Raw genomic sequence first — 72,089 nt, 5'->3', positions numbered from 1 at the left:
AAGACCAGACATAAATTCTCACATCTATGGACACCCAACTTTTGATAAAGAAGACAGAAATATACCCTGGCAAATGACAGCACAAATGGTTCTTATGAAACTGGATATCTGCAAGTAGAATAATGGAAGTAGGTCCATATTCATTACTTTGCACAAAACTTAAGTCTAATTGTATCAAAGACTTCAACATAACACCAGACACACTGAACCTGATAGAAGAGAAAGTGGGGAGTAGCCTTGGCACGGGAGATGACTTCCTGAACAGAACACTGATAGAGCAGGCACTAAGATCAACAATTAATAAATGACCCTCATGAAACTGAAAAGCTTCTGCAAGGCAAAGGACATTGATATAGCTCAAAACTGCAGCATATAGAATGAGGGAAGATTTTCTAGTTCCATATGTGTGGGATAATACCCAAAATATATAAAGAACTAAAGATACTAGACATCATTGAACCAGACAATCCAATTAAAATATGGGGTACCTGATCTAAACAGAATTTTCAACAAAGGAATCTCAAATGTCTGAGAAACACTTAAAGAAATGTTCCAACATCCTTAGCCATCAGGGAAATGCAAATCAAAACTACTCTGAGATTCCATCATATACCTGTCACAATGTCTCACATCAGTAACACAAGTGACAGCTCATGGTGGCAAGGAATTGGAACAAGGAAACACTCCTTACTTGCTGGTGGGAATACAAACTTGTAGAGCCACTAGAGAACACAATATGGCAAATCCTCAGGGACTGGGAATTGATGTACTTCAAGACACAGCTACACCCAAAAGATGCTCTATCCCAGCACAAGGACATTTGCTTAACTTTGTTCATTGCAGCCCTATTCATAATAGCCAGAAAATGAATACAACCTAAATGTCCCTCAACAGAATGAATAAACAAAACGTGGTACATCTACACCATGGAATACTATTCAACTATTAAAAACAAAAATGTCACGAAATTTCCAGGCAAATGGATAAAACTAGAAAAAAAAAATCATCCTGAATGAGGTAACCCAGACTTAGAAGGACAAAGAGGGTACGTATTCACTTATAAATGGATATTGCCCATTAAGTAAATGTTAACCAATCTACAATCTGTAGATCCAGAGAAGTTAGGTAAAGAGGAGGGCTCTGGGGTATTTTGCAGGAGGGAGGAATAGAATAGATTTTGGGGCAGAATGTGGGTTGGTATAGATAGGAGTGAGAGGGATCAGGTGTATGGGGAGATGGGATCAAAGGAGAAAGTGAAAAGAGTGATGACTGGAATTGAGAGGCATTTGTAGGACAGTGTGGAAACCTAAGGCAACAGGGGATAGCAAGTTTCAGCTGCCCATATTTTGGAGCCATAATGCTTCCAATGGGTTCTACATAGGTCGCATTTCATTGATGGTGCCCTGGCCATCACAGTACCAAGAACCGGGCATAGGCCTAGGGAATTTAACAGAAGACAGAGACTCGGGTCATTCATGCTACAAGAACGCCAAAGCTTTACTGAGGTTCACAGTATATAAACACCAAGTCCACCAGGTAGAAAAAAAAATCCCGGAAGAAAGGTTACGTCCTCAGGATAAAAACAGGAACTGACTTAGGTATTATCACCCATCAGTCAAACAGCAAAGGCCAAGATGGTCTTTTCTTAAAAACAAAAGTTTCCACATGCCTCAGCAAGGGTCAGCATGGGGCAAACACAGAGGGGGCCCAGGAGGGTCTGACATTTCATTGAGTTGTTGGCTGAGGTAGGTCCTATGGAGATTTCAAACAATTCAGACTTATGCTAGGAGAGAGGGTTATTCCCTGAAAACTGACCTTGAAGGCCCATTTTGGAGGACACACCTACAGAGCTCATGGAATGTAGAAAGGTTAAATGGGTGTCTGAATGGAGCCTTCACCCTATGTTCAAATTTCTTTGGTGTTCAGTGGGACTCTGAGGGCTACCAAAAGACAAATTGGACACCAATCCAGTCACAAAACCTTCAACCTACTATCTGTCCTGCCTGCAAGAGGTTCAAGGGCAGTAGAGGCACAGAACTTGTGGGAGTGGCCCACCAATGTCCAATTTAACTTGAGGCCTTCTCCAGGAGATGGAGCCCATGCCCAACACTGCTTGGATGACCAGAAACCAGAGATTAGATAACCTGAAGACCTAGATTAGAACCAGACACCACTGGTCAAAATAAAACCAAAAAACAAAAACAAAAACAAAATAAAATGAAATATCTTCTTAAAGATATTCTGTTGTACTCATAGCTCAAAGCCTTGTCTAGTCATCATCAGAGAAGCTTCCTTCAGCAGCAGATGGGAGAATGTACAGAGATCCACACCCAGGCATTATGAGGAGAGAGTCCAAATTGGAAGATTCTATTGTGTCCCTTCCTTCAGAGCTCAGGGAATCCCTCGGAAGAGAGCACAGAAAGAGTCTAGGAGTCTGACTATGGAGGACACCAGGAGTGTTCACTGGTTCACTGAATCATGGTTCACTGAATCATCTAAGCAGGACACATATGGGCTCCTACACAGAAACAGCAAGCCCAGAGGCCTGCATCTGTCTGTACCAGGTCCTCTGAATGTATGTTGTAGCTGTTTGGTGTTTTTGTGGGACTCTTAGCTGGGGGAGTTGGTGTGTCTCTGATTCTTGCCTGCTTTTAGAACACTTTCCCACTGATTAGGTTGCCTTATGCAGCTTTGGTGTAAGGGTCTTGCCTTATTCTATTTCGCTTTGTTGTATTTGGTTGTTGTCGCTTGGAAGCCTGCTGTTTTTCACATGGGAGACAGAGGGGGAGTGGATTCTGGGAAGAAGAGAAGTGGCAGGGATCTGTGAGGAGTGGAGGGTGGGAAACTCTGGTTGGGATATATTATATGAGAGAATAATCTATTTTCAACAATATATATACAATTAAATATGTACTGACACAACTATATATATGTTATATCTCTATCTATCTATCTATCTATCTATCTATCTATCTATCTATCTATCTATCTATGCATCATCTATGTATCTATCCAGAGAGAGAGACAGAGAACGCTTATCAATCACCAGCAGGAATGGTTGTTTGACTACAGTTTTAGCAGTGCCTGCACTTTTCGCTCCTGATTTAAAAACATGAAGCTACTCTGATTTTTGATTCTTCGTAGATGATTTCTTTCCAGGATTTCTGCTTTCTTATTCCTCCTAAATTGAAGATATATCTAGTTTATCGGTTTCTATAATCAGTTAAGCTTTTACATTAGATAAACTTTCTTCCTTTGTTTCTTTGGTCATATTTCTCATCTTTCCTAAAGAATCGTAATGGACTCTAATGGACTCTTTTACCTGATTGTAGATGATACTTTAATGAAGACTTGTCAGATCACTCAAGCTCGTTTGCAGCTACGCTCATTTACTCCTCAGTTCTTTTCTTCATCGTGTTTTACTTTTTAGAAACCTTGATTTCAGAAAATATCTGCCTGATTTTCTGATTACTCCTCTTTAAGAGAGAGATCTAATCGTGTTTAGAGGTGTTACATATTATTTTCGAGTCTCTCCTGGGATAGAGTTAGAGTTTCTCGCTTTTAGGTCCCCGTTTGTCACATTCTTAGCTCCATTTTCCTGGAGCTCTATTTGTACCCTTCTATGCTGCTGGCTAGGTAACAATTAACATAGACCAATAAGGACCCTACGATTAGCATATGTTAGTAACAAGGCTTCATGGCCAATCCTGCACTTGACTTACCATAGGATCCCCTCTTCATGGAGAGGGCTATGCTTCAAATACTCACCCTTCCTTGTTAAGTGAGTAGGTAGGGAAAAGGCAGGCCAGTTCAGAACTGCCATCACAGCCCACCAAATGGGCATTTACTCTGTGGTCAGTGTCATATTGTCTCATTGCTGTGCCAGCCTATAGCTGTTTGTTCCACTCACATGAACACATTCCATGTTTGCTCTCCTGTGAGTTTAGCCCTGTCTTTAGGTCTGACCTCTTCTCCCCAGTCCCAGAATATCCTGGAGGACCCTCTGATATAAATATAGGGCTTTGATTAGAAATCAGTCCTCAACAGTCCAATTAGGCTATCTATTTGCTGACCTTTGAGAAATTCTCCCCTTAGCTGAGGATGCCTTTTCTCACATGCATAATTACAACTCCTGAAATTCTAATTTATTACCAATAACAAGGAGCCTAAAGACATAAAGTTATGGAAGGTATGTCCCGAAAAGGGAAATAAATAAGAAATCAAAGCAACAATAGAAACGTTCATTAATATGTCAGGGCACAGAAAGAATAGCAAAGTGAGTATCTTTTTTAGACAAATCTGGTCCAGAAACTGGAAAGTCACTATTTTCCACATGGGATTTTTTTCCACATTGTAAATGATGAATTCTCATTTCTCTTCTATATTCTGATGGAGAAGTCCTGGCTACTCTGAGGGTCATTTATTTCTGCACAGTTTAATTTCACTATTTAATGGGCTTGTAAGTGCTGAAAGATAAAATATAAAACATCACGCTTAAAGGAGAAACGGGTATACTATTTTGATGGAGGATTTTTCTTTAACACTTTTTTGCATCTCGTGTGTGTGTGTGTGTGTGTGTGTGTGTGTGTGTGTGTGTGTGTGTGTGTGTGTGTGTGTGTGTGTACACTGTAGTATTCGGCCATGTGGAAGCCAGAGGTCAACCTTGGATGTTGTTCCTCAGGTGTCTTACACCTTAGTTAGTTTTTTCTTGACACAGAATCTCTCACTGGCCTGGAACTCACCAATTAAACTAGGCAAGTTAGAGCTAGACTTACAAGTGCATGCCACCTGTCTACCGTTTTTTGTTTTTAAATGTGGATTCTGGGGTTTTAGCATAGGTCCTCTTGTTTGTGTGTCAATCAGTTTACTGACCGAGCTATAAATCTCATATGATAAACATATTTGTAATTGCTTTTTGCTTTTTTGTTTGATAGCTATCTTAGTTACTATTTTATTTCTGTAATAAGATACCATGATCAAGGCAACTCTTTTATTTGGTTCTGGTTTTGGTTTTTCGAGACAGGTTTCTCTGTGTAGCCCCAGCCGAACTCAGAACTCACTCTGTAAGATGGGCTGACCTCAAATTCACAGACATCCCCATGCCTCTCCCTTTTGAGCACTGAGATTAAAGGAGCATCACCATCCCCCAGTAACCAAGGCAACACTTATAAAATAGAAATTATTTGGAATCTTGCTTATAGTTTTAGACAATTAGTCCATGATCAGAAACATACAAACATGGTGCTAGAGAAGTAGTTGTGAGTTTTATACTTTTGTACCCTGATCCACAAGCAGCGAGCAAAGCAGGGGGGAGCAAGGGGAGAGAGAGACAGAGAAACATGGGCCTATTCTTATGTGGGCCTATTCTTTTAAAACCCATACCTACTCCAACAAGGCCACACCTCCTAATACTTCCCAAACAGTTCCACTAACTGTGGATCAAGCATTTAAACATATGATCCTGGGGCTGTTCTCATCCAAACCACCATAATAGGCATATCATACACAAACCAGGAAGCCATATGAGTCCAAAAAGTCATGAATTTTTTATTATTGTTGTTGCCTACCAGATTCTTGGTAATTAGCCTGACTTAAAATAGTGGCTTCAAAGAGTATTTGGTAACTCAATGCATGTTGACAATAAGTGATCTCACACACACACACACACACACACACACACACACACACACACACACACACACGCTGCACAAACAAGTAAAGGAAAACCCTCCATCAAAATAACATACTTGTTTTTAGCCCCATAGAGGTAGCAATGCAGAATATATCCTGTCCTCTAGGATATAGGCCAGTTTTACCACAAAGCAGCTGCCGCAAATAGCTTTCAGAGCTCAGGCTCTTCTGGATACTTTGCCTGTGAAACACACAATTGTCTCCAACACCAGAGGCTCCCACCACAACCCCATAGTTAGGAAAGCAAACATGGCTGTTCAGCCAGTCTGTGGGAATGAAGCTCAGTGTTTTGGCGTCAATAGGGAAGTTGACCCAATACAAGAGATGCTCACTCTGTTGTCTAATTGGAAGGGAACATGCATGGTAATATATAATAACCATTTATTAGTGTGTTAACTGTGCTATTAGGTGACATGGTGAGGAAGTGGAAGATGGATGGACCCGTTATATATTTGGTGTCTTGACTGTGTCTGCCAGAGTCTTTAAAGTCAGTTTAGTAGCCCATTAATGTGTCCATTATGAACCCAATTTCTTACCTTCGTCATTTTAAGTCTCATCTGTCTATGACTTAGCATATGTTATTAGCCCCAAATCAAACATTTTATATCAACTGTAATTTGTAGTTGTTATACTGGGTTTGACTTATTGGTCTCACATTAAAACCGTCATAGGTAATTGGTACTCGTACCTAGAGGGGGTGAAAGGACTCCGTAACCGAGTACCATTTCTAAATACCTGACTCAGCTGTGAACTGAGTCCCTTCTGCCCTCTGCTGCATCTCTGCCCCTGCAGATTCCTGCTTTCCTGCTTTGATTCCCCAAGCTGTCCTAATTACTTCCAAAGAGAAGGCTGGCATTGCTCAGAGGAAGCCCTTTCCCTTCTCACAGGGGAATCTCCCCCCAGAAGCATCTACGTTGTTGATCTAAACCACAGATTTTCAAATGTTCTTACTTCATAGAGGCAAATCTGAGAACATGTTTAGAGAGACAGGTGGGTCCCCAAGGGCTCTGAGCAACCTGAGTTCCAAATCCTGCTTCACACATATCAAAGGAACGGGCTTTCACCACCTTTCACTGTTTGCTTTCCAACCATAGCAGCCTCTCGTGTGCTTACACGGAGCAAAGTCAGTCTGATTCCTCCCCGTCCAACCCCCGCCACCCCCGCAGGCTCCTAGGCACAGGTCTCCTTGAATTGGACTCTCCCAGGCTAGCACCAACCAGGCCAAGGCGTGTTTAAGTGCCGAAAGATCAGATATCATGTTGCTGGAGTCATGAACCTGTTTATCCTCCCCACCTACCTGCAAAGTCTCTGGTGTCTCCTGGATGTCTTTGAGTGCTTCTCCCCTCTCTAATTGAGAGAAGCGAAACCTTCTGGGGTGCAATAAAATTGCTTTAGGAAGGCAAGAAACAGATGGAGAATAAATGGGTTCAGGTGCTCCGGGGAAACAAGTACCACTGTGGAAGGCCGGCCGGCAGCAGGGCATCTCAGCAGCAAAGGAATGTTTGATTTTTGTCTCTTAGAGTTTGCACTGGAGCAGAGAAGGTTTCAAGGCGAGTTGTCAGAGGTTTTCTTGTTGGTATAACAGATACAGAGGCTGGATCTGGATAAAGCCAATTGCTCCCTAGTTCACCAGTGGCTCAAATCTGTGTACAGAGAGAAAAGCAGGCTCTGATTCTTGGTAAGGCAGTCTTTCCCTTCTTTTGAGGACTCTTTTGTAGTTAGAAGGCAGTCTTCAAGGAAGTTGAGAGTGAAGCCAAATCTAACACTGAATGCTCTCTCATCCTGTACTAGTCTCTTACAGTCCCTCAGCCTCCATTTTCTGAATACCAACCTGGGCTGGTAAAACCTCTGGCAAAGTTTCTGGAAGGATGCACGCATGAGAATTCGGATGGGAAATATTAGATGATCTGTCTAAGCTCCAAGACCGCAGTTGCCCATGCTATGGCGCATCCTACCTTCTGAGAAGGAAGGAGTGAATGAATCACTTCAGGGGGATCAATTTTGTCATGGAGTTAAAAGTTAACAATAAGTGATGTTTCATCAGATGGGCTAATCCCAACTCACCACAATGAGAACCAGAGTAGATTAGGTATCCACTACAGGCTGGCTATTGTTCTAAGTGCTTGACTTGATTCCTCTTTTAATCGCCCATCTCACAAAATGCTATGAGGAAAGATACTTTCTTTACTCCCCCTTTGCAGATGAGTGAAGCAAGATATGAAAAGTTGTAAAGGACTCACCGAAGACTCTAACAGGTAGACGAACACTGACCACTGAGGAACTGAGCCAGGCTGAAGTCTTCAGAAGTCAAACATCCTTCACTAGGAAAGGCTGATTCTGAAACAAAGAAAGGACATTTGTTCTGGCCTCTTGCTCTTGCTACATAAGTATAAATCTAGCCTCATGTGGAGCAACAGGTCCAATATAGTTTTACTGATACACTCTTCGTGCTATAACTTAAATACAATGGCTTGGGGCAACTGGGAACACATCCGCTGTGGTTTATTGCATGGTAGGCTGAGATTTATAACCTACATATGGTGGTGGTATGTTTTTCGCAGTCCCCCTCGTGTATATTTTCTTAGTGAGACAGTGAGTCTCTCAAAGGTTGGTGGACAGCTTTTTACTTTTCTTGCCCAACTCCTGCTTACAACTCTTTGGGGCTCAGTAAATGGCTTTGATTGACTGCCTGAATTACAGTGACTCTGCAGGGTAGTCACAATGACTAAATTTGCAAAAATGTAGAAGGGCTTGAGGTCATGATTCAGATGCTTTGGAATTTTGTTTTAAGTCTTTGGACTCTGTACCTTAACTTGGTTTTATGACACTGAACTGACAGATACTGTAGGTGTTTATTTGTTTGTGTGTTTGTTTGTGTTGTTTCCTGAACACTCCTCATCAGTCAACACCATTCAGGGCTAGGTACTCGGAGGGCAAAGAGGTGATGACTTTTACTTTGCAGAAACTCGCAGTTCAATGGAGATTAAATCCAGCAGTATAGCAGCAGAAGAGAGATACTCCAAATGGAAGACTATGCCGTGGCTCCTGGGAGGAAAACGCACTAAACCAAGAAGGGGCAAGAATTCTTCATTTGCTAGTGAATAGAATTAATCCTGAGTTGATCCAGCCACCTTAGGAGAAAGCAGTCTAATTCTGACATAGAAACACTAATGGGACAGTTTACCACACCCCTAAAATATCTCTGTGGAGTTTAAGAAACACAGGACAGGGGCTCTCATGATATGAGATGGAGGATTGTCCATGCAAAGGGGTGTAGTTTGAGTTTTAAACATTGTATATGGAACCTAGGAGGTAACTTCCATCTGCATCACCAGCACTTGGGGGCCAGGAAAGAAGGTTGTGACTTCAGAAGCCAATGTGAGTGACACTAAGGTGACCCGTTTTAACAGAAGAGCTATTGTATTCTGTTACTCTCCTATTGACTACAAATGACATTGAAAGAACAAGGGAAACTGAGTCTCAGGAAAAGTAACATGGCCATCACCACGAAGGTAGCAGCAGTGGGGGCAGAACTTCAAATTCTGAGTTGATTCTAAAGTTAATGCTTTGGGTAAAGAGTGTCTCATTTGAGAAATGACCAAGCCTCCTGATGTTGCAAGTTTTTGTTTATTCCTCTCTGTGAACACTGAATTCATTGAAAAATCAAAAAAACAACTCAACATTAAAAGTTGACTTTTATTCAATGTCTATCAAAGTTTTGCAGTAACTGCCTATTTTCTTTTTTACCCCAAAGTTTTCTTTTCTTTTTTTAACTAGAACTTTTCAACCTTCTGTGATCTCTTTATAATTCCCCTCAGAATGCATAATTGTGCTCGATCAATTCGTTAGAGGCTTTTGAAGTGTTAAAAAAAACTACATTAAAATTATTTTCTTTCAGGTTTTATGTTAATGAACATAGGTGCTATTCAGAGCAAAGTCAGCGTGTCAAGGGAACTTTAGTTAAAGTTATTCATACATAAACTAAAAAAGGAAACATCTTTAGTAGAGGAAAAATACATTTAATGAGTAAGTACGGCACACAATTCCCCCTTTCAGAAATGTCAGCTCGCATCGAGCCTCCATTCTAGATATCTTACAATTACTTTGTCAACAGAAGCTGGAGTTGTGATGGATGACACGCTGGTTCTTGAAACCAAACTTTCCGTGAGTTACTTAGGCTGAAACTAAGTGCTTTTACATCCCACTCTTATTGATGAGAGTGGTTTTATATTTATCACCCTGTCATTTCAGTTGACTGTATCAGGCTCTTCACTGGAAGAATATGGACACTAATGGAGGTGTGTCCTCAGTGCCCTAGAGGGTCACAGATTCATTCTTGAAAACGGCCAGGACACACACCAGACTGCGTGGAAGCTAGCACATAGCTTTACCCATTTGAAAAAAGGGTTGGCGAGGAACATCTTAAAAGGCCTTTGGAAATTGTGTTCTTATTGGCTGCCTGTTGACCATGACCCATCCTTGTAGCATTGTGCACGGAAGCTTTTTTGGCTCAGGCTAATGGAGCGTTACTATTTTGAAGTCTCCCCTATAATAGGAAGAATTCTACCAGGACCTTGGCAAGTCCAGGGCCTGATTGCAACACTTTATTTATAAGAAATTCTGTCAAGAATCAATAATAGTCTTGGGTCTCAAGTTCTTTCTTTAATAATACTTTGATATGATTTGTCACAAGCTAGCCTAGAGTATCCACCAGATTTTATTACTTAGCTTGCAGCATAGTGTCTTATCTTTGAGTCATGAGATCAGCCACAGGGAGACCTTTAAAAAGCTATATTCTTTACTGTTTGGTTATTACAGAAAGTCTATATTACTCAATAATACCTTTTATAGGGTGTGCTGTCACATCCCCACATAGATGGTTAACCCCAATGTACATATACTGGATGCCTGGAGGCCATTTTAGTGACATGGACATTGTTTTTCATGATTGGATGTCTGATGTATCAATAGCGAGGAGAACAGAAAACAAACAGAACTATACAGGAAATAAGAAGAAAAAAAACCTATCAGCAGAACAAAAAACTGAACTGTTGACTTTTTTCCCAGGCTGATGGTTTTGACGAGATCTCAGGCTAACAATCCATTTTGATAGAGATTTGGTGTAGAGTCCAGAGTGTTAGGTTTTTATGACATAAAAGCATTGAAAATTTGGAGAAGTCAATTTAGACGCCTCTCTCACCCAGGATCGGCTCCTTGGGTTTTGCTGTGTACATCTCAATAAACATGACCCTAGGACATCAGAAGCATGCCGTAAAGCAGTGCTATAAATATGTTTTACACTGCTCAGCGGCGGAATTCATATTGTTGCAGCTAATGCCTGTTGGTAAATGCCTGCATTGTTCCATGTTGTATTTACAAAACTATATATTGTCAGCTGAGAGTTTTGTCTCTCCAATCTGTTTTCCTTTGGAGGGAAATAACAGAAATGTACTGATACACACACTATAGGCAAACACACACACACACACACACACACACACACACACACACACAGCCTGAAACACACTCACTTGCATGTGTACACATAGAACAAGATTTTAAAATGGTAATCATTTTAAATTTTGAAATTAGAGGAAATGAGGGAGAAACATTGCTTGGGAAGTTATTATTTTAGATCTTTCATCTGTCTTCAAAATTGGTGCTAATTTTCCATGTAGATTTAAGAAAATTATTGGTATGTGAGCAAACATTTAAAGTTTGTTTTTTGTTTTGTTCTTGCAGCAGTGGCTGCTATTGCTCAAGAGAGTTATCCTTATGCAAAAAGCTCATGTCCCTAACAAGGCCCATCCTGACTTTCTGAAGCCAGAGTCTCAGAATTCACTGGGTCACCATTGCCTGGACGACATTTTGACACCATGAGCTGACCTTGTTCAGCGTGAAGAGAGAGAGAGAGAGCAGTACTGAGAGACAGTGATGTCTGACTTGACTGGCTATTGAGAGATATCTCTGTCTCTTCTCACAAGGCCAGGCATGCTTTCTAGTCCAGAGCTTCTGCATGATTCTCAACACCTTACTAGCCAGGTGCCATCTCCACAAAGAACCTTTGCTGTGCCTGAGGGCTGTAAAGTCTGTTTTTCCACGCTGTACCTGAACACAGTAAAACTCTGCAATAGAGTGGTTTGAATTTGACCCAAGACCCTTTGGTTTCCCTGTGGGATTATGTCCGAGAACAGAGGAAAATCCCAGTTGCTAAGTACCATCTATCCTATACTGAATACAGGATTCTTTATGGCTTTGCTTACCCCTCTTATCTATTCTAGCAAAACGTCATGCCTGCAACACTCTGAGGAAACTCAAAATCAGAGATTAGAGAGTACATGGATGAGAGGGTACAAATTTATTAACAGAACAAGAGAGGTCAGATTCTAGAATTTACACAATTTGTTTAGAATCATGCCACCAAAATCCCCAAACCACAACGAGAGCTCCTTTTATGCTAACATGCATGGCTGTTTCTTTGAGTTTCTCAGAAGCCTAGTCTCCAACCCCTTCACCATACCTAGGTTGTCTCTCCCAAGGCTGTCTATGAAATGCCTGTCACTGCTGACATACTAGAGGTTCATCAGTGAAACAAGCTGCCCGCTGTCTGTCAGGTTTCTTATTGTTCTAAAAAGTGGTGCCAGGCATCTCTCTTCAGCTTTGTTCTGCCTGTGCACAGATCTGAGTGATAGACTGGAAGCTGTCTGCAAACAGAGCCCCCTGGGCAAGTCTGATGTTTTCACAGAACTGAGACAATTCAGGTGGGCAGAGGCCACCAGTTGAGGGTAAATTAATCACTTTTACATCTTTGTGACCAAAATATCTGACAGGAAAACTTGAGGTAGAAAGGGTTGATTAGAGCTCACAGTTTCTGATGGTTCTGTCAGTCATGACTGGGATGGCATGGTAGAGTTCATAGAGAAAATGTGTGAGAACTCCTCATAGGACTGGTAGATCTAGAAGTGGCCAGCTAGCAGCCCTTAGTGACCTACTTCCCTACCTCCTACAGATCCCATTATCCTCAAAGTAGAGGTGAGTCTTGAGATCAAGAGCGAAGTAGCAAGTTGGTGAGATGCTAGGAGGGAGAATACAGTTTGTGTATCCTCGTAGAGGATCTAGGAGATCTCTGACTTGGGACAAGAACCAGTCATTTATTGACTCCAAAATCATAAAATGAATCCTTGTATAAGGTGATAAGTTGGGAAGCCAAGAACTGGTGTATTCTGTGAATTCAGGAGGATTCCTCTACTCAACATGACACCTATTCAAAGAACTCTATTGTTATCCTAGAAAGCAGTAGAGAAATACCTGAAGGGGCTGGCACAGAGCCCTTTGTGGCATTTTACAGATGACTCAGCTGACCTTGCTTGCCACCTAATGCGAATCTTTCTTAGACTTTGTATTTTAGGGACAGGGACTCCATTGGCAAGTGACGAATCCTACTGACAGTGAAAGATTTTTATGGCCACTGATGCTCACAGGAAACGTCAGAAGACCAAATGGACTAAGGTCATGATTCATTTGGGCATAATTTCAAAGAAAACTCATCCCCAAACTGATGACTCTCTTCCATATATATATATAGCACATTTCACTCTCTGCCCATTATTCAGAGAAAAGAATACTGAACCCAACAGGAAATTGACGGCTCTACAGAATAAATAAACTTGGACTTTGTAGATTGTTTGGATCTGCTCTCTTTGGTTGGGATTATGAAGGAATAAATCAACCCAGGCATGAGAGGGGTGATATGCTCTTATGAATCAACATATTTGTATGTCACATAGAAAATGTTACTTTTAGAAATTTACATAGAGAACACTGAAGGATTAGAGCACATTAATGAATTAAGTGGCTCTTGTATGTTCTAGAAAGACGCAGGGAAATAAAAATTTCCAGGTCAATAAGCAAAAATAAAGAATTGTCTGAGGTTTTTCTAGCAGATTCCTTAATGAATTGTTTATTCACTTGCCATTTATTTAGATGAATCTGAGTACAGAATTCCAGAGAAATTATAGTCTTAGTAGGGAAAGTGAAATATTTTAAATCCCGTGATATATAATTTTGTCTTAGAAGGAATGTAATAATATGCCCGCCCAACCTTAGAAGGAAGATACCACGAGAACAAAGACATTTGTGCAAAAGTTGAGGGAGAGGAGGGCAGACCCAGGAGAATGACCCTACATTCAGAGATTTGCTAATGAAACTCTTGTTTAAATTGTTAAGTTGGTTGTTTTGACTCTATGAAATTGTGAATCAAAATATGATAACAGGTTTTGGGTGGGTGCACTCTTCATACACCTTGATAAACATTCCATATTTCCAGACTCTATATAGGAGAGGAAAAGATGCCATGTTTTTGTATATAAACACTTAACATTCATTTCATTTTTCTAGTATCTAAGTGATGGCAATATTACCAATATCTTCATTTTTAAAGGTTAGGGTAGAATGATAGAAAGAGTCTGCATCATATCAAACACCAAGGTGTCCACTGTAATCTTGTTTAGTTGCATTTGCTTTAAGTTTAGTTTTTGTTTGTTCATTTCAATCCTACTTGAAAAAAAATAAATATAGAGATTTTTTTAGAGTGTATGTGCAATGTAAATTACATGTAATCATGCATGTAATTCTCAGACAAGTTAGCTTGTTTTTAAATAATGAGGACATTGAAATACAGTAAAATTGAAGATCATTGGGATGGAGTTCAAGTACATCCCTCTCTACTTCCAGATCTCAGGGTTTGAATTGCCCTCAGGTATACAAGCAAAATTCTTAAGTTCTCTCCACTCCCTGTTCTGCAACTACTCAAGTTGATCGTGTGAGGAGAGGAGAGCAAACAAGCACATATAAAGTTGGGTGTGTAAAATGACCTGGGTCTCATTAAGGTTTGAGGGAAGGATGGTGCAGCTGACACCTTTTCCACACTAGTTCTACAATTGGTTACACCTGTCCTAGAACAGTAATTGTAAAATCAATGCAAAGGAACATTATATGCAATGCTATTGTTACAGCCAGAGAAGATATTGTTTGATTTGTCAAGTTGATTTTTTTGACTCTATGTGATTGTGACTCAAAATATAATATAGTGAACTCCCAGGTACACAAAGAGGAGATAAGGTTGGGAAGGGCAGGAACTGTAAATTTTGAAGGTAAAGGTAATTGTTGGTAATATGAAGATTGAGGCTTTTTCACTCAATCCCATGCCAGCCTAATTCCTGTGCACAACTCCAGAGGTTGGCAGAAGATGACATTTTGAGGACCATCATTCATAGATTAAATAACTACAGCCCTGTAGATCACAATAGTCAGATGGTATGATGGACACATAACCGGTCACCTTTTATGCAATGAGATAATGAGATAATTCAAAATGACAAACTCAGGGTGAAAAACTGAGTTAGAGCAACAATTAGAGTATGGATACTTTAATGTTTTCCCCCTCATGATCCCATTGGATGGATGGATATATATATATATATATATATATATATATATATGCATGTATGTATGTATATGTATGTGTATATATATGCATGTGTGTGCATGTGTGTGTGATCTCTATTTATGTAAACTATATACAAATCAGTCACTTGTCATAAATTTGTTTTAGAACTATTTAGCAAACGTTTAATCTTATTTATTAAAAATATAATGAAATTTCACATTCGTAAGTTATATGTGCTTGTTTATTTTTTAAATAAAGAATTAAATCTTGGCATTATAGTTAATATTTGTGGGCACAGAGTTCCTTCAACACATTTCAGAGTTGATTGATATTTTGATTTTATAATCATCAATGATGAAACCATCCCTTGGCATAAATATGTATTACAAAATGGCCATTTCACACTGTTGAAAATTCTGTCATACTCTAAACCAAAACTCAATAATAATTTGCTTTAATGAAATTTTAAGTTTCCATCTCAAACAGTCATTTTTGTCATGATCTCTCTGATTTAGCCCTGGCTGACCTGAAATTCACTGCATAGATTAGGCTGGGCTAGGACTCATAAAGATCCCTGTGCCTCTGCTTCACAAATGCAGGATTAAAGGCATCCAGTCATAACCTGACCATTAGTAATTATTAAAACCAAAATCCCAACACAATACAATCAAGGTATCAACCAACTTGTCATTTGCATGCTGAGGAATGATGGGAGAAAAACATTGTCTTTGTTTTCTGTAATTAAGACATATTTCTATAAGAGCCAAACATTACACAAACAGTTAAATACTTATAATTTGTAATGTACAATAGTCTTTAATGTGACCTAATGTGCTTCTGTGCTTCAGAAGCAGTCTGTGGCATAGCAACATAAACAGTGCAGAGCGTACCACATGACACAGGGCATGTGTAAGCAAGGCTACAATGGACTTTCATGACCAAACACAGGTGAACACTACAAGAAATACCTCAGATTCATTACTTGTTTGATTTTTTTTAGACAAGTTCTAGCTATTGTGATCTGAGAAAACTTAGAATACCAGTGTTCTATGGTTTTTCTCTCCTTTCCTCGTGGGATCATGACTCTAGGGTTGGAGAAAATGTGCTTCATGGTCAGGGTCAGTGATTAGATACTAAAGGAAGCAAAAGCCATTCTGTACTGTATTAAGAAAATACACTGTATAAGAAAAAGATGTGAAAATTAGGGAGGTGGCTCAATTAGGAAATGGTTAACATGTAGGCACAAGGACCTGAATTTCTTCCTCAACACCCACATAAAAAATCTGGGTGCAGGTGTCACACACCATTGATTCCAGTGTTGAGGAGGGTAGAAATAAGAAGACCGCTGAAGTTGGTTGTTCATCCAGTCTAACAGATAAGTGAGTGATAGGCTCAGTAAGGGAGTCTGCCCCAAATAATGAGGTAGAAAGAGACTGAGGAAGAAACTAGACATCAATGTCTGCTTCGGTGTGTGTGTGCGTGTGCATGTGGGTGTGCGAGTTTTGGGTGTGCGAGTGTGTGTGTGTGTGTGTGTGTGTGTGTGTGTGGGTGTGCGAGTGTGTGGGTGTGTGTGTGTGCATGTGGGTGTGTGGTGTGTGTGTGTGTGGGTGTGTGTGTGTGTGTGTGTGTGTGTGTGTGTCTGTGCGCGTGCATGTGCGCGCGTCTGTCTGTCCATCTATATTTTCAATGCAGGGTCTGCAGACTCTCACACGGTCAAACTGGCTAGGAATATATATATATATATATATATATATTCATCACACACACTGAAAGAAAGTAAATCTAAGCAGAGTCAAGTGGTTTACTTGTAGGGAAAATTTGTATGTCTAACAACAACGTTACAGACATGAACTCCATAAACTATCAGTGTCTAAAGCATTACAGGAAGGGAGCAAGGTTGTGTGCAGGCATGTATGTGTGTAAAAGGTGAGCTTTTAGTCTACACTTGTCAGAGATCAATGGTGCTTAAACCCGTTAAGTCACAGTTGAGTTGGGTGGCCACAGATGCTTTCCCTGCTCTGTAAGCCAGCAAGCAGAGAGAGACAAGACTTTCTGCTTTCTTTCACATGGAGTCGTTTTCCAAGTGTTTACCTCCTTAAACTGTGCAGTCATGTTACCTTGCTTTTTAAAAGGTTGTTAAAAAATTGTTCGTCAGTGCTGCTTGGTCACCTCAAATTTGTAAAGCCTCAAGGCTCAATCCCAAAATTGCCCTTAAGTCATCCAGAATGGGTTAGCTTGGTGCTCTGTGCATGCAGGCATGCACGTGTACACACACACACACACACACACACACACACACACACACACACACACACACACTCTTGTTTCCTGGAAAGTTAAAAATGCATCTCCCTTGTGCTGCTGCCGTTTTCAATTCTGAGCCAGAGACGACATGTTACATAACTCGGGGTTTCAACAAACACCTGGAAATCAGGCTGTGTGTGTCGCTCAGACGAGACCAGACATGAAGAGATTGGTAGTGACAAGTGTTGTCACTTTTCTCTCTGACAGCAGGCAAGTGGCAAGCTGTATATACAAGGCATGATACCATACTCTCAGGATCAGAGGGGAAAAAAAAGAAAAGAGAGTGAAAAATAATGTTTCAGCAAGAGCTATCTGAGAAAATAATGGCGAATTACACACAATTTAGCTTTGCTTTTAGCTTTCATAAAAACCCAAGAACTATGAACTGAGCAGTTGAGCCCTAATTAAGTCTCCTCTTGATCACTTGCTTGGCAGACCCAATTCTCAGGGTGTTTTCTTAAAAGGCGTCCTATCAGCCTCGAATTCAACTGTTCTTTTTATTTCAATTCTTTATTTTTTTTCCCCTTGGGTAAAAGAGAGGTTAATGTGAGCCATTAGGAATTAAAAAACAATTACACAATGAAAAAAGTAGTTCAGATGAATTTTAATTAGAGCCCAATGTAATGGAATTTGAACCCAGCACACCGGAAATACATAGCAAGAACTTTAGCCATTAAATCTCACGGCCTTTGATTAAACTCAATGGGAATTTAGCAGGATTATTTTGCTGCCTGAAGATACCATGTTTTTTCCATTAATGTCAGAGAAATATATTGAGGGACTAAAATATTACTAATAAAAATAAATGTGAAGGTTGTAAATTTTAAACAATGGAAGATGCAGAGCCCGTACCTGGATTCTTAAGTGAGTATGTGGCATTTCATTAAGATTAAAGCTGAAAACACACTGTATTATGTGTGACCTCTTTAGAAAAGGAACCTAAATAACTCCAGGATTTGTCATCCTTTGGAGTAGAAGAACAATAAGTCAGGGTCTATGAAACGGTCTGTTGTAGGCTGGGAGACGATCGTGGAAGTATTCCAGACAGGGGTCAGATGTGAGGCACCACATGGCTTCCCGGCATCCTTGCTCATTCTACTACGTTGTGGTGGTTTGCTTTACATCCATAAAATGGGGACAATGGAATGTATCCGTTTGAATCAAAGACTATGACTAAGCTGGTTAATTCAAATCAAGACACACATCAAATTTTTCCCCAAATGGTCAGGTATGTTAAAAGTGAGGCTGAATTCCTGAAGGGATTTGACCTCATTTTCTCCTCAGTAAGTGACTCCATGTTGAACCACTAGGCCTGGCAGCCTTGAGAGATACCCCTGTCTTTCATCAAAGCTCAGTCAGCCACTGGAGGGAGCCAGCAGGATTCACACAGTATAACTGAATATGATCAACCAGTAGGGAAAGATAATTTTAAAATGGCATATAACGACGACAGAATTTGAATAACATCCCTTTTATTTATTTATGCCAAAATCTGTGTGAGTGTAAAATGCCATATCCATCAAGCTTTATTTATGGTGTGGCTTTTCTCTTAAAAAAAAAAGAGAGAGAGAGAGAGAGAGAGAGAGAAGCGGGGCGGGAGAGAGGGAGAAGAATGTTGGTTTGAGGCTGGCCGCCTGGACCCAGCCTGGTTCACATGGCCGGACAGAGGGTCAGAAACGAGTGCAGGCCTCGGTACTCACCTCGCCTATGGCATCCTCATGCCCTGACTTGGCTCAGCTGCCCTGTCTGGGCGGCTTTTAAAACCCTTTGCTTGCCCCTTCCTGCAGCTATAATCAAGCCAGTGCCTTCTCCATGGATAGAGAGATGTGCAATATGTAAAATTCCCCAAGACAATTTTTATTTATAGCTGTTGCAAACAATGTTTATACAAAGTTTATTAAATATGTCACCCACATTGATTTATCCCAACCAGTCTCTTCAATCACTAATATTTATGTGATGGGTTCAGTTGCAACAATTATTTTATATGCTATAGAGTATGTTATAACTAGGGATTCACCCTGGCAATTATATCAAAGATAAAATGCTTCCTGAGGACCCCGGGGCAAGCCAGAAAGTATATTATTGGACACAAGGTGGTTTAAACTGAGTACCACAGCACTAAATTTAGAGCAAGGGATGTGGAGCATCTGACGCTTAAAAATTTAAACGGGTTTCTTGGGGTTCCAGGAGTCCCCTCATTTATGGGAAGGCAGCGATAGAGCGGGTGTTCATTTTCTTTCCCACATCGAGTCCCAAGGCCTGGAAATGTTTCAGTGTCATTTCTGAATTTCTGTGAGCCGTAGCTCTCAGCAGCATTTACCTAGTGCCCAAAGTGGGGCAGAAGAGCTGCTCTTGGCTTGCACAAACATTGACAAAGGGAACCAGACACATGTTATTTGCAGCAAGGAACTGGCATCTGCAGAGTGGCAGAAACACTGTTTTAAAAAAAAAATCACTAAAAAGCCCAATATAGCCTTTGAAACTGTAAGATCACAAAGCCCAACAGGAAGGGGGGTGGAGAAACTTACTTAAAACCCACAGTTGAATGCTACTTCTGTTTCCTACAAAGCCTAAATAGCCTTTTGTTTGGCCAAATTAACTTGACAGACACACTGTGGTTCAGAGTGTAAGGCCTGGGGCAAGATAGGAAGGCTGAAGCGAAGCAAAACAAAGAGGCAGTTACTACTTTGTGTGAAGGAACTGACTGTGTTCGGTGGTTCCCTGAAGGAAGAAGAGGGAGAAAGTTCCGGATGTCTGAATAGGACAGAGATAGGACTGGAACAACTGGGTAGGAGCTGCTGACTACAAGGCTGGGGTTGTGACCTTGAATTGCATGCCAATGATAAGTTCGGTTTAGAATGTTCTTCTGCCTTTTAAATTCACCCTTTTGGTCTCATTCCCCAAGTGTTTTACAAATTGAGAGTCCAAACTGAAATAAACAGTTTTAGAGAAGTAAATCATTAGAGTCAACAAACTAAACTATTACTATTGAATCAGGAATACAGGGGCATAAGAGAGTAGAACCGCCCCATCCCCATTCTCCCTGACCTTTAGGATAGCTGAGAAAGCCAGAAAGGACTTTCATAAAAGACTGGGCTTCACTTTGAAATAAACAAGGAGTGAATGCCATCACCATCGACATCATTGGTGCATAAACATTCTCACCTCAAAGGAAATAAGAAATTATTTATTCTGGAGTTATTTGAGTGACGAGGGACTGCAGGGACACATATTTAGGTTACTCCAAGTTCCCTTCCAACATGGAAGCAGTTTCATGGTGCTTTTCTTGTGACAGAACAAAGCTCAAAATCATGGCATTAAAAAAACAAAAACAAAACAAAAAACAAAAGTGTATTCAGAGAGGCAGTGTCTTAGGATTTTATTGCTATGAAGAGATACCATGAACTGTGGCAACTGTTATAAAAAAAATAAACATTTAATGGGAGTTGGCTTACAGTTTCAGAGGTTCAGTCAATTATCATCATGATAGGAAGCATGACATCATGTGGCTAGACCTGGTGCCGGAGCTCCAGAGAGTTCTACATCCTGATCTGCAGTCAACAGAAATCTGTGTGCCTGTGCCACCGTGGGCATAGCTTAAGCATAAATGACCTCAAAACCTGCCCTCAAAGTGACACACTTCCCCTGACAAGACCAAACCTACTCCAACAAGGCCACACCTCCTAATAGTACCTCTCTTTATGGACAAGCATACAAACACATGACTCTATGGCAGCCATTCCTATTCAGACCACCACAGGCCAGTTACAGCCAGGCAGAGAAATTACAGCTATAGACCTTGGATGCTTCCTGGGAATATATTTAGCCCTTTGATTTGTGGAGAATAGAGTTTTGTTCAGTTGTTTTTGTGTTTATCAGACTATGAGGTCTGACACAGAGGGGTCAAGGAATGACCGTTTAGGAAGCTAAAGATAGCCTCCAAGAAGCTGCAATTAGGCTCCGTACCAGCAGCATTCCAACCTCACAGCGGTCACTGAAGTTTTAGTCAGTCAATTAGCCTTCATAGACACAGCCTTCTTCCAGAACTTCTCACTCATGGCACCTCTGAGATATGTGAGATTGTCACAGAATAAACCAAGTTTTTATCCTACCTAACTTCTCTTCTCCTCCAACTCCATCTTCTTTTCTGTTTGTGTTGTGGTGAAGACATTTCTGCCTCTGCCAATAGAGATCTAGAGACTGTTTTTCACACACTGCACCTTCCTCCTTGCATGTCACCAGGATTCAGCAGAGTGCACAGCTGCATCCTGTGTGGAGTTGTAGAGCCATGGATGTTAGCATCATGGGTCTCTCAAGGCCACTATTCTTTTAAAGGACCCTGTTCTTGAAAGGGAGTCATCTCCAAATACAACACTGTGCACCTATGACCATTCTGTGACCACATCGTGAGCTTCATGGATCTGTGAACCATTAACTAAGTCAATCTAGCCCTAGGCTGAGAGTTCACTGAAAGACACAGGGATGGACTGTTTGCATTTTTATAAGGGAAACTCAAAAGCCAGGGCAGAGAGAGAGAGAGAGAGAGAGAGAGAGAGAGAGAGAGAGAGAGAGAGAGAGAGAGAGAGAGAGATAGCACTCTCTTCCACTTACCTTATCATCTGATGAAAGACTGGACTGCCCATTGGTGTTTGAATTTTCTCTTATATAGTCAGATAACAGAGTTCTCAATAAGAAACATTTCACCAAACCTGAAAAATTCAAGAATCCCTTTGTGTCTACAAAAGAAAGATGTTGCTTGTGAATAAAAGGAGCTTTCTCTAGTCTTCCTGTAGATGCCTTGGATTGAAACAATTAACAAAGACTCCTTATTAAGGGGAGCAGAGCAACACAGGGCCAAATTTAGTATAATATTGCTCACAGCATAAGATCCCCAAATTGTTTGTGTCCTATAGGACTATGATGACAGGGCATTTGGGGCCCACTTTTACAGTGCCTCTAAATTTCAGGATTCATTGAGTCAACAGTCTGCATTGCTATCTAATTGCCATGAGTCCTTGACATCAGAAATCTGGGTGGAATTTCCTTGGAATTATATATCTTAAGCCATGATAGCATTCAATGACTTCCAGATGCTTTGATAATGATGGTCCACAATGTCAGGACTCACCACAGATTCTCTCCTCTTTGATTTGTCATCATTTTGTATGGAATTTATGACCAGTAGAAATATTAACCTGCCTGCCTGCCGCAGCCTCTGCATGAGACCCTCACCACATACCCAAAAGGAATCATGTATTCTTTTTTATTGACACAGAGAATTGTGAGTGACTTCTGCCAAGTGCCCAGAAAAAAAAATCATATCAAGAGCCGTATTACTAATATGCATCTGGTCTGAAGTACAGAGCGAGTCTCCATGCACTGAAGACTGCTCATGATTCCCATAGACATAAAGAACAAGGAGAAGTGGCCACAGTGTGTCAAAACCTTACTGTGCCACACTGGGAAGGGCTCTTCCCTTCCAAGGACTCTTCCCTTGGCCTTTCTGCTGCAGCTCTGTATGTGATCTCAGATGCTGCACCCCAGACCAACCGCCACAAAACTAATTGTTCATGTGATTTCCTTTCTGAGCCACTGCAGATGTCCCTTTCTGTAACAATTTAATTAACACTTTAAAATAATGATGCATTAATTAATGCCAAATTACAATGAAAATCCCGGAGAATTACACTTTATATCAACATTAATGCAAGATGAGTTCCTCCTGGATAATTTTTCTTACAACGAATACAAAAAGAGATAATACTAATTAGGCCATCAATTTAAATTTACCATAATTTCAATCCATGTCATTTATCTGTTCCCTTGCACAAAACAATTGTGGCTTAACATACGTTTGCACAGGCAACAGGGATATCTGCCTAGCAACCAGACCTAGGCCATCTTTAGCATATTGTGACATGAGTTGGAAGTTTGCATTTTGTTTCTAAGTTACTAGAAACACTCTCTCTCTCTCTCTCTCTCTCTCTCTCTCTCTCTCTCTCTCTGTGTGTGTGTGTGTGTGTGTGTACACATGGGCACGCATATGTGTGTGTATGTGTGTGTTCAGAGACAAAGAAAAAGGCTCCAGTTCAGTAAAATTCTATAGCTTGAATAAAGTAAAATATGCACTCCTACAGTATGCATAGCATAAGCACCAGTTTCTGAACATCAGGTCGCATGTGATTTGGTTTATCTCTGCTCCCAGGGTCAGGATCAAGCAGTCAGAAGGTTTGTAAGATCCACAGGGTCATTCCTTCCTGAGCATACATAAATCACACCTTCTCTTCTCCCATCGCACCCACAATTTGGACCCATTGCAAGCTGGTTTCACCGTGTCTAATAGGGGGTGCTCCTGTCCATAGCAGCAAGGGAGGAGGGCTTCAAAGGTTAATTTTTTGTCTCCGGGAGAAAGCAGACGAAACTCTGCTAGTGCAACTGTATTCTTCTGGGAGTAGTCCTTCACATTTGCCTTTCAAATAGAGTCACACTCAGGATACAGAACACGCTGGATCTCAAAACTTTGTTATTTCTAAGTGAAAACCCCGTGGGTAAATGCTTGCATAAAATTATAATGGCTGCAACCTTGGGTAGCCTTTGAAGACTACTTTTGGGGGCATTATATTGCCTTTTGTGACAAAAAACTTCAAGATGATGAGATTTTTGCCATTTGTGTTTAGTAATCCTGACATGTATTTTACCAACCTGGCCTGAATGTCATGGCTTTAATGAAGTAAACAGTTAGAGTGCATAAGTGGGGATGGAAATTTGTTGACCAGACCCAGAATCTTCCAAACCAAGAATTTCTAGCTTCAGGCAGGAGAGTGACAGCCGAGTATGGTCATTATCCCTGTATCTTCAAGACATCTTCGTAGCCAGGTTTCTCCCCTTAGTCATTGGATCTATCAACATGTTCCCTTTCAAAACCTTCATTGTTTTGTTTTCCATTTTCTGAATCAGCTATGGAAATTTCTGCTTGCCCAGGTGGTCTCAAAGTAAGTAAGCAATGGGTCTAAATGAAGTCTGGCAGAAAGAAATTAATTTTAAAAAGTCAATAAACTCTGCCTTTGTTTTTACTCAGCTTTAGGGGAATACATAACAGTGACATTTACCTTGGACCGTGTCTCCATGCCTGTAAGAACAGAAGAGTGGCTGAACAGATCAGGTGGCACAGGTCATCTATTCCTTCTCCTTGGTCAGCTTGACCACCATGGAGGACACAACAGAGACCATTGTAAACTTGACCTGGAAATTCTGTCTGGCATCTTCTAAGTCTCTACCAGCACATGAGAATCAGGTAACTCAACATTTGCTTTCAGGATACAACTATGGATGCTTTTTGGTGATCATCATACTTGCTTAGATACTGAAAATTACTAGGGCAGCAGCAGAGATTAAAGAACACATATTTAGGACTTAACTCATTACCTCAAAGTGACATTTTATTACAATTATTTTTCCTTCAGCACCAGTTCTCTATCCTGTCCCTTACCAGGAAATAACAGAAACAACTGTACAAGCTAAAGGCTAGAGGAAGGTGGGACTGGTCAATGGGCACACGGTCACATCACACGTGGGAGAATGAATATTTCCAAGCCAGTTCTTTTAGTGGCCTCTCCACATGATCATTAGAAAAAGAGGCGCCTAGGTTATTTCTTGCAAGGAGTTTAATCTAATCCTTTTAGTTTCAGACTTAGTCTGCAATAGCTGAGTATTGAAAGTAGTGTTTCTCAAATAGTGGAAATAGCAGCTTCCAAAGAATAATGTCAATCTTCTTTTTTTTTTTTTTTTGGTTCTTTTTTTCGGAGCTGGGGACTGAACCCAGGGCCTTGCGCTTCCTAGGCAAGCGCTCTACCCCTGAGCTAAATCCCCAGCCCCCAATCTTCTTTACTTACTAATAGTCTCAAGTTTGTCTGTGCACAGATCTTAAGGTCCTAGTAATCAAATCTCAATCCTGGAACCTCAGAGGCATTCACATCCTAGCATTGCCCTGGGAAAGCTGCATGTTCCTCTCTAGATATTCGCTCTCTCTTCTACAACATAGAGATGGTAATCCAAGCGCTGCTGAAGGTTGAAGCGTTTAAAGGTGTTTTTAAAGACTTTGTCTTGGCTCCATTGAGCATTTGCAAATTTATTTGCTGGTTCTGCCAACATGGATGTGCAGTCTCAAGGTCCTGGCAAGAAAAGATGACAGAGATAAAGTCTCTAATCACAAAATATGAGGGAGACTGAATGAGGGGTTAGGAGAAACTTCTATAATACATAAGATGGTAAAAGGAAACCCAGGAAGAACAAAGCAACACTACCCTAAGCAGCAAAGCAGAAATAGGAGAGAAGTGGGTTCTTTGAGAAATTTCCAGTATGGTTGGGTAATGACACACTTGATTTTACAACAGTCTCCTGATGAGGACATCAAAATGGACAAACAAGATTAGGTATAAAAGACTGATCAATATCTGTATTTCAATATATAGTATCTCAATGTAAATTCTGGCCATTTGGCAAGCCCTAGTGACATAGGTATGTTGCTCCACAGCCTTACTCTATCTAAGGATTTATCCCAGAGAATCCGGCATGGGTGTGAATCAAGATTGCATTTTCAGCTTTCAGATTCTATCAAGATGGAAAACAAGGACTACTGGACATTCTGCCCAAAAGAAAAAAACAAAAACTCTGGGAAATAGATTCCAGGAACAAAAAGTATCACAATATGGTGGTACAGTAGTATGGGAGCACGCAGGAAATCTGACACTGGGGTCTGAGGCCATGACTGGATAGATACAAAGAAGAGAAAGAGATATCAACAGAAGTAAAGGGTGATTGGCTATGCTTCTGAATACATGAACCTGGGGTGAACATTTTAATTTGTCTTTTTATCTTTCCTACTACTGTGTAGGAAGCATAAATGCCTATCATTTAGTTGTTGGCACAGACTTTGTGTCTCTAGACCTGAGATGTCAGATCAACGTGAGAGAGTAAAATTCCTCAAGGAATAAAGATTTTAGGGGTAGAAATTCCCACACTGCAGATGTCTTCACCCACTCATGTGCATTTACATGTGACTTCCATGACTGATGGACTATGATGCTGGACTCTTCTGTCAGTTTTACTGCTAAGAGAAGACTTTCTGAAATGACTTTCTTCATGATGTTGCAGTGAAATCAGACGCATGACAACGACTGCATATGAATTTGCAGCTCTGGTCTAGGCTCATACTTCCTTTCTTAGAATTAACTATTATAGCTGAGGTAAGACTTTGGTACTTCAGTTCTTCCACTACATAGACAACAGCACATAATGATGGATATGTAGAATTAAATTATTAGACTAAATCCCGACAGTATGTTCTTTGTTACCCGCCCCAGTGTTCTGCATTCCCAAATAAAAGACGCACACAACCTTTTTATTTTGATGTGCCTCAATGGCTGGACCACTTCCTAATCTCCACTTGTTTAATCCACCTCCCACCAATAATAATCTCAAGTTATTACTTACTAAATCCTATCTTCCATCTTGGTTGTCCTGGACCCAGTCAGGCAGTCCTCTCGGGCAGCTCTCCTGGCTCCTACATGGCAGCTATGTTCTCTGTCTTGTATCTCCTCAAACTTGGTGTCTCCTCTCCCGCTTCTTTCCTTGTATGGTGGATCACCTATCACCTTCTCCTTTTCCTTCCTTTCTGTCCCTAACCTGGAAATCCTAAGTCTTGCCTCTGTCTGCCTTGCCCTGCCATTGGCTCTGGGCACCTTTATTTACCAATCAGACCAACTGGGGGTAGGCTCCCCAGAAGCTACATGTGGAGATGTACTCATGCAGTTTGGGGGGACACAAATTAACATAACAATACAAGCATCCACGTGGCTACTCAGACAAGGATACACACTGGCCATTTGTTGCATTCATACACACACATACACACACACACACATATGCACATGCACACACACACATACGCACATGCACACACATGCACATGCACACACACACACACACACACTACAGTGGGCAGCAAATACCTCTGTGAACACGTTTGTCTAAATCAGGTGTGGGTAAAATGCATGTAACGAGGAAAGAGTGGCAAGGACTAATGATAATAAGGTAGAGTTCTACAGACACAGCCCAAGCAACAGTTAATGAATTAAAAGATCAGACTGAGAAACTCCCCCTGAAGGCAGAAGATGGTTAAGTGGTACTCAGGAACGCAAAGTGATATGGAAAACAGAACTGTTATTATCTAAAGTCCCATGAGAAAAGGAAAAAAAATATTATGAAAAACTATTTAGAAACAATGGAGAGAATTGTCCCATCTGTTTTAAAAAGTGGAAGATGCAACATGAATAATTATAGAAAGTCAAACAAGAAAGGCAAAGAAAACCTTACCCGGGGAGTAAATAATTCAGACAAAAAGTACATTCCACTCCCCACCTCACAGAAAAGCCATTCCCTTGTCATCAGGAAGAGACTGGGATGGACAGCAGATTTCTTCATGGTTGCTCTGGGAGCACACAAAAAACTAATGTTAAGTAATGAAGGAAAAAAATGTTTGAAAAACTTTATTATGATGATGTTTTCTGTGGCACTGCATGTAGTAACAAAATGTAACAACAAAGTGATTTACATGGCCACAACATGGCAAACTGGCTTTCATACAGTTCTATAAGATCACACACGAAGACATTTGTAAAAAACACTACCCTGCAAACAGCACGGATTCTGCACACACAGAAGCAGGATGATTCCATGTTAATTTAAGTGGAAAGGTTGAGAGAAAATAAAGCAATGTTTTAGTTTTACTCTCAGGGACTGTGACTAATACCTTTGCGTTTTCTGTCATCCATATCTTCCCTATTTTCCCCCTTTCTTTTTGGGGGCAAGCTATTATATTTAGAAAGTATAATTCTTCTTTACTTCAAGGAGAAGCTACTAATTGGGAGTAATGTTAGACCCTGGGAGGCTCCTGCAGAGATCTTGGTGAGGCGTCATAACTCTGCCTAACACAGTGCCAAGAGGATGGATCCAGAAAGATCTATTGCATTGGAAGTCAAGAAAAATGACCAGGAACCTATTAGCAATCAGGCAGGGGACATGCCAAGGATGTCTCTGAAGTTTCTAACTCCTCTGCCCTGTGAATTATCAATTCCTAAATTTAGTCTTGAAAGCGCAGTTATTTCCTCCCTTCTAGAGGGCTGTTGTGATACAAAAGACAGATATTTATACCATGCATCCAGTGGCTCTGGCTATGAAAGCGCTTCTGAGCCAATTTGGAGATTTGTTCCTGCACCCTCATGGTGAGCCACAGATATTTTATTTTCAAGAAAAAATATATTCTACAAATTTTTCTCCCACCTGTGCCATTAAGCAAAAGCGACTCCGCTTTATTCACCACTAACGTCTGCCTGAGGTCTTTGGAATCCAGGTTCAAAGGCAGAGTCCATGAATACAGCTTTTTCCCATGTGTGTTGAAACCTGCTGGTAAAAATATGTGTTATTTCATTCTCCTATGGAAAAAGGGGGGGCCACGACTAGACAATTCACAATAGAACATGGAAGCAATACCTGTATGAAAAAGTACTCAACTCATAAAAAAACAAATCTTGTTCTAAAAGGCCAAGTACTTGTCTGTACAGATGGTGCATGGTCCTGGGAGGACATGGGTGAGATAAACATCTTCCCATAGGGCCAGTACACTATCACGAAAACATCATGGCAAAGTACACAGGAAACAAAAACTATTCTTTTCTCACAGCCCAGATTGGTAGGATCCTACCAATAACTAGGGCGTAGTTAAGGATTTGTTGATATTTAAAGATTGAACAATTAGAGAGTGGCTAACTGAATTGTGTATCTCCTAAAGTGCCTTTGGAAAAGCATTTAGTGGGGCCGATGCAATGGTGTAGCAGGTAGAAGTGCTTGCTGCCCAGCCTACCCACCTCTATTTGATCCTTGGAGTCCATGGTGTAGACAGAGAGAACCAATTCCTGCAAATTATTCTCTGACCACCATGTGAACACTTAAGTATGCACACACACACACATACCCACACCTAATTGATTAATTAACACATTTTTAAAACTTATTTTATTAATAGTTATACTTGCGTCTGTGTGGGGGGTTATGTGCACCAAGGGGAAGGTAGCTCAAAAGCCAGAAGAGGGCCCTGGATCGCCCAAAGCTGGAGGTCAAGGTGGAGGTAAGCCGCTGCCACTCAGTCACCTCAAAACCAGTATGTGAGCTGAGCTGAGCCATCTCTCCAGCTCCTAAAAGAGTTGTTTTTTTAAACATAGAATGTGATGAAGTTACAAGGCTAAGTACTGTGGAATTACATCAACACAAACAGAGCCATAACGTCTTAATTTTTAAACTGTCTGACATTCAGAAAGAGGACCACGTACAAACACCTGTACCGTGAACGGTGATCGTCCCTCTATGGTGCTTTTTATTGTTATTGTTGCTGTTCTGAAGTTTCTTCATATTCTCTGAAGTGAAAAAGGAACGTTAACGTGAGGTACCTATTTTATTAGAAACGATTGATTTCCTTCAGAGGTATTGGACTTTCAGATTCATCTGACACTGAAACATAAAATAGTATACATGTTAATAGATATAAATAGCATATTAATATGTTTATACACTGTACCATTACCACACTGCATAGCTGTGTCAAACAGGAGCACAGAAAGAGAGAGAAAACAATGACAGGCACATATATGACTGTGAATTCCATAATTAAAAACATTAACACATGGCCAGACTTACCTGTTTGTTTAGCTACAAAGTTGCCCTGGAATTGCACTTCACATGGTCACACGTTGAAGAGGAAGCCGAAATCAGAGTTGAAATGGATTGGGAAAATGCTCGAGTCAAAGCCTCATTTCACTGGTCAGCTCCGTGAGCATTTCTTTCTCTGGGAGTCAATGGGAAGCCATCATAGTTCTCAGAATCAAGAGCTAAGAGAATTAAGTGATTTAATCTTTTATGTCAGTGGTTGACTGGCGAGGTGACCGTGAAGGGACAAGGCATTCTGAAAGGAATCTATCTTAATAATCTAGGGAGAGAGTGGCCACCCCTGCGTTGGGACTGTGGGGTTGGAATGCAGATGGGGTTTAGGAAGACATTGAAGAGGAATTGATGAAGTAGAGTTAGATCAATTATAGTGAAAAGACCTAAATAGACGTAAGTTTTCTAGATTAGGTAGCTGGGAAAGGAGATGACGGTGCCAGAGATTAGCTACGCAGGGTTCTGCGGGCAAGTCCACACTGTGCCTTTACTAAGTGACTCCATTGATGACTTGCTCTGTTTTTTCTTTCTGAGGACCAAAGGTGGATTCCTATGTCAGTTTCATGCAGTTTGGGGAAATTTAACAGAAGCCACAGACCCATAAAATGTAGCTAGCTTAAGCCTGTATGTTCTGTTACCCTTTCATCTGGGCCATCACATGTAAGCCAAGAACGGAGAAATTACTCCTAGAGTAAAGGAAGGATTTTTAGATTTTCCACTTTCTATCAGAGGCTAATTCTATGTGATTTAGTGGAAAGGTAGAAGATATTTCTGGTCCAGTCACCAGCTTTAATTAGTTGTTTTTCAACCAATATATTTTCTTCCTTTCTTTGGGCTCCATATGTTCTCCGCTGAGATAGGAAATTTATGCTTTCGCTGAGACATAGTAACCAAGCACAACCATAGAGCGTGCCTTTTGGTGGACATCACATGTGTCTGAGAGGGAGCTTGGGAGGAAGAAACTTTCATCAGCTGAGGATAGAAGAGTGCATCCTTCAGTTAGTAAAGTTCCCTCAGATTCTACCACCTCCGCATTTAGTCACTCCTAAAAGTATGAGGATTGAGCCTCACTTAGTGCTTTTGCTGACTAGTGCAAGAGTGATGTTGATATGTATGTATCATATAAATGTACATATATGTACAGAAAGTAGTTGTTTATATATTAATAGTATGTTTAGATGTTAGTTTATTTCACTGTGATATTTAAAATACCATATAGTAAACTAGACTTTGTCTTACATATCTCATGTATTTTATCCCAATTTTGCCTTATAAAGTCAGGTCCCCATCTTGTACATTAGCTCTTTAATTTTTAAGAGTTTAATATTTTCTTGTCCTTTCCTCTTAACAAGGAAGAAGGCTCTGTTTAAAAACCCTGAATTTTTTTCCTTGAGTGTATGGTGGTTTATTTTATATACCTCTACCTTTAAAAATAAGTTTACTTAAGCTATGAACATGAGAGCCTTCATAACAAATTTTAAAGTCGGTAAGAAGCTAGTCAAAGCACATTTCAGAGCTAGTGAAACAGCTCAGAATGTCATGCCTCACAGACATGAGGGTCTGAGTTCGTCTCCTTAGCACCATACACGTTTGTAGGGATAAGGAGCGTGTTTGGAGTTTGACCTTAGCACCCCGGGCCATACAGGCTGGCAGATTCTAGGAGACCTTTGGCCGCGCATCTCAGCAGGATCAACGACCTCCAGCTCAGTGAGAGAGACTCTGCCTCACAAAAGAAGGGGGAGAGTAATTTGTCAAGACTTTTAATGTTGACCAGCGGTCTTTACATGTATGCACATATGATCACGTGCACATCCACATAGATACACGAACAAGTGCCTGTGACCCCAGAAAGCACATTTTCCTGAAAGCCGGTGATGAGTCTCTTTTCTTCAGATGTGCTTTCTGCTGAATTCTTCTAATCAGAAACTGGAGTAATCTATCAAAATTGCATCCCCTACCATGTTGGTTCAGGCTCTGGGATAAACAGATGCCAAAACAGAATTTTAAGTGTACAAGATTTATGAAGGCTCTTGCCCGTGTGCATATGCAGACAGGCGATGCTGTGAGCCTCAGAAGTGAAAAACTAACACCTGGGAGAAGAGAAGATGAAAGAAAGGGGGTGCAGGGGTGCACGTGCAAGCCTCCCCCACCGCACACAAATAAATAAAAAACCTGAAATATCATATAATAAAAGGCATGCTACTTTCTGGATTTTTCTCTCATAAGAGAAAATAACGACAAAAATATTCTGGAATTCTCTACAAAGTTCTGAGGTAAAAAGAAACCAAGAGTACTTTTTTTGACCAAACATTTATATATTAAAAATAAAGATCAACTTGGGGAAATAAAAACCCAAAGGCATTTTCAGCAGAATTTTGTGTGGAGAGTTGAGAGTGTGCATCGAAAGCCCTGGGGTGAAGCCTTACCTGCTTGGATAGCTAGGATGATTTGCCAAGAACTAAGTGACTTTAAGGCTTGAGAGGACATCCAAATCAAGGCTCCAGCAGGTTGAACCATTGTCTAGTGAGCGCTCATTTTTCTGATATGAAGATTGTGTCTCTTCCCTAAGCCCTCATATGGTGGGAGGGGCACGTCAGCTCTCTGGAATCCCTTTCATAAGGGCCTGAGCTCCAAGACAACACAGTTCTCATTACCTAATCATTCCTTCAAAGTGATACCTCCTGATGCTTTCATCTTAAGGATCAAGTTTCAGCCCATGAAGCTGAGGAGATGGGAAGAGTTGGACAGGAACAGACAGAGGGGAAGGGAAAGAAAAGGAAAGGAAAGAGAAGGAGAGGGAGAGGAGAGGAGAGGAGAGGAGAGGAGAGGAGAGGAGAGGAGGAGAGGAGAGGAGAGAGAGGAGAGGGAGAGGAGAGGAGAGGGAGGGAAGGGAAGGGAAGGAAGGGAAGGAAAGGAAGGGAAAGGAAAGGAAGGAAAGGAAAGGAAAGGAAAGGAAAGGAGGAGAGGAAAGGAAAGGAAAGGGGAAGGAAAGGAAAGGAAAGGAATAGAGGAACAGATATAAAGAGTGATGTCAGCAAATCCAAAGCTTATAGACCGTGTGGACAGCTACAATGAGTCTGAACTTGACGCTGCATGCTGGAGTTGGTATTGCAGCGGAGGACCAATCTGTCCCCGGCTAAAATGTCTTAGTTTCGTAAAGCTGACTGTAGAGTGCAAGATACAAGCAAGATATGGTTCACATGCCTATTATATATAATGCACATGCAAAATTACAAATGCATGACAAATGCCTATTATAAATGTATGTAACAGTCAATAATGCATTCATATACCGAATATGTTTGTGTTTTGTATCTTCAGTAACAACTTTTAAAGAAACTTATGTAAACTTTTAATCCCCATTATAGAAGCATCTCTCAATACTAACAAAAGGAATTTGGCCAAATGCATCAGGAAGAAGAATGGAAGGAGTTTGCCATGGCTGTCTAGCTTACAGACGTGCAAGTGTTCCATCCAAGAAACAAAGACCTCCTTGTTCTGAGCAGGATACTCTTAGCCTTCCCTCTGGTTTAAGCATCAGCCTTGTCGAATCCCGGAGGATTTCACGGATAGTGTCTTGCTGCAGTGCAGAACTAGTGTGCAAATGTCACTCACTTTCTACCTAGCTTCTTTCATAGAATATGGGGAGGAGCTCTTGACATGGGGAATCTGCAGGGGAACAGGAGTTGATGCCCTCCAGGACATCTTCTCATGAGTAGAGAAAGAAGCTAATGGACTCGTGATCACAGAGATAACCTAACTCACTCTCTGGTTATTCTGAGAGTGGTATTCTGCATTCCTCAGAACATTCTCAGTGGGACTGAGACAGGTCTCCCTCCATGGAGACCTGTACAACACACCCTTCTATTGTCTTCTCTCTTTTGTGTCCCTTTTCCATTTGTCTTTCTTGCTTTCTGTAATCACCTCTAAGGTCAATTACAGGGATGCAGACATTTGTTTTAGGTCTTGTACTAGAAGGGAACTTACATTAGGTACCAGGTAAAGTCACCACCGATATCTAAGAAAGCATCATATTTTTTTATTAATATTGTGCAGAGAGAGAGGGGGGAGGGAGAAGGAAGGGGAGGAGAGGAGAGGAGGGGAGTGGGGAGGTAGAGGTGCTATATGAGAAAATGGTGAGAACTCTGAATTCTGAATTTGGGGTCCGATGGAGGAAGTGGGGCCTGGTGGAGCTTTTCTTAGGTTTTCACCCTGAAAGCAGGAAAGATGCAAACTCTGTTTGGAAAATGCCAGAGGCCGTCCCACCTGGGCATCTGTCCAGTCTGCAGACACCAAATCTTGACACTATCGCTGATGTCTAGAAGTGCTTGCTGACAGGAGCCTCAAATGGCTGTTACCTGACAAGTTCTACCAGCCCCGGACTAATACAGATGCAGATACTTACAGCCAAACACCAGACTGAGCATGGGGACCCCAATAGGATTGCTAAGGGAAGGATGGAAGGAGCTGAAGGGGATTGCAACCCCATAGGAAGAACAACATCAACTAACTGGACCACCCAGAGCTCCCAGGGACTAAACCACCAACCAAAGAGTTACACATGGAGGGATCCATGGCTTCAGCTGCATATGTAGCAGAGGTTGGCCTTATCTGGCATCAAGGGGAGGGAAGACCCTTGGTCCTGTGGAGGTAAATGCCCCAGCATAAGGGGATTCTAGAGCTGTGGGGTGGGAGTGGGCGAGTTGGAGGGTGGGTGGAGGAGCGCCCTCATAGAAGCAGGGGGAGGGGGAAAGAGATGCGGGATTTCTGGAGGTAACTGGGAAGGGGAATATCATTTGAAATGTAAATGATTAATGAAAAAAGATAAAAGAAGCCAAAGAAATTTTGAAAGAGAGAAGAAAAAGGAGATGCGGTCATTCTCAGCTTTGTTTTTCTGTCTTGTCTCTCCCGTCTTGTGTTAGCGATTCTGAAGTTCGAAACACCAAAGCAAACACGCATGCGTTTGTTCATGAGACCACTTACTGCTTGCTTTGCTGTTCTATTCTCTCCTCCTCTTTGACTCAAGGCCCCATTATGCTCCATGTAGCCCAAACTGGCCTAGAACTCAAAAGCTTCATGCTGCAGCCTTCTAAGTACCAATGGCATCTCTATCTAGAATTTTCCTCTAATGTTAAATTTTGATTCTTTAGCTTAGAAACATGTTCAACTCTAATGTAAGTTTTTGTCTTTTTGACCGGTTCCAATAAAAACTGAGTTTTGGTCATCTTCACCTCCCTTTTGTTACTCTCCTCCCTTCCGTTCCTTCCCCACTGAAACCTTTTTCCCAAACAAGGCTTCCTTTTGCTTTAAAATATTTCATTTGTCTTTATTTTAAGTGCATGAATACGTGCCTGCGTGTGTTTCTATGTGCAGAAAGTGCCCACCGAATCCAGAAGATGGAGTTGGATGCCCTGGGAGTGAAGTTCCAAAGACTAAACAACTGTGAGGTGAGTGTTGGGAATGGAAGCCAGGTCCTTAGCCAGGGCTCTGAACTGCTGAGCCATCGCTCCAGTCTCCCCTTCCGCACTGATGCTGCCTCCCCTTAATCGGTTCAGATGGTCGTTAGGGCTGCTTTGTTAAGCGTGAGTGGGCTTTGTGGTTTTTAACGTAGGTAACTTAATAGTCACTACAGCAGTAAATAGAAAGTCATCCTCTCTCGAGGCTACCATTAACTTTGTAGTCCCTCAGATGTATGGAATCAGTCGTATTTACTGACTTGGTCATTTTCCTTATTTTTGCATCAGTAGTAAAGTTTTCAACCCTAACCTGCAGTGATATTTCTGTGTTTATGCTTTAATTATTTGGAATAATACATTTACTTTGTGGCAGATGCTAGAGAGCACAAAGATGAGAATATCTACTTACTACTTAATATCTACTTACATTGAGGATACAACACAAACACTGCGTGTGTATCAGCTGAGGCCTGTGCACAGGCTTACACATTTGTGTGGAGGTCAGAGGTCAACCTCATTCATTCAGTTTGAGAGAGGGTCTCCCAGTGAGCACACAGCTAACTGACCTGAGTCGGAGGTGGCTAGCAGGAGCTCCAGGGATCTTCCTCCAGTGCTGAGATCACAGGGGTGTGCTATCAGGCCTGCCTTTCCTTCTCTAAATAAATGCTTGAGATCCAAACTCAGGCCCTCACACCCTCGCAGCGTTTTACCAATGCAGCCACGGCCCCAGACAAAACAAAGAATACGTTTTTGCAGTAATTTTCTATACCATCCAGATCTGGCCATTTGTAGAGTCCAATTTTCCATATTTCAGGGTTTCTTTCTCTTTTTTTTGTCTTATGTGTTATCTTTTCCATTTTCTTATATTTGGATAGGAACATTCCTCTTCGGTCTCTGAGTTTGAGGACAAGCAGGATTAGATTCCGTGTGCAGAGCATGCCCACACACCCTAGAGCCCCAGAGCTTTGGAAGTCTAATGGGCAGACTTTCGAGCAGAGTTGTTGGTTTTGGGAGCATCATATTTATTCATATCTTCCTTCACATCCTTGAGTTGGGTATTTTTTTTTTTGTTTCTCTGACTTTCTTTCTTGTGTGGAGTTAATTTGGAGAATAAGAAGATCTCTTAACAGCTCATCAAATTAACTGGGAACTCATCAGCTCACAGAACATGGGAACACAGAAACTTTTGACAGGACTTTGTTTTTTCTAGTGCATTTGCCTTTAAAAAAAATGAGCATTTGCCCAGAGGAAATTTGTGATAATGGCATAAAAGCAAGAACAACCAGAGTCAATTGCTCAAATGGTCTGTTTGATGGGAGATTTAAGGGGAGGGGAGCGAGAGTATTATGGCAATGAACTGGGTTCTTTAGTCCTGACCCATTAGAGGGTGCTGGCACAGTTCCCTCCACAGTTATAATAGGAGTCTCTCCATAGTGGATTCACACAGTGCACCTCTTTCAGATAAATGCATTCTTGTGTAGGACTGTTAATTATCTGTTTTCCAAAACCCAAAGAAGAAATTTCCCTGAGTGTAAACTTTTGAAAGTCTCCCTAATTTCCCATCACCTTTATCATGAAGCATAACAAATAGGGTGAAGTTGAATAATTGCATGGTGAACTCTATTGTGTATTTTAAAATCAACATTTCATTGCACATCTATACAAAAATTACCTGCAGTTGCTAATCTGGTCATACGAATATTAACCCTTTCATTCCACTGATTGAAAAGGCTCACATGTCAAAGCCTTTCTGCACACTGCAGTACATGTGACATTGAGAGAGGTCAATATTTTTGGCATTGTTTTGCTGCAAAATTAATGTAGAAGGCAATTCCTGGATCTTAAGGACAAAGATATGTCCTGATTTCCTTTACTTTCTCTGTGCACTTCTAACTCTTACTGAAAATCAGACCGTGACAAAATTCTGTGGACTTACCAGTTAATTCCTAAGTTGTGATCCAAGGGCTGATGTTGCTCCTGGGATATTCATTGTGTTTTCTTTGTCTGTTTTAAAACTCGAGCTATGAGAATCTGCCACACTTGCCCTGTCTGTTAGATATCTTGTGTGCAGTGTATTTTAATATTCCTTTGTGTTGTATGTCTCCGGAACTTGCTGTCTGATTGCTAGACAGTATTTTATGATCATACCACATTGACTATATTCTGTCACCAGGTATTTTGTATATACCTGCTTATTTTCAACCTTTAACTATTCTGAATAGATCTAAAATCCAAGCCTGTAATATATCGATAAGTGGTTTTTGCTTATCTGTTTGTGAGGGAAATCAACCTTGAGGATCTCTGCTAACTGGTAGGGTTGTACCGGCCTTCCTCCTGACCAAGTGGGTAACTCCTCTGCTTCTGTTTATATAGCAAAGTTTCTTCCTACGTGTTTGATTGAGCATAATTGAAACCATCACGTCTTGGAGTGTTCTCTTGGGGAAAGCATTTGACTGTTGCTCGGTTTACTTATCAGGCATAAGATGATCCTCACGTTTGCTGTCTTAGGGTTATTTGAGAATACCGCAACCCCGCTGGTCCACGTGTCCAGGACTTTCATGCTGTATCTGTTTTCAAGTCTGTTAGGTCACACTATTGTTTTATCGATTTCCATTTTACATTCCTCCTTTTGTAGATTTTTAGTAATTGTTATATAGAAAATATGTATATATTTATATATACATATATTTATATCAGACATAAATATATATGCCCATTTTTTTCAAAGTGAAACTAGGATATATTGATTCATTTCACATGGAATTCACACAGCTTGCAGTGCTAAGGTATTTATACTTTGTGTGTGTGAGCATCTGTGTGTGTGAGTGTGTGTGCGTGTGCGTGCGTGTGTGTGTGTGTGTGAGAGAGAGAGAGAGAGTGTGTGAGTGTGTATGTGTCTGTGTGTGTATATGAGTGAGTGTGTTATATGCATGTGTCTGACAAGGTGTGTGTGTGTGTGTGTGTGTATGTATGTGTGTGTGCCTGTATGTGCATGTGTGTGCATGTGTGCGTGTGTCTATGTGTCTGTGTGTCTGTGTATGTGCACACACTCCTTTCTGGCCCCATCTTGATCTCCCTGCTTTGCTTCTATATACAACCGAAACCACAGAGACATTGCTATGATTGTGCTTTGAGTCGTCTCAAGGATTTTGCAGGCGTTCAGAGGGAAAACAAGAGTTGCTTATCTTTAACACACATTTCCAGCATTCAGTGCACTTCCCTTTTTGGAAGATGGACTTTTCAGCCACCTGCATTTCTTCTCAGCCTCTGAGCTTCCTTCACAATTCTTTTCCTTTAAGTCTGCTGGTTACTGACTTTCTTGTATACTTTTCACCCAAGACTGTAGTTTTACTAACGCTTGGTTACAAAATAGTTGGTTGACATGGTTTCTGTTTGATTTTTTTTTTCTTTTAACACCCTTATCATACTTGGTCACTATTTTCTGGTCCCTGGCTTCTCATAAGAAAATGACTTTTCTTATCATTTCCAAGCAATATTGAATTGTTTTTGGTCACTTCCACATACTTCTTTTCCTTTGCTTCTATGCACTTCTGTCTGCCGAAGCCCCCGTCTCTTCATTTCTTTCTCTTTGCTGATCTTAGAGGTTTTTACATCTTCAACTTTATTTCTTTTACCCATTTTGCAAAACTTGTTATTATGTCTTTGAAATCTGTTCTGTTCCAGTCCCCACTGTTTATTCTGAGGCTTCAGTAAATGTTCAAATAGATCTTTTGAAATTATTGCTTAGGCCAGCAGAATACTGATTTCGTTGTTGTTTGTTTGACAGGGTCTTTTAGCCCAGGCTGGTTTCAAACTCCCTGTGAGTGTGAAGATGTCATATCCTCTTGGCTGCAGAGTGCTAGGATTAGAGTGGTGAGCCATCAGCCATGTTTCTGTAGTACTGTTTCCTGTTCAGATCCAAATGGCAGTTAAGGTTTTGTTGCTGTTGTTGTTAGTTTCATGTTTAGTCCCATCTGTGCCCTTCTGATCTGTCTCAGGTCTATCACCTCAGCATTGGTCAGTATCTGAACTGAGTTTACGGTAGATGGAGTTCCCTTCTGTCACGCTACTCCCTCCTCTCTCCCTTCTCTCCCCAGCAGCTCAGATTCACAGACTCCCTGAGCTCTACCCACCTCTTCATGACCAAGTATTGTTTATCAATTTCAGCTTCAATATGTTCTCAGGCTAAGATTTACGCAATTTGAAATTGAACCTGTGGATGTCACATTGCCAAGTTTATTGTTTACTGAAATTCTGTGAACACTTTGGTTCATTTACTCTTATGTTTGTCTCTTTTCTTTTTACCTTGTATTCTTCAAAACTCTGTCTACTATTGCCAACTTCTTTTGTAGTTGCCTTTTTGTTTTGTTTTTGCTTTTAACTAACATTAAAGTTGATGTATTTTGGACTGCCAGCCTGACAGAACTAATTTTCCTCTCAGGACCCCTAACCCATTTCTGGTTATTTTTATCTTACATTCTAATATATATGATGCAGCAAACTTCAATAACTTTCTATGATTTTTATTGAGATGTAATTACAGATCGTAAAGTTTGCTCTTTAAGAGGGTATGACTCAGTATGGCCATCAACTCTATATTAGGTTTTCTGTGATAATTACCAACATTATATTTTTGTCAGCCGCAAAGACAGCTCTGTCGGTTAGCAATCATTGATCTAGTTTCTGGAGATCTCTAACTGGTTCTTGGTTATATGGGGTCACCTCTCTCGAATATTTTATGAAGAAGAAATAGCAGGCTATGCTTTTCTGTGACAGGCTTCTGCCATTTGGTACAATGTCTTCAAAGTACATCTGTGTTGTCTGTGAATCCATACTTAATCCCTTTTTCATTGCTCAGTAGTACTCCCTTCTACAGCTGTACCATAGTTTAAGTTCTCTTTTTTAGCTCATAAATGAGCCTGTGGATTGATCTGGTTCTTGTTGTTGCTGTTGGGACTTTTGATTGTTTTGTATGTGAGTTTTTTGCTGATGGGAACTATATCAATAAAAGCTGTATGATTTGGATACATGTTTTCATGTCACTTATTACATAGCTTGGGATGGAGAGGTGGGGCCATATATAAGCTCTGTGTTTAACTTTTGAAGCTTTGCTAAACTCTAAAGAATGGTTCCCTGTTTTACATCCTCACCAGCAATGTACGAGAGTTCCATTGTCCATGTTTTTTTTCAATACTTTTCTTAACTATAAATTCTGCCACTCAGTGTGTAAGAAAGAATCTCTTCTTTTGCTTTTAATTTGTATTTTCTTTAAAAACTCAGGATGAGAATATTTATGTGCTCTGTGGTCATTTGTGTATCTTCTTTAAAGACATTTCTACGAAGTCCCTAAAGCTAAAGAATTTTTGAATCGTGGTCATTTTCACCTGATTATTAAATTGCAAGGGCGAACTGTGTAACCCAGATACACATTCTTACCACAGCAGTTCCTTCAACACTCCCCGACACGCTGTGGGCTGTCCCTGCACTATACTGTTCATATGCTTTATAGAAACAAAGTAATTTTAGAACACTTTGATGGAGTCCAATTTATCTTTTACATATTCACTTTCAGCGACTTGTTTAATAGCATCACCTGGTTCAAAGACACTAAAGGCTCAGTCTGCTTTCTTCTAAGGAGTTTAAAGTTCAAATGTTTCATTTTAGGTAACAACTCATTTTGATTTGATTTGGAAATTTGGTATAAGATTAGAAATTTGGAGGGTTTTTTTCCCCCTATGAAAGTATCCAGCTGTCCCAGTACAATTTCTTGACAAGATTTTTCCCTCATTGAATTATCTTTGAATACTTGTGAAAAATTACCATTTTCATTAGCTTACAACTGATGTTAATCGTGGCTCCTTGCTTCCACAGAATCTCAGGTCTGACCTGACTTGGATAAGGATAGACATAATGGAGGAATAAATAGGGCTCAAGATGCCCCACCCCTACCCTGCTTTGGCATTTGCACAGCTTTGCCCACTCAGGAGACTCAGGAGACTTCCTGGGCTTCCCAGCACATGTAAGAACTGTACAAACTCACCTATGGAGAACGTAGTATTTTTATTTTCTTTTTAATTTCCGGGGATTGTGATTATTCCAAGTGACCTGGATACCTCAGAGAGGTAAGATGTTTATCGATTTCCTTTTATTCTTTTCTGGGGTGGAGTACTCTGATATTCAAACATACAACTCTCTTCCCATTGAGGTCTAAGTGGTCACATAAGGGTCCTGAGGATGGAATCTTTCCAAGTGACTCCAAGGCAGACCTGATAATAGTTCCACAGGAACAGGGTTTGGGGGAAAGATGTACTTCCCAGCACAGTCTACACCACCGTGTTGTATACTTAACCTGTTAGAAACGTCTTGGTGTCCAGTGCTACTCTAGCAGTGGGAAGGATGGAGCAGGATTAGAGCCAGCCTAAATGTCACAAAGCTGAGTGACACCACTGACAGTCAACCAAATTCCTTAAATAAACTCGCATGGATGGTGCAAGCATTTGGTTGATTTCCAGAGCATCTGAAAGGATCGTTTTGACTACTGTTTAGCAGTGTTCTTGTTAATTTTAGGAAAAGATAGAGTTTTGGCAACCCTTATTTCACCAATCCTGCCTTCCAATAAATTGAATATTTATTTAATTTGTAAATATGTTCAATCCTTGTAGTATAGATATTTGAAATATGTCATAAAACATTTGAAAATAGAAACTTAAAACAAATGTGCTGCTAAGTAAATGTAAATAAAGGTTCTATTTTTCCCAGTCCATCTCAATAGAACATCTTCCTAAGAAGTTCCAACTGGGGAAATTTCTGTCCAATTTTACTTTCAGTAGTGACTGAGATGACAAAATAATACTTCAGGGCTGATCACCCTTCTTGATAATAAATTCTGATAATAACTGTAATTGCTGGTGTATATTTAAAGCTTATATGATTTATAAGGAATACAAATTGAAACTTTCAAACATCGGAGCCATGGAGACAATCTGCATTCTAAATTAATGAAGGAAATAAACACGGTAATTCTCAGATGTTTGGCCTTCACAAGGCAGAGTAGAAATCAGAAAGACAAATTTGAGGATGGAATCCAGCTTGCTGGAAGCCCAGTCTCTCTGTGCCCATTTTCCTTCCTTAAAGTTCCCTTTTGAAAGTAGAGCTGTAAGCTGAGCTGGCAGCGGCTCCGAGGATGTTGGCCTTTTATGCCTTCTCAAACCTGGAGATAGCATCAGTGTCCTTGACTATACTTGTAAGTTGGGGGTGGATGCAAAAGTGAGATCAGAATGCTGACAGCCTCTGTTTTGTCCCTGTGGGTGCCTTTGGGGAAGTGGCTCTCCCTATCCACTCTGCTGTGTTCTTCCTCTCCCTAGTTCATGTGCAGAGGAAAGTCTCATTATTAGTACTTATTATTCCTTAAGATATTTAACAATATCCTTTGTATTTCCTTAAACCTTACTCTCCTCTGCTTTGTAAATACTTTAGCTCGTCAACTCTCCTAAATTATATTCATTTAGTATGTGAGCTTCCTTCCCATTAGAAAGCTAATTATTATCTTAAGAGAGTCTACTTTTTTCCTGATATGGGAATATCACAGTGTAGCCCAGGCTATCCTAAAGTAGTGAACTCAAGCAATCTCTTGCCTCCATTTCCTGTGTTGTCAGTGCTCTGGGTGTTTGCCCCTGATTAGTTTCTAACCTTTCTTTCTGCCATTCATACTGAACTCTCTTCTTCAAAAAGCCGGAAGCCATCCTGGTTGGTTGAATGTATATAGCTTCTGTATGCTTCAAGCTAGCAGTCTATGTGGACAATTTCAGTTTCATACTCTTGGTTGTTATTTAGTTTTTATACACTCTGATTCCCAGCAAAGTTCTGAATTCACAGCAAGTATGGGAGTTGAATGATTACAAAAATATAATTTCTTTCTCTGTAGCAACCTTAGCTTCTTGGAATAAAGACGTTTTTACATACACTTGTTAAATAAGAGACTAATGGAGGATCTGGACTTTTCCAAATTGGGCTTCATTTGTAAGCATCCTGTGACACTCTTCAGGTGCTCTTGTGACTCTGCTGTCTGTGCATGTCATTATACCCATTGACACCAAGGTACATTGTTGTACTGAAAACAGATCTTTCCGAACTTCTCTTTTAAATCACCTGGCATCACGGCCATCAGCCCGAGTAAGAGAGCAAAGATCAACCTGTGGTACTTGATGCAGCGTGTCCCTTTGATAGGACAGCATGCTATATACACATTATTTGAACTGCATAATATACACATTTCTACTCATCAGAAAAGTTCTCTGCATTTTGATTAGGAAGGAACACAAGTAGGCTTTTCAAAATTGTCCTATGGATAATTGGCTCATAATTGCTTTTTATGGAACTGCTCGTCAGAAATCTGTCATTAAATCTTCTCCAGAGATCACAATGCAAGCCATCAGAAATAAACTGTTGTTATCACTGTGTGCACATGAAGATATGTGCTTCTTTGTATAATTACTTCAAGCCTAAGTAAGTATCCTGTTTCTGCGAATCAAAGTCAACCTTAAATCTAATATCTCTTTATAGAAAGAGCATTGATTAGAGAATGGACAGAAAATAATAGACGGACAGATTTCTAGTTTCCAGTTTCAAACACTGGTTTTATGGAGGAGAGTTAAGAAAAGGTGCCTGACTTGAGTTTCCTTGAAGGATTAGGGGACAGAATAGTAAACCTGCTGACAGAAAAGCTCAATAGACCCTGGGTAAATAAGCCTCGTTGCCATCACTGGTGAGTTAATGATTCCTTAGCCCTTACTCACTGGGGTAAAATGATTATTCCAAAAACATAAACAGAGATGGAGAGAAAACTCAGTATGGAAAGTGTAAGCATGGGGACCTAAGCTTGATTGCCAGGACTGGGCACAATGACATACTCATGCAACCAGAAAGCTGGAGAACAGGAGACTGGCAGATCTCAGGAGTTTGCTTCCTAGTCAGTGTACTATTGTCAGTGACTTCCGGGCTATTGAGAGACTGTCTCAAAAAATAAGGGAATGATATATGAGGAAAGGACCTAAGGAAGTTTGCTCACCTCTGGTCTCCACTCATGCCTACGGCACACCTATAAATGTACAACTTCCCCCCCCACCCCACCCCCACACACACAGAAAGAAAGGGGGGGAAAAGAGTGAATCTAGAACTTTGTTTCTAAAGTGAATCTACCTTAAGTAATGGAGATACTAATCTCATTTTGATAACACTTAGTAAACCCCTATGACAGCTAAGGAATCTAGATTCTATGACCCCTCTGTATGTGATGGAACCTTCCAAGAACTCTTTGCTTAATTCTCACAGCAAACCCGTGACTTACCATCTATCATTCCTTCCATTTCACAGAGGAAGAAGTGCAGAAGAGTAGCCAGCTTTCTCAAGACCGTAAGGCTGGTCAGGGGGCTGGTCTTGTGCTTAGGAGAAGAGAATTAACTGCACGGAAAAACATGAAAAGAGGCTGTTCTGGGTAAAAAAGCAAACATTTCATTGTGTATTCATGTAAAGTAGTGATCTGTTAATACAGCTTGCTTTCCGGCTTGGATATTCGCTATCAACCTTTTAAAAAAATACCACCATGGCTCCTAGACAGGATTCCTGATAGTAACATTGCACCAGTGCACCAGGAAAATGCTTGGTAGCCTTGACTGGGTATTGTTTTGGTATCTCCACATCTTCAAAAACAAAGATGGTTTTAATCATATAACAGGTGAGCTATTCATCAGAAATGTGAGAAGGTATGAATATCATATATATGTATATATATATGTATATGTATATATATGTATATATGTATAAAATTTCCTTGGAGGAAAGCCCTACTATAAAAACAAATTTGGGAAGTATAATGACAAGTGTGTGAGTGCACATTAATTTCCCCCTTATGTTCTTATTGCCAGCAGATGGAGGCTGAAATTGAATTGCTGCTGACTGTTGTCCCTTGTTATGGCCTGTGGAGACATGACAATCGAGGAAGAACTTAAAAGAATGTGGAGCAGCAGAGCATGCAGCAGTGGGTGTGACCGGTGTCTGAGACATTTCATGGCTGATAGTATTTGGCAGGGAAAAAAAAATATATGCATCCGTGATGGCAGCCTTGCAAAATAGACTCCACCATCAACTGTGCCTCAACACCTGTAATTGATTTGTCCTATAATTTATGTTATTATGAAATATGTGATTTTCCAAATCACACTGTTCTTATGTTAGCCCTCTTCACATATCCCCTCACAAAAGGCCTAAGTAATTAAACTGCCACGGGAGAGATTTCTTTACTTCACTGGAAACTTGGGTACAGAATACTGAGTGCACACACAGTCACCAGCTTTTCTGTCCTACTTTGTGCTTTGGTTGGTGCGCTCCACTGCTAGCTCAGGTCTTCCACTTAAGAGAGAGACTGTGGCCTTCTGCAAGATCCTTCAAGGAACTCAGGACTTCCAAACGCTTGCAAATCCCTGCTTTTGGTTTATGGGGCAGAGTAACTGTGCAGGCTTACTTTATCGATTGAAACAGAGCATTTTATGCAAACAAGAACGGCAGAGTGGTAGGGGAAAACAGCTTGGAGAACATTATTACCTTTCCCAATCCTCATTTCTTGTCATGAATTATTAATCATGAGGTAGCACCTCATCTGATGCTTTGAAAGCTCCCCCCTGGTAAGAACAGGCTAATTGAGTTAGAGGAAGTGGAGCAGGAAGAAGGCTACGTGGTTGTTGATGGTTGCACCAAAAGTAATTATCCACCCTTCAGCCTTCTCCACCTGTTGGGAAACCCAAGGCTCACTAATTCTTGCGCCATGAGGGAAGGGATGGGAAAGGAGAAGAAAGTGCTAAACCAGTGCGACCCCAGTGCATTGTTCTTGAGAGAATTCATTTGACTAAGAGGTGTGTGGGGCATAAGAAGAGTAGGTCTTGCACACAGAGATCAGAATGTAAACCAGTCCAAACCCCGTGCAGCCCCATTTGGCAGTGCAACAAATGCCTTAGGTAAAGTAACTCCACCTTGAGGACACTGACACTGGCAAATAATGTATATGGCAATATTTGAAGTAATTAATATGTACTATAAATACGGAGTCATTGTTAAAATATGATAAAACCATGTTGTGAGAAATTATATATTTGGTATGTTCTTAACAAATGAAAACTTGGAAACCAATAGATATGAGTACAGAAAGTGAAATAACCCCACATTCATAAGGAATGTAGCACTGGTGGCTTAGGGGTCACATGCACATGATATAAACACTGAGCAATAATCTGAAATGATCCACTTTCTGATACACACGGCCGCCGCAACTGATAAAATAGCAGATTTATCATTTGTTTGGCTTATTCCTTTTTAACTATTTTCCTATAAAAGCAGATGCCAGTAAATATACGAATGAAACATCTAACAATATCTTTTGAGATTACACTTTCCAAGTTCACGTGAGCAGTTACAGCAGCACGGGCTTGATACTTGCCAGCCCGCCCTCTCCAAGCGCAGACTCTGGTAGACCGAGTTGGCATTGCAGAGCAAGCAGAGGCTTTGGTGAGCTATTTTTCTTGGACTAATCCTTTTCTTACCTATCTCACAGAACAAGTCTGGAGAGTTCGAACTAAATTAAATTGAACGTACACAGACTTTTAAGGGAAAAGAAAGCAAAGTGGATCAGACCGTGAAGGAACATCCGACTTCCTCCCTCTTACTTTCTGTACCTTTGTAGAGATCCCCATGGTTGTGAGATTTTATGCAGTGAGCAGGAATAATCTGCTTGACTTGGGGACATACCAATGCATAGGGTCTTGAGTTCGATTGTACGACTGAATTCAGCACAACTCTTCAATCACAACTGCTGCATGGATGGTTCCAGAAACGCAGACCATAGAGGAAAGGCCCACTCAGCCATCGGGCCTTCCACCTGAACATAAACTGAATGAAACCCCAGACTAGATGGTAGATATTTCTCCAGTGGAGGACTTCAGGAAAGTAGCTGAGGTGAGGGGATGAAGATGAGAGGATGAACATCTTTGCAGAAGTTCCGCCATCATAGCCACAGTGCCAATGGAAAGGGGGAAGGAAGGTTGTTTAGTTTGCAGAGAAGTGGGTTCCTCAATGAGGGAAAATTAAATCTGCTGCAGGACTGGAAGGAGACAGAGCACGCAGGATGATTTTAGCCACATAAACAAGAAGGGTCGTGTGCCATGATTTCTATTCAACCCCCCTGGCTTCCTGGACTGGGCTGATGAGTATTGAGCATTTATGTGGCATTTCATATGTACGAGTACTTTACAATCATTTATTATTTATTCCTCACAACGTGAGAAAGCCGCAAATCAAGGGCAGGGATAAAGTTAATACAATTTTATTAAACAAGAGGGGTGTGCCTACCAGCAGGCTCGGCTCCAGCCGGAGTGTGACCTCACGGGAGAGAAGCAAAGTGACAATTACTTTCTTTTACCTTTTTGTGCTGCAATTTACACTTTTAATCAGTTATAAATCAGGTGACCCTGCACATCTGGGAGAACTCCTGGGTGCCTGGCAACTCGGTGTGCCAACTCAAGGGAAAGCTGCCTTGGAGTCTGCCACTTCTGTCACCAGTGTTCCCCTCCCTCCCTCCCTCTCTCCCTCCCTCCCACCCTCCCTCTCTCATCTCTCTCTCTGTCCTTTCTTCCTTTTGCCTTCTGACATCTGTTTTCTGTTTCCTCTCCCCATTCCCCCCTTTCCCATAATGTATCCTTGTCTTCTTTTCTTTTTTATCTTTCTCTCTCACTGCTGTTTTATTTCTTTCCTGTCCCCCATTTCATGTTACTTTTACTCTCTTGTCACCTTGCCTTCTGCTTTCTGTCACTGTTTCCTTAGACATAGACAGGCAGGCACACGCATGTGTACACACACACACACACACACACAGAGAGAGAGAGAGAGAGAGAGAGAGAGAAGAGAGAGAGAGAGAGAGTAAGACACACAGTAAGAAAGCAGGATCTAATTGCTAGCACTGCAGAAGGTCACTTCCACTGTGCGGCAGCCCTTCTTCATAGCCTTCTTCTGAGACCTGACACATGGAAAATTTTAACTTGATTTGTACAGGGAGAATAATGCCCGTGCTAATCTAAGCTGCTCGGAAGGTCATTTAAAAACCATTCCAGGTTGTTTTACTCCCACGGCTACTGTTCTTCAGGCACTTCTCATAAATGCTAATGAATTATTCACCTTGATAGTGTAGACAAACACAGACTGCTGATGTTATTTGGAAATCATTCAAATTGACTAATTAGCCATTTCCTTTAGATTTTATTTAACAAAGAAAAAGGGTCTGAGATATTTGGTGAATCATACATCATTACGTTCCTAAAAAACATATTAATTTGTGGAAGGGCTAACTTAATTTAGCCCTCAGGTAGTTTACAATGTTTAAAAATTATGCATAATCTTTCTACATTCCCAGAAGAATGTCACTAAACAATGAACAAAATTATCTAATTGAAGGTGTCGCTCTTCAGTTTTGAGGATTGGATAGAAATTCTTTGCTACTGCAAAGAAATCAGAAACAGTGATAACTTGAACCTGCCCCTCCTCAAATATCTTTAAATGTATGTATTCATGCATGACCAGTAACTGTATGGTAGACACATTGTTGTGCATGCTGTGGAGAACTGACAGAAAAGACGCTCTAGTGGGAATGTTTTATCTAGCTAGAGAAGAGCAATTGTTAAGTTAGATAAATAACTAGATCAATAAAATCTAGGTAGGTGGTAGATTAATATAGGATGTATGGATGGATGGATAGATAGATAGATAGATAGATAGATAGATAGATAGATAGATAGATAGATAGATAGATAGATAGATGAGGGACATGATATATAAATTGGTGATAAGGAGATTAAATGAATTTTTAATTATGATACACGCTAGATAGAAAGTAACTGTGTACCTTGAAGTATTTAGGGGGTTGCTTTAGATAGAAAGACAGGAAAACCCTTTAGAGAAGATCAAACTGATGTTTGAAGTTTCCAAGAAGTTGGATAAATGAGGTGCAAGAGCTCTGAGACCAAGCTCTCTGGGCTGAGATTCTGTGTGCACCTAGTCTAGCTGGTAAACATGTGACAGAAAAGACAATGCAGCCAGGGAGAAGGAACTAGTTTGTGCCTTTGCTTTGTCTGTCTTTAGAGCCAATAACATGAGATTTACATTCTAGTAGCTGAATTAGTGACAATTCTCAGTGACAAATAAGACCAGCATTAGTTTGTGAAATTCTGACCAATGTATCTCTTCTTTGTATTAATTTGGTTCTGACCCCAATCCTCTTATTCAGGTCGTAAGCATAAGTCTCCAGGATACTAATGAAGACAGTGCTAAGACACTAAAGAAGTCATGTTCTCGGTTATTCGATTCAGTAAACAGCAAAGAATAACTAAATTAATGCAGAGAAAACCCACTCTTTGATTTACTTGTGTGTTACCTGAGAGGTAATGCAATCCTCTGAGATGGGTAAATAGAATATTTGCACCTACTTATCAAGAAATGGGCAAGGGATGCTGAGATGACCACTGTTGTCTTTGGTACTGTGGTCACTTGGCACTTTTTTTTCCTTACTGCTTCCTTAGGAGGTAGAGTCTGCCCAGTTCAAGTCTGCCCCATATTAGCTCTTTCTGGTACACTGAGTGACTTTTCCTAAGAGAATGGAAACAAACAACTAGGCACCTCAGATAGACTATCAAAGAAAGACCATAGAAACAATCTTAAGTGTAGTTGGCTGAACCAATGAATTTACTGGGGTTATTTACAGGCGTACAGGTAAGATATTACTTATAGGCATATGGATGACCCCAAAGTAGCACCAAAGCAAATTATGGATCCTTGGATTCTTGGAACTCCTTGTACATCATTCAGTCATGTTCACCTGATAGACTTCTCTCCACTGTTGTTGTTGTTGTTGTTGTTGTTGTTGTTATTATTATTATTATTATTATTATTATTATTATACTATTTTGTAACTTGGAGGAAGAGATTTGTGAATCTTTGTAAGTTTTGAGAGCTTCCTTAGCCTTACACCTTGTACTGGCTTCATTGGCTTCTTGAAATTTCCTCTTTTCTTTCCTTTTCTTTTCTTTCCTCTTCTTTCCTTTTCTCTTCTCTACTCTCCTCTTCTTTTCTTTTGTTTTCTCTTCTTCATGAAGGAAATATTCCACTTTGGGAGAAATAGCAACACAATGTGGGATCACAGATGTTCCTGTTTGGTTTCTGTTGTTGCTCTTGTTTGTTTTGTTTTGTTTTGTTTTGTCAACGTGATCCAAGCCAGTGCTGTATTAGAAGAAACATCAACTATGAAAACTCCCCCTTCGGACTCATCTGTAGGCAAGTCTATAGGGCATTTTCTTGATTAACCATTGATGTGCAAGGGCCCATCCCAATGGAGAAAGTATCACTTTCTGAAAGTGACCCTGGGCAGTGTAAGAAAGCAAGCTGAGTAAGCAACCTTCCTCCATGGTCTTTGCTTCAGTTTTTAGCCCCCGGTTCCTACCTTGACTTCCTGCCTTGGCCTTCTTTCATGATTAGTTATAGGCTGAAGATGAAATAAGCCCTTCCCTTCTCAAGCAGCTTTTGATCAGAATGTCTTATCATAGCAATATAAAGCAAATGAGGATATTGGTCAACCATGAGATTACAGCACATGGACTTAGTGGGAGACAAAGTTCAAGAGACATTTTGGAGTCATATGAAACCATTCTCACAGGGCATGCTTGAAAGCAATGTTGGATAATGCATTAAGGATTTGATTTTAAGTAATATCCCCAAATCTCAGAGATTAAATCGATATTGGGAATAGGAATATAGCTCTTTTGCCTCCCTCTTTTCTCTCCTGATGACTCCTCTTTCTCTTCATTATTTTTCTACTGAAGTCTAAGTACAGGTTATAATTAAATATTGGGATCATGAGGAAAAGTATATCTGGGTCAAATTGTCCAATCTAAGGGTCTAGTTTCCCCAGTGCCACTTGTCTCTGTTTTACTAGAAATGGGATTCTCAGCATCTTTCTTTACACTTCTTTCCCACAAGTCACTGCTTCTGTCACATTGTCACTCAGTACTCTCCATCTAATTACTGGGACAGCTGTTTGTTTCTCATATCATATCACACTACTGAATATTGGTATGACCTCTTAAAATATCACATACTGATGGTTATGTATGAATAAGAGATTTATGAAGGTAGCTGAATCATCGATGAATGTGGGTAGGTCACAGTGTGCTGTGGTCCACTTCAAAAAGAACTGTTAGTCTCTGTTTTCAAATGCTTTAGTGTTTAGCAATGCTAGAAAGTGTCTTTCCCTTTCCGTCTAATTTCATCCATAGAGCTGGTGAAAATATTCTTCTCTCCTGCTTTTACACCTGTCTCCAGTCTTCTTTTTTTCTTAATTTCATGGGCAGGATTGTTTCTCTATTTCCTTTCTTCACAGCAAATCCAATAGAGAGTTTTTTTTATAAATGCCAGTGTTAAATTCACCCCTATCAGGAAGAAGACCAACACACCATAAATTGGGACTAAATTAAAACAAACTTTCTTCTGGGTGCACCATAGCTGGCCAGTGGCTGTACCTTGGTGACAGTAAGTTCCTTATTAGTGACCACCTCTAAACTAACTCTCTCTCTCTCTCTCTCTCTCTCTCTCTCTCTCTCTCTCTCTCTCTCTCTCTTTCTCTCTCCATTTATCTATCTCTACATCTATCTAGAGATAGATAGATATAGACATAGATAGATGATAGATAGATGATAGAGAGTGATAGACGTAGACGTAGACATAGATATAGATATAGATTAGATATAGATATAGATATAGATATAGATATAGATATAGATATAGATATAGATATAGATATAGACATAGATATAGATATAGATATAATCTTTCTCAGACACATCACGATCCAAGGAGAAAAGCCTGTGTGTGAATAAGAATGTGTCTACCTACAGAGTCATGTCTGTCTTTGAGTGGTTCAGTGGAAAGGAAATCCTAGAAAAAAAGTGTATGTAACCTGAATAGCCAGATACTATGGTGTTCCATTCATTAATCATATCTGCTTTTTAATATGGGACTCTCACAGACAACTTGGAGAGGAAACTGCTGTCACTCTCTTCCCACTGTTCTATGGTTCCGAAGAGGGTTTCTATGAGGTGACTCTGAGGAATTCTTACACTAGTCTTCCTTGAAAACAGAAATGGAGTTCTCATGGTAAATGAAATTGTTTAAATAAGATTTCAAGGTCTGAGAGTAAGATCAAGGCTAGTGTGGATCCCTAGATTAGCTTTAACGATATTGTATTATGATACAGAATTTATGGGGAAAAGAACAGAAAAATCAAGACCCGTAACTTCACGGAGAAGTTCCAGCTGTGAAATGCCACAGCTCTAGCAAGTTCCCTTCCTATAGGTAAAGAAAATAGTATATACTCTACTTAAACTTGACCTCGGGCTTTCTGCTGAGTGCGAAGTCGCTGATGCAAGGTGGACAGAAGGATAGCTTAGAGATCCTTTTGTTCTTTTTCTTCAAGATTTGAATCTTCTACTTGTATATATTTCTCTACGACAATTACTAGATACAGATGTACTTAAAATTATATGTGTGTATTTAAAAACATACACTGTATCTACATTATGATACAGATGTATACATGTATATGCACATACATACAGACACTGCATACACTGACTTCATTTTGTAGCACAAGTTATATGTATAAAATACAGCTACAGATCTTATGCTGTGGAAGTGGAAGAAGGTATTTCACAGAAGCTGGAAGAAGAAAATAGAACCTTCTTTGGCCTACACCTTTCCCCTTGTGCTAGCACTTCACAAATGTCTTGTAAACAGTCAAAGAAGAGAACTTGTGCAGATATGTGTGCAAAGGAAATAATCTGCAAAGATTTCATAAATAACTACATACTGCAGTCATCAAAATGTACACCTATAACTTCTTTGAAATCCCATTCAACTCTAACAAAACCAGGAAGGGCCATTGGTTTTTAGAATGGCTCCTCTCTCTCTCTCTCTCTCTCTCTCTCTCTCTCTCTCCTCTCTCTCTCTCTCTCTCTCACACACACACACACACACACACACACACACACACACACACACACCTTTCTTTGCCTCACTATGTTAGCCATACTACAGTTTATGATGTGTGATCTCCTTGAGGCCAGCATATTGTTAGCCTTTATGTCTAAGACTGTGGGACAGTTCCAGGATCAGTGTCATGTCTGACAAAGGCACACACCTGTCTCACACTGTGTACCAAGACTATAAAATGAAAGATGCCAGGCTAATCTCTATAGCAAAGAACTCGAAGCTTTACTTTAGGATTCCGATAGTATGCTATTTCTCCTCTTCAAACTCAGTTTGATAACTGACGAGATATCAAATTAAATATAATGTTCTTCATTTATTTGATAAATTAAAATTATTTTTTCACAGTGCTTAAAATTGTAGGTGCTTCATTGACATAACTAAGATGTTTGAAAGATTGGGATCTTAGACCTGTCAAATAATTAATATTAAAATCATTGAAAATTTTTTTATTATTTTAATATGTTTCAAATTAGAAATTAAAGAGAAAATGTGGCTATGAAGAAGTAACGAGATTAAAACAATCTTGTAATCAAAATTGCAGCTTCTTTATTCTGCCATCTATATTAAGTAATGGAGAAAATGTGAAGATAATTATAAGAACAAGAGGTTTAATAGATTCTAAAATCACAGGGTTGAAAATTGCCTCCCAAGATCCCCTCTTGTGAGTAATTTGAATGAAAGATGGTTCAGACTTGCTTTTGAATAAAGAAGATGCAAAACAATCAAATTTCTGGCCATTTGGAAAAGGAGTCTGGGCAAGCCACTTGGTCATGGTTACCACCAGATTTTACTGTGCTTGGAAAGTCCTTGCTGCATTCGTTTAAGAATTTTGTAATAGCGTGAAAGAATTTGGCAAGAGAGCAACCATGTGTCAGGTTAAGCAGGGTTGTTAGTGTTTTGCTTAAGGAAACAGTGTTCTGTGGTGTGTTGTTATACATGCTAAGAGCTTCCTTTTAGGGAATCAGAATGTGCTTTACTGACTACAGCATTCTGTTGTCTGCTCTCTCTTCAGCAACCAACAGGCAAGTACTTCTTGAGCACTTTAGAAGCAATCACAAAGAGTTTCTGAAACCTAAGCAGGGATGGGCTGGTTTTGTTTCTTTTACTGCTTTTCTGATCCTATGCTATGGAAAGAAAGAGGGAGGGAGACAGAGAGACAGAGAGAGAGACAGAGAAAGAAAGAGACAAAGAAAGAGTGAGAGAAAGAGAGAAAGAAAGGAAGAAAGGAAGGAAGGAAGAAAGGAAGGAAGAAAGAAAGGAAGGAAGAAAGGAAGAAAGGAAGAAAGAAAGAAATCTGTAAGTTCAGAAGACTACAGAAAAATATCATTTTGTTTTCTGCATATGTGAAAGAAGACTTATTCTAAGAGCTGACACTTTAGAATCCATGTTTCCTTGCAAAGTCGAAGAAGCTTTCAGGCAGACTTGTCACAAATATCAGATGTAGACAAAATTCTAGAGAAGATTTAAACTTAGGCTTGATTAATTTAAGAGAGCAGCTCTTAGTCAAGTTGGGCATATACTATTAAGAGTAATATATATATATATATACATATATATATATGTATATATATAGTAATTGAGATTTATTGAGAAAGATGAGTTTATTTATGTGTATCTCAGTCTCCAAAATAAATCTTTCCTTCAATTTATATGCTTAATTAACTTCTTATCATTTGAGTTATTAAGACATTTGAGTTATGATTTTTGTTTAAAAATATTAATTTATGTTCATTTTTGTATCACCCATAACATATCTGTGTGCATGTGTGTGAGTGTGGTTGAATGCACATATGCATGCACACGCACACACACACACACACACACACACACACACACACACAACCTTTGATCTATTTTGGAAGCATGGGCAAGTACCATTTCTAATGTGAACACTCAAATAGTGATACTATATATAAGAGAGACAAATAATAGTATATATAAAAGAGACTTTTTCTTCAATGTCAAATCCAAGTGTGGGTGTTTGAGCACAGAGAGATGAATCTTGCAGGCAGTGAAGTTGGAAGGGTAGATCTAGCTAGAAGCCCTTCTACATCAGATATGAAGATAGAGGATTTGGAGTTTACCCTGCTGGGTTCAGGCTTGTTTTGGTCCAGGATTTATTTCCTCACCCTGCCCACACTCCTCCCTTTTGGCGTGGTAATTGTGTGTCATTGTATGGATGAAGTAGTAGATTACTTTGATTTTGCAGTAGTTCTAATTAAGAGATTTCTTGAAATCTCAGAAAAGATTTTCCTTTAAAATGGTGTTTCAACAGTAAAAGACTATGGGGACATTTAAAGTTCAAGTTAATATGTTCTGCATTATGCTATGACCATGATCCTATTGGGCTGGGGAGTAGAAGGTGGTGGCTTGAATGAGAACAGCGCCCCCAGAGGTTCATAGGTTTTAATACTTGGTCTCCATTTGATATTGGTTGGAAGGGTCAAGAGGTGTGGCCATGCTGGAGAATGTATGTCTCTGGGGTCAGGCTTTGAACTTGAAGGTTTGAGTCAAGATGTAACCTCTTAGTTATTCCTGATGTCAAGCCTTTGCTTTTGGCTCATGAAATCTAACCCTCTGAGACCGTGAGCTCAGTCAAATCCAGCTTACTGCCTTCAGTTTGGATAATGCATTAGTTCTTGTCTTCTATAGAAAATAAGCTTTCAAAGGTCAGGAACCCCACACATACTTTCACTCACCTTTATACATGTGCACAGCAGCTGGTAAGGGACTGACATACAAGTCAATGACTGAATTAAATCAATGCTATGGTTGAATTTGCACAGTGGGAAGGGGAGAAAACGCAAATGACAATTTGCCTAATTTATCTATTATCTCAGAATATAGAACTGGAGCCACTTTATAAACTGCAGAGCAATTTAAATGTCATTATGGCTTCTTTAGTGAAAATAATGAAAGGAAGGATCTAACTATATGCCATGCATTACTCTCTAAATGAGGGGGATGATGATGATGAAGGAGCCATGCCATGTGGAACTGACATCACCGCCCGGGACTTCACCCTGGAAGCTGCCCACATAGGACCAGCCATGCAGTAAAGCCTGGGGAACTTCACATTGTGAAGCTACTGCTAATGTCTTGATTCTGATGTAGCACACACGCAGAAGATATTGGCACAGCCAGCACAATGACCAGGACTATAAACCAGCCCTTAATTTGCACTTACTCTGTGACAGCTTCTGTACTGAGAGTTGAACATGTATTAACTCGATCAACTTTCTGTCTAATAAAAGAAGTAATAGCTTCTATTGTCAAAAACTCAAAATTAAAAGACGATTTTTGATTGTTAATGACTTCCACTTTGATATGTATAGACTCATATTGTTACGTATAAAATGGAATTAACTTCTAAAACTACCATTCTCAGAGGTGTAATTTTAGTAGGCTGCATAGTCTTCACATATTGTCTTAATCACTTGTTGCATTAAATCCCTGACAATAGCAATTCCGAGGGGAAGAGTTTATCTTGAATCACAGTTCGAGGGTATGGCCCATTATGGGAGGGAAATCACAGTGACTGGAACGTGAGGTCATTGGTAAGATGGCATCCACCATCAGGGATCAAGGTGATGAATGCCAATGTCCCATTTTCTCCTTTATCTCATGCCCAGGAGTTCAGCTTGTCAGATGATGGGTCTTCTTACCTCAGTTTACCCCAGAGCCTCATCGAGTCCACATTAGCTCTCACAGGTGCACCCAGAGGTTTGTTTTGTAGGTGATTCTACATCTGGCCATGTTGATAAGCACTATCACACACACACGCACACACACACACACACACATGCACATACACACACACACACATGCACACACACACATACATACACAAACACACACACACAGCTTTGTGATGAGTATCTTTGGCTTTGTATTTTCTATACTTTCTGAGTTCTTGGGTTTTTTTTTCTTTTCTTTTCTTTTCTTTTTTTTTATTTCTTTCTTTCATTTATTTATTTATTTATTTATTTATTTATTTATTTATTTATTTATTTATTTATTTATTTTGTCTACCTCGATGTTTCCTTTCTTTGTCTCCCTAGATAGGATGTGTTTTTGTAAGCTCCTCTATTTGGAAGTAATTTTGTCTTAAGGCTGTCATTAATAGCTTTTCAGTTTAGGTATATGAAGGTTATCTGTATTTGTTCAGGGGTTGGCCAATGCCAGTCCTTACCTTAACTTTTGCTTATTAACAAATTAATGGCTAAAATTTCTATATGTTATTACTTTTTTACTCAATGAACATTTCCATTGGTTATTTTTGAAGTTACCAGTGAAATACATAACCACTATTACAAAAGTAATCCTCATCTTGATCTGTGAGCATATTTTATTATATTTATAATTATTAATACTAATATACTGATGGCATTTAAATATCAAATATAGTGCTACATATGTTAATATAAAGATCATTATATTTTTTGAATAAATGTCTATTTTCATCTCCTCTCTCCTTTTCACAGTGGAGGAGCTGATAGAATAAGGAATTTACTAGGGACAGTAAATTAAACTAGTTAACAGCTCAGGCTGAATCTGAGTCTAGTGCCTTTCCGTTCAGGAAAGCCTGAATCTTAAACCAGATTAGATCGATTGCATACAAATGTTTTATTTACCTAGCTGTTGTAGTGACACATTCCATTTCTCGCACAGAGTTATGAAGTGCGTAAGATGAGTCTCTGTCCTCATTACCCAAAATAGGATGCTGATGGGAGACAAGCAAATCAGGATGCTCAAGTGCAATCACCACTATGATAGCAGGGATGTAAAATGCTCGCCAGTCTCCAAACTGCTCCAACTTGGGCACCATGGTAGCCTTTGCAGATGGAGGGGGTGTTTTGGTAGGTGCCTGAAAGGTGACGCCATCAGTAGCTAGAAAACGCAAAGAGGTGATTACAACTAGAGATACAGTTGGTTGTTTTGATGAGGACAAAATTAAAATTAGTTTCTGAGGTAAAAGGGAGGATGAGAGATGACACTCTATACTGTACTCATGGATCAATGAACACTTAAATCTACCCGAAGTCTTACTTTTAATAATAAGTTGCATTGTATACATTTATAGAGGTGCTGTGGGTTTGTATTTTATATTTGTCCATCAGTTTTAATGCATTATGCTTAGAGTGGAAATCTGCTATCTTAACTTCCAGAATGATTCAGTGTGTTACAAAGGCAATTCTAAGAGGGAAGACCTGAATTCTACCGGCTGAGTCACTGGGAATGCTGAGAGGCTTGGTGGAGTCTGAATGCCCATTAAGTTATGAGTATGTTACCGAATGTTTTTGAGGGGTAGTCTCTAAAAAAACCATTGGAATATAAATGTAAGCTTTATGACGGGATAGAAACCATACAACTAGAACAAAAACATGTATTAACCAAAAATAATGGTCAGGTACAATTTACATGACTACTAAAATATTATTCTGGTTTCCATTAAGCTGAAAAGTGAAATGGATATCTCGTAAAGAGGCAAATGGAGTTGAGCCCAGTTACATTGTTTTTTTCTAGAAGTACAAATCTTTTTTTTTCCATTTTTCTACCATCAAAATTGGACAACCAGTTCTAAAATCTATGATATTAAACACTCTGGTTAAAAGTCTTTGTACCACGCATGTTATATAGCAGAAAAAATGATCAATATCGTACAAATAGAACTTAAGTTATATCAACAATTTATAAATAACGTGATTTAACAGGGATAGAAATGGCAGAGCCTAACAGTTTTAGAGATTCTAAGGCAGTAAAGGTAATGGGTAGAGAGACATCGCTCCCTTCCAGATATAGAAATATAATTTGGCTTTTAACTAAGTTTATAGATACAAGTCATGAAAGCTTTACCAGAGAAGTGATATAAGCAGTAAGGAAATGCATACCTTATCATAATGAAAACCATAAGTATTACATCTATATTATAGCCTACCAAAACCCAACCCACCCCCCATTCCTTAAGAAACAATAAGAGAATTCTTGCATCAAGGATGGGGTTGGAAGTGCACAATTACACTCATATCTAAAGGAGTTTTAAAATGGTGCATTAGATGAGAAATTTTTCTGAGAGATAGCATAAGGATTTGTGGAAGATTTACAACATTTTTTCTTAGAATATTAATACGTGTCCTTGGGGAGGGGTGCTTTAAGTAAAATAAAATTTGTTTTACCGAGAGTGCACCAGGCACAAGAAAGTTACTAAATCAAAAGTGGAGAGGTGATTAAAATCATGGGCTCTGGCTTTAAGCACCCTGGGGTCCCCACTCTGCCATTTGCCAGGGAGCGCTTTTCACTCCCATCTCAGTTTTCTCCTGTGCGGAGACAGAAGAGAAATAAGTAGCTCTTGGGTGGCTGCCAAAATGAGAACCGGTGTGAATGTACAGATGTTGGTTCGGGGGCTCCTGTAGATGCTACCAGAAAAGATCTGGTAAGGAAGACAGCAGCAATGGGTATATAATAAGGCTGATTGTGTAAGAAGAGTGTCTCATGTACGTGAACACATCCAGTCATGTCTTCTCTTAAGATACTTACTTAGTATTACTCTTTGGAAGTAATTATGTGTGAGAAGTTGACATCCTAAGAGCAAAACAGAGGAGCTGCTTGGGGACAGACCAGGAACCCCAGAGAGACGTGACTCACGGTCACGCTGCTGTAACTGAGTCTTGGGATGCCAAGTCTACGATGTCTCCTTTCTTCCTTTTTTGGTTTCTGAAAGACAGTGGCCATTCAGCTGGTTCTCAATCCTTCTCCTCCAGAAGCAGTTTCCTAAAATCACCTCCAGGGTTTTCTTATCTGTTGGTTTTCCTACAAACCTGCTGTCCACTGATTTGTAGTCACAGTGACACTCCCAACCTCCAAGTGGAATAAAACCTCACCACTCACTCCCATTCCTTACTCCCTGAACTCATACCGCTGAACTCATCCCTTGCACTCCAGGTCCCTACATCCCGGGATCCATTTCCCAGTTATGTGAGTAATTAGTACCTCACTTTCACACAGACAGTTTAATTCTACCTTAAACACTCCCCTCCTGCCTTCTTTTCCTATATTATTGAATTCTAAATCCACTCTTCCTTCACTTAGGTTCCCAAACCAGCAATCATCCTTGATTCGAATTTCATTTTCTCATGATGTACAACATTGACCAACACAGTTCTATTCACTGTGCCCAAATAGGACCATAGCCTCTTTTATCACTTTGACTTACCTCCCACCACAGGACAGGGACCTGGGCCACCACCTCCTCCATTTGGGATTGTTACCAGAGTATCTGAGTGGTTTCCTATCTTCTTTCTGTCCTCCATGGCCATCTACTCTGAATTAGCACCATCAGTTGTGTTTCTCAAGCTTACCTTCACCCGGATAGTCTTCATGTCCTCTCTGCCTCCCAACTGCCAGGATTCTACAGGTGTATCAAGATACCTGGACCTAAGTATCTTTTAGAAATTAAGTGGTAGTTCCCAATGGTGGGAGTAGAGATACAGGAAAGATGGTCTGGTGGTTGAGGGAGTGCCTAATGTGTACACAGAAGAATTTGTGTTTAGCTCCCAGTAGCCACATAAGAAAACATACTTTGTTTCTAGTGTGCCTAACTCCAGCACTGTGAGAGGTGCAGACTGGAGAATCTTTGAGGCTGGCTGGCAAACAGCCTAGCTCGGGTTTAGCAAGAGACCTTGTCTCAAGAGAATGAGTTGTAGGGAGATAGAGCAGGACACCCAACATCCTGCTCTGCCCTCTGACTGCACAAATGCGCACACTCCTACACAAATGTACACCCTTATATAGGTGTACATGCATCATACGCTCACATATCACATTCACAGACGTACACGAACATTCATTAATACTTACTAATAAATGCAGCTTTTAGAGGACATCATGAGATTTGCAGTCAAATGGATAGAACTAGAAAATATCTTGAGTGAGGTAACTCAGACCCCAAAGGACATGCATGGTATGTACTCATGAATAAATGGATATTAGCCAAAAAATGTACAGACTACCCAGGATACAATCCACAGAACTCAAGAAGGTTAACAAGTCAAAGGGCCCAAGTGAGGATGCCCCCATCCCACTTGAGAGAGAGAAGAAAGCAATCACTGGGGTATGGGGGGCTGGGGCTGGGTGGGAAAGGAGACATGGGGGTTGGGGAGAGGGGAAGGTACTGGGGAAAGGAACAGGACTGAAGCCCATGAAGGCCTGCAGAAAGATTGGAAACAAGCAACCTCAGGAGGTAGGAGGTGGGGGGAACCCTCTAGAATGTACCAGAGACCTGGGAGGTGAGAGATTCTCAGGACTCAAAGGAATGGACCTTAGATGAAATGCTTGACAGTACGGAGAGGAGGAACTTGTAGAGTTCACCACCAGTAGAAAGACAGGGCATCAAGTAGAGAGATAGAATTGATATCCAACAGTCAAAAACTCTGATCCAGAATTGTTCCTGTCAGAAAGAACTGAAGGGACAAAAATGCAGAAAAGACAGAGAGAGGAGATCCAGTAGCAGGTTCAAATTGGGATCTAGCTCAGGGGGAGGCTCCAAGGCCTGACACTAATACCGATGCTATGGTGTGTTCACAAACAGGGGTCTAGCAGGGGTCCGAAAGGTCCAACAAGCAGCTGAAAGAGTCAGATGCCGAGACCAATGTCCATCCAACCAATGGACAGAAGCTGCTGACCCCTGCGGCTGAGTTAGGGAAAGCTGGAAGAAGCTGAGGAGGAGGGTAACACTATAGAAAGACCAGCAGTCCCAACTAATCTGAACCCCTGAGATCTCTCAGACACTGGATCACCAGTCAGGCAGCATACACTAGCCGACATGAGGCTCACAACACATATAAAGCAGAGGACTGCCGGGTCTAGGTTCAGTCAGAGAAGATGCACCTAACCCTCAAGACACTTAAGGCCCCAGGGAGTAGGGAGGAGTGGTGGGGCTGGGGTGGAGACACCCTCTTGGGACTCAGTAAGTGGGGAGGTATGACATTTGGAACAATCGGAGGGTGGATTGTGAGGGGATAAAGAAAGAAAAAAAAGAATAAATAATTAAAAAATTTTTAAAAAGTCAGTTTAAGGGCTGGCGAGATGACTCAGTCTGTAAAATGCTTGCTTGGCATACAAGCACAAGGGTGCGAGTTTGGATCTCCAACATCCATGTAAAAAGCTAGATATAGGAGTGCACACCTATAAAACCGGCGCTGACGACACACAGAAAAAGATCGCTTTGCTGGCTAGCCAGTCTCCTCAAATCACCAAGCTCCAGTTTCAGTGAGTGTCTTATTTAGGAGTTTATTACTATGAAGGGACCATGACCAAGACAACTCTTATAAAGGACAACATCTCGTTGGAATGACTTACAGTTTCAAAGGTTCAGTCCATTATCATCATGGCAGGAAGCATGGCAGCATCCAGGCAGACTTGGTGCTGAAGAAGGAGCTGAGAGTTCTACATCTTTATCTGAAGGCAGCCAGGAAAAGACTGTCTCCCACAGGCAGCTTGGGGGGTCTTTTTGGTACTGGGTGGAGCTTTAACATAGGAGCTTCAAAGCCCACCCCCGCAGTGACACACATCCTCCAACAAGGCCACATCTACTCCAACATTGCCACACTTCCTAATAGGGTCACTCCCTTGGCCAAGCATAATTAAACCACCACAGGGAGAAACTCTGTCTCAAAAAAACAAGAGGGAGAGGGATTTGGAAAGACACGTTTGTCATCCCCTGACCTCCACAAACACACATGTACACAAACAAATTAGACGAATGCACTCCTCTGTTCGAACCATGGCAACATTTCCAATGTTACTCAGGATCAAATGGAGCCACATTTTCCTGCTCCCCACTTCTCCCACTCCCGGTGCACCCTTTAAGTTACTGTTTACCAGTCACATGGGCCTTCTTCATGGCTCACTCTACCTCTGCTTAGCCCCTCTGACTGTATCTTTAGCCCTTCATGATCTGACACTGTGCTCATATCAACCAGGCTTGCCTGCCACTTCATTCTAGTCAAGGCTACTCCGATTTTTCATCATCCTCCGGGATCATGCCTCGCAGGTCACTCAGATGTGTCCTTGTCATTTTCTTCCTGTTACCTTGAGGCATTCTGCTTTACAGAACTGTAGGTTGAATACTATTCATCTCGTTAGGCCCACCGCTCTGGTCTTCATGCATAGAGGTGTGCCTTCACTCACGGTGCAGAAAAATAAATATTTACCTCATGATAAATGTCTGCAAGATTGAAGGATGGTATGAGCAGTCAGTTTTCATCCAGGCTTTGGTTCAAATCTCTGGCACCAACGTTAAGTCGGACAGCAAGAGCTGTGCTTCAAAAGGCTCCAATACATACCTGACCCAACTGGGGTGTCTTATGATTTATACACATCTCCTCCCTTCGACTCATTTACCCCATGAAGCCATATTTTTTTTTCAGGGAATGGGAGGCTTTAGGCTCATTTTGGGGGACAGAAAATTTTCCTAAGGGGCTGGTATATTTTTCTTCAAAATGTATCCATATTATTTGAAGGATAGAAAGCAACTCATCACTTCATTAAAAAAGAATTTTGGCTGGGCCTGGTGTGGTTGGTCTGTAACTCCAGCTACTTGACAGGTAAGAGGAGAATTGTTCAATGCTCACCTGTGATATAAAGGCCAGCGTTGACAACTTGGTCAAAGTAGTGAACCCCTGAACCGAATATGTGAAGCTCTTGTTGTTGTCAGTGAGACAACACAGCAGTAATAATGACGACAACGAGAAGGGTTTTGGAGTCCAGGGATTTTATTCCATCCTTCCTGTGCTGCCCCATGCTTTCCAGGAAGTGTCTAGGTTTAAGTCTTGCTAAACAAAGTTAACTGTAGATGTGTTCATAGGAAAATAGCTATGACAAGAGCAACATTGGCAGCTACTACTCAACCAATGTGTGCAGTCTCTGGAGGCAGAAGGCTTCTCAGCCCAGCTTCGCACTGTGACATTTACACATTCATAAAGTGGATAGGTGAAGGCAATCAGATCAAGAATTAAAGTGCTTCAGAGAAAATCCAGTTCAAGACAGCCACATGACGAGGGAAAGGGACAGAACCAAAGCCTCCAGAACTCCAATTTATGAAGCAGTTCTGCTTGTCTCATCCTTTATTCCAACAAGTATTATAGACCAGCTCATCTTGTACAAAACCAAGTCTGTTTCCAGATTCCCTGGCTGGGACCCTCTGCCAACCTGGATGAACTCTATCTTGTTTGCTTTCTCTCTTTCTTCTCTGACATCTCTCTCAATCCTTTCATATCAAATGTGTCTAATTGCATTTTTAAGGTGTATTATTCAGGCCTTCTCTGGAATCCATGCCACTACATTCTGCTTGTGTGTGTGTGTGTATGTGTGTGTGTGTGTGTGTTATTTATGTAAATGGGTAGATTCAAGTGTTTTGTTTCCCACAATTAAGTTGTAGTTTGAAAACAGAGGGTTTATTTAATGTGTCCTTTTTAAAAATATTGATCATAATCAATATCCACCCCCCACCTGGGCAATTGGGTGACTCTACCTCAATGATTTTGATGGCAAAGAAGCTCTGGGTTTCAGAATAAGGAGCTGATGCACGGTTTGTTTGGTTGTTTGTTGTCATGTTATTTTGTTTTGTGTTTTTTTTCCTTTGGCCAAATATGCAGATGTTGGAAAATAGATATGCCCTCCCTAGGAAGTGACTTCAAGGATTGACAGAAGTAAGGCTCCAAAGATCAAGCTCTCATTGATGTTGGCTAGAAATTGAGTGACTAAGAACAACATTAGTGATAAGCTTAGATATGGCTTACATTAAACAAGATAGGACAGATGAAGTGTTCCGGGGCTCATCTACCCTCTGTCCTGTAGACTAGAGAATGAGATCACCTATAAAATCAGACAGATCTCAAGTTGACTTCTCCATTTGCTAAAAGTATGATATAAAGACATTTTGAAAATACACAGTTTTATTCTGCTCATGGGACCATTAAGACCTGAGGTGCTGAGGATCTGGGGAGTCTAAGGAAGAACCCCCTGAAGAGTTAACAAATGCAGTCAGTGAATGCACTTCTGGGGCTGGTCATTCCTTAAACCACCAAGAAAGGATCCCATGGTTCCATCCGGAACCTTGACTCTTTAGTGCTGGCTGTAGAGAATGTAAGCTTGCCATTCGACTCTTCTTTCCCCTCCTTTGAACACAGGGCTTGACAGTGTTTCTCAGGCTACCTTGCATTCAGTATGATCAAGTAATTGTCATCTCTTTAGTGATAACAGACTTTGGAGGATAATCAGACCACAGCTGCCTCACCAACTAACACCTAGAGGACTCTGTGAGAAAGGAGCAAACTTCCTTTTAATGTCCACTAAAGGATTGGGTTTATACTGCTGCAAAGTAGTCAATTGTATTTTAATGTATTCATCTTGTCCTTGTCCATAAAGCCCTAGCACGCTGTTTGTCTCTTTAGATACTATTAGGAAAGACGGCTCAATAACAGCGTTAAACCAATACCTCTTTATCTGCTTATCAGGTCTTCATATTCTAACCAGGCACCTCCCCATACTATATACATCACATGTTTGCCTAAAAGTTACATATCAAGCTTGTAGTGGTCACTCTATCAGGAGCAAGTGGGGGCAGCCGTTAGAAGAACTGTTGATTCTCAAGGTCATAGATAACATTTGTGTATGCATTTTCTATCTTTAAATTGGCGTGACTGAACATGTACCATTCTACCCTACTTACTTTCTGGGCTGTCATATCTGCTTGCCTTCCAGTGTAATTAACTCGAGCCTTAGCATCCTTTTAAGATCTGACAACTTTATCTTACCTAACTCACTTTCCTTTTCTTTCTAATTAAGCATTTGGGATCTAAGTGATCTGAAGAATATTTTTCTCTCTAATATTCTAACTTTTATTATGTCAGCATATCTCTCATATCTCTTGAAGTTCTTTGTTTAATTTATTAATGTTCTTACCAATGCTTTGAAGATTTCCTTAACATGATGTTTACCCCTTTAGATACTATTAGCGAAGACAGTTCAATAACAGAGCTAAACTGATTCCCCATTATCTGATTATCCAGACTTCACATCCCAAACAGACACCTCCCCACATCATATTCACCCCGTGTTTTCTGTATTCAAATGTTAAGATCTACATATTCAGTCAATTTAAATTAATTTAGCTATCAAGATTTCAGAAGTTGCTACACCCAGCACGTTACCATGTACACTATCAAGACTCAGGATCAAATAGTCATGGAACAATTTTGCCTTTGGCTAATAGCATTTTTATAATTTCAGCCAAAAGTTTCTGGTTTGTCTAATCTGTTTTATTTTTGTGAAATCTAGGCTGTTTTCTCAAAATTAGAACCTCTCCTAGGGAAAGTCTGGATAAATTTTCTTCAATACAAGACTGAGAATTTAATCTCAAGATGACCAGGAATACAGTCTGAGCCAAACAGTAGTGTAAGTCCAATAATAGCAATCAATCAATCAATCAATCAATGAGTTTCATTAAATCAGCTCTGTTCTCTGCAGTGTTTCGTGTGAGAGGTCTAGTTATGTAAATCAGGCTTGCATAGTAAGATTCCTTGGATTACAAGGCACAGAAGCACAACTCAAGTTAGGTAGAAGTGAATTGATTGAAGGACTCTGGGTTAGGTCACAGAATGAAGGAAAAAATACTGCAAACACAGACATCAACAGTGAAATAAAGTCTTAAAGTGCAACATGTTAAAGTCATGTTTCTCTTTCTTTCTGCCTCTTTAGGTGTCAGTTTCATTCAGTCTCCATTTCCTTGTTTTGAAAGGGTCATATGATTGTAGGACTATGGAGATGTTTAAATCCTGTGACATCCTGAGAGCATCAGATAGCTGAGACCAGAGGAGGCTAAACCCAGTGGAAATGATGCAGGTCTAGTAGGGTAGCTGGTAGAATCAAGACCAAGGAGGAGGCAGTAGCTCAGTCCTACTAAGGGCAACAAACACAGCCAACATTTGAGCTCAAAGGTAGCCAAACAGAAGAATTACCCAAGGGAGAATCAGTCTTTCTGTTCTCATTAGAATGTTGACTACGTTTAGGATAACCACTCAAATTTTGGGGAACAAACTGTTTTACTCAACCTACCAACTGAAGTGATATTCCAACAGCAAAGACTCTCACAAGAACATCCTTTAAACATGTTCTTTAAACATGACTAGATTGTTAGGGAAATTGTTAGGGAAATGGCTCAGGTACGTACCCAGAACACCAAATTTTAAAACCTGGGTATAATGGTGCTTCCTTGCAATCTGAACACTGGTAGATAAAAGCCAGACAAGTCCCTGAGTATTCTGGCTAACTGGTCTAGGCTCTTCTTATGAAACAGTTATTTATTTAGCATATATAAGTGCTCTATCTGTGTGTACCCCTGCATGTCAGAAGATGGTATCTGATTCTATTATAGATGATTGTGAGCCAGCATATGGATGCTGGGAATTGAATTCAGAACCTCTGGAAGAGAGTAGCCAGTATTCTTAACCTCTGAGCCATTTCTTCAGCCACCTGGCCTAGGTTCATTAGTAAGTTCCAGCCTAAAAAATCTGCAAGTTATTTAGCTCAGAAGACCTTGTCTCAAAAAAACAAAACAAACAAACAAACAAAAAAAACAAGGTCAACTACTTCTGTAGAACAACTGGTTTGGTACTGTCTCCTGGTTTTTACGTGCATGCGCTGATACATACATGGGTTCATACTTGCAAGCACATCCACACACACAGAACACAAGCAATGTTGGATCATATGTCTGTGTGCTCTGTGACCTAATCAAATTAATACATAGAGTTCACCAACCAGAGAGTACACTATCAACTAAGAAGTTCCATCCTAAAAGCATGAAGCAAACAGGAAATCTTCCCTTCCTGCCCATTCTCCATTGGGGTAATTGTCGGTCTGGATGCTGGTTAGTCATCCTGAGGTATGGCTACCCAGTTAATTCTTTGTGAGGAGAGATGGGGTGAATATTTTAACTGGCAACCTCAATTTCCAACAGAAACGTCTAGCTACAGTTGGCAAGAGTCCCTTCCTTCAAAGCATGAGGATGGGGCAATAAATTGAAGCCAACATAATAGCCACCAGACAGATCACGCTTTCAAAGAGTTTGCAAGCTATTTAGAGGAGCAAAGTCAACACGGTGATTCATAGACAGCTTATAATGATGCACCCCACATTGACACATTCCAAAAGTGCACAGTGGTGCGTTGAATAGAGTAGTCCAGAAAGCTGGTTATAATCACGGGCCGTTTCATAACAGAGCTATGACTCAAACTGAGCTGTGAAAGATTTAAACATAGGTAGAGATATTAGATGAGGCTTTAGAGATGAGAGTAATGAGGTCAGAGTGAGCTTGCCACGTGACTGAGGGGAATTTACAGAGCAAACAGGAAGGGCCTATGGGTCATGCAGTCACCATGGAGACACTTAAGGAATCACATGTACAAACATCTTCCCAGAACGTCTCCTAAGCACACAGCTCCCTACTTGTGCTTTGAAGAGACTTACTTTGTTCGAATTTTTGAGTGTTTACATGTATGTACCATATGAAGGTCCAAAGGCCATAGAGACCAGAAGACAGTTTCAGACTCTCTGAAAGTGGGGTTATAGTCAGTTATGAGTCACTATGTGGGTACTGGGAACGGAATACAAATCCTTTCCAAGAGCAGAAAGTGCTCTTAACTTGCTTAACCTCCGAGTCAGCTCTCCAGGCTCATAACATATTGAATCTATGCATAAAATTAATCTCCATCTCCTTTGATAGCTGAAACTTAGGTGAGTCTTAAAAATTCACTTTCTGTTTCACTAGGATATTTTTTTGTTTTATTTATTTTCCAGGCTGGGATACTTCTGAATTCAATTTTGAATAGGCTCTTTCCTCTCAATTTTCATGTATCCCGTCAAATATTCCCAGTAAAATCCCCTAGTTTTGGGGTCATAACTACCACTGCCTTTTACAGTGCACTTCTCCTTGGATTGTGGTCACTAGAAACAGTGAAATGGTCCCATTAAATTCATAAACTATTATAAGTTTCTATTCAGCACTCACGAAAATATTCAGAACTCATATTACCTAGTTCTGTGACAACTTTCTCTATTTCTCACCATGGGATCTGATGATTAGAAAGTTTCCAGGGTTCTTGTTTTTTACATTTTAAGAAACCCCAGTCTCTGGAGGTTAATTTAGTCTTCTGCTAGCACCTTTCAGATGTAGTCCAAGATCACCTGTCTAAGGAGGTTTCTACCTACAGTGGGATGGGCCCTCCTGCATCAATTAAAACTCAACAACGCGGGCTGGGGAGATGGCTCAGCAGTTAAGAGCACTGACTGCTCTTCCAGAGGTCCTGAGTTCAATTTCCAGCAACCACATGGTGGCTCACAACCATCTGTAATGAGATCTGATGCCTGTGTCTTCTGGTGTGTCTGAAGACAGCTAGAGTGTACTCATCATCCATAAAATAAATAAATAAAATTAAAAAAAAGCTCAACAATGCCCCCGAGATGCCCACAAGCCAAGCCAATCTCTACAGTTCCTCCACTGAGGCCTTCTTCTCTGGGAACTCTAGCCACAGCCAGTTAAAACTGACTATGGCAACCCTTTTCCCACAACAACCTTCTCCATGACTTCCCAGTCTTCGCTTCATCCACCGTCTCACCTTCAAACTCATCTTTCATGTGGCACATGAAGATATTTATAAAATCCATGTTCTCACCTCCTCCCTTTCCCCTTTAATATCTAGCAGAATTTTCCTATGCAACATATGCATCGTAACTTAATTCACCTTACAAAACTTCCCTCTGCTATCACCATCGCAGGAAAGAAAATGTCATATTTATCTCCACAAATATATATAATTTTTATAATCTGAGCCCACAGAGTGGAGTGCAGATAGCTGTAATACTTTTTCTCCAGAGATTTCCCTGACACTATACACTCTGTCTGAACAGATCTTTCTTTTCCCAGCTCATTTATTCTGAGCTCTTCTTCAGACAGGACAGGTGTCACTTATCACAAGAGGTCCCTCCTACTCATCTCCTGCTTGGGTTGGGAACCTATATTAGCTTTACTAGTGAAGAAGTTAAAAGCTACTCTGGGTATTTCAAACAGGATGGCGTTTAATATCAGAAATATAACGGCTCATCTCTGACAATGTTGTAATAGTCTTTATATTATAATACCAATCCATTGCCTGATTTTTCTTTCATTGTGATGTCCAAGTTGGATCAATACTAGGGACTTTACTCTGGGTGATAGTTATTCAGGTGCCCAAGCTGACATTGACTCCGCCCACTGAAACTTGCTGTCTCTCATATGATGCATCTCCAGAAAAGAAATTCTGGAGAATCTCAAGTGGCAAATCCTGGAAGTAATGCTTTTGTCTGATGCTTGCTTCATGGACCCATCTGGATGAGTGTACAATCTTCTACGTGCCTAAACAAAGAAAGGATAGGTATAGGACTTTAGTTCTTTCAAGGTAGAGATTGAAACTCAAGGAGCTGCAGGCATTTATTTCTCCATTGTTGCACAGGTAATACTTGGCAGAAATGAAGTTCCATTTGTGTTACTGTGAAATGTTTGCTGGCCCTCTCTGTGTCTTCTCCCTGGAGGGCCTATTGGAAGCAGAAGTTTGCTTGCAACAACTATGACAACCTTGTCTGAGCCAAGGAAGGTGAGGGGAAACGTGCTGCTCCCAAGAAGAGGATTTAGGGGGTCCCCATGTGGTTGCCTCGTAGTACTTTTCTATTTGCTGCCAGTGGGACAAGTTCCCAAAGAGAAATTACATTTTCATCCGAGAGTAAGGAGTGTCAGGAAATCTCCAGGCAACAGTTGACATGAGCAAGATGTTACCTTCTCCTGTGTTAGTCAGTCAGGCTTCATGGCTGTGGTTATGTTAGTGTGACCAAGAACTAAATGACAAAGTTAAATGCTGAAGAACACTGCCCCTTCCCTCCAACACACACACACACACACACACACACACACACACACACACACACACACACACACACACACACATACACACACACCAAAACATCAAGTATCCTGGAATCTGGGACACGGTAAGACATCTCAGACGAGCTTCACATGGTCTTGACGTGTTAATGATTTATATGAAGCACTTTCTGTTTGTATGGCTCTCTGCCCAGATCCTATTACTTAGGAGAGGAATGTAGGGGTGGTTGGTAGAGAAGACATTTGCTTCCGGTTCAAATAGTCAGAAGCCTGTCCTAGCGCAGAAGGAAGTGTTAGTGCTGGAAGG

This window comes from Rattus rattus, chromosome 3 (genome assembly GCF_011064425.1).
Source record: "Rattus rattus isolate New Zealand chromosome 3, Rrattus_CSIRO_v1, whole genome shotgun sequence".
NCBI lineage: Eukaryota > Metazoa > Chordata > Mammalia > Rodentia > Muridae > Rattus > Rattus rattus.
This window is presented reverse-complemented; position numbering follows the sequence as displayed.